We start from the raw sequence: 72,089 nt of genomic DNA on the forward strand, positions 1-72,089 counted from the left end.
CGTATGCAAAACTAACAAAAAATATTTTTAAACTAAAAATTCACAAACTATTACTTTGATCTCTGAGTATCAACCCTTACTCTCCGTAGGCTAGTAAGGTTTATAAATATTTTGGTTTTAATTCAGATTACCTAAAAGACTATAATTAGTGATTACTTAATCATTAATCCACCCCAAAATCTGAGTTGTCATTCTTCATGAGAAAGATCATGAAAGTTAGAAAAAAAGCAAATTATGTAATTGTGAATTTTTAAAAAAACTTGCATCCTTCTTAAATTGATACACTCATTCTAGTAAATGTTTTATCTCCTGATAGCATAAAATGAATTTAGTCTTTGCATTGTATTTTCATTAGTTTTACCACAGTTATTATAATTTGGTATCTCTCAAATATAAATATCAGTGACAGTTTTGTGTTTTAGTAATATAAAATCATTCGTGATGAGATTTATGATTTCAAAGACCTCAAAAGTACAAATATATGAGTTAAATTGTATTCTTTTCTTCAAATATTTCCATAACATTCTTGGCTAAATGCATTATAGAAAATTTTAGTGTAAGAAAGTGACAAAATAAAAAGATGAAAAATTACTAATTTGTAAACTCAAATTTAGTGTATTTAATACTTATTTCATTTTAATTGCTGAAGAAAATTTTATAAAACTTGAAGCGTAAAATAGTTTGACTAGTTAGTGATGAGCAGGGGTCATCTGCATAGGGAATATAAATTAGGGTTTAGAATACATTTTGTGATGAGTATGGGTGATTAGGGAAGGAAATTATAAAAAGATAAATTAAGAATACAATGAGATGAGAAAGTGGTAGTAAAATATAATCATGTATGGAATAAGGGAGAGATATTAATGATATTTTTTACGTATTTAGATTGCTCAGTGAACAAAGATGGATGGATTTGGATTGATGGATAGACGTTGAGAAAATGATGATGATGTATGATGTAACACAATGGCCAGGATCGTGTGGCTTGTGTCACACCACAGAGGACGGATGACAATGTGTGATGCAATGAGATCAAATGGTGCATATGTGTAGTAAAGTCAACGAGAAGCACGATGAAAGGTGGGCGATTCGAGGCGTAAGCACAGATAACAACACTAGGAGTCACAGCACAGACAGGCTCTCAATGACCCTAGTGTTCAGCCCAAAGGCCGACGGTGTGGGGAACGTTCACTGTCCATGAGCTTCCCCGGCCATCACCGTGAGCGACATTGATCCACCACTGACAAAGAAAATCCCTAATGCCAATTCGGAGGCTAATCCTATAATCACGTTTAAATTCTCTCGTGGCAACAAAGCAGCCAAAGACCGGTACTGAGGGAAGTAATAATACTGAATACAATAAGGCAAGGGGAAAAACTATGACCTGCTAGTTTGATCTGTGCGTTGATACGTCAGATAGGCGCTAAGCTGGAATAAGCACATTGCTGCAGGCAAGAATCTAGGCACTCATATTCAGCTAGAGATATAGCTAACGGCAGAAGGCAGTTGAAAAAACCATGGCACTGGCCAGCACAACTTGGGGAAGGGTCAGTCAACGATTCAAAGTCGGGCTTTACATGCGCACGACAGGGTGACACCCACACTATTGTTACCCATTGACAGAACCGAGAGGTGGACAGCAATGCAAGATGAGGACGCCGGGAGATCAAGGTCCAGGTCGATGGGAGAGAAAGTGGTGCAAGTCGTCGTCGAATCTTGGATTGTGTTATCAGATTTCCCAGTCGGCAAATGCGGGTGGAGGCCAACGGCAGAGTAACGGCAGAGCAATTCCCCACGTACCAATCCTCCTTCCCATTCTGACTACGTACCGCCGGATCTCCTGGGACATCTTGAGTTAGGGTTCCGTGGCGTGGGCTCATGGAAGTCTCGAAAGCTGCTCCGTCTGTAAGAATTCTGAAGGAAGATGCAAGAGTCGAGAAGAGAGGAGAAGGGAAGAAAGAAGGAGAAAGAGGGAGAACAAGATACACCAAGAACAGGTGAATGATTGATCGTTGTATTATCCATAAGAATTTGTTTACATGGGTTGAGAATATTTATAGTCTAATATCGTACCCTAAATATAGAAGATGACCGTTAATTATATAACCGTTGGAACAGTCTCAACGGTTATATAATTTGAACCATTTGAGCCGATCCTGACCATTATAATTCACGAGTCCATCAATCGGCACCGTTCGATCGGTGTGGTGGTCCTTTAATTATAACGGGTCTTTAAACGATCCTGACCGTTATAATTAAAGGGGTCCATCGATCCTCACCGTCCGATCGGTGAGGAGGTCTTTTAGTTATAATGATCTTGACCGTTATAACTCCGTGGGAGCACTTGATCCTGACCGTTGATCACGTGCTCCTGCTAACTAAGTTTGATCCTAACGACCTATGTTTGACCCTAACTCTCTATATTGAATCCTATCTATCTTGACCTATATTTGATCCTAAATGCTAGTTCTCTAACGAGTATACAATACTTTAAATGATTTATTACTATCTAATCTTGATTAATCCCTACGTCCACTGGTCTTGAGCGAGTTGGCGCACTTATTCTGTGCTGACTCCTTTACACCGTCAACTCCGGAGATAAGAAGGTGCGACTTATGATCGGGTGCGATCTCCAAGTGTCAGATCGTGACCGCACGATCAACATCGGCTACCTGCTCAGCTTTGACGCGAAGAACGTAACGGCTGAACCAGATTCTTGGCCACAGGTCTCGCAGCTACAAGAGGCTAATGCCAACGAGTTCGCTAGCTACAAGAGGGAGGTAAATGTGTATGGAGGGCAGAGAAAAAACATCTGCCGAGGCAACCCAACCACCCCTCCCCTATGTATTCTTCAACGAGTCACAAAGAAACCCAAATGAAAAACAACGAAGAACATTTTCCCTTTTTTCTCAAAATGAGTCTATTCTTTTCTTTTCTCTCAAGACAACAACAACTTCAACTACTCCCATGTTCGCCCCCTCCTCTTATAGGCAAAGGCGGGGGACTTATGGGCGACCTAATGGGCCCTTTTTAAGGGGAAGCTTATTGGGCTTCCCCCTAAAAGGGTGTTTGGGGGGGAAGAAGCCAAGCATGGACTCCCCCCTAAAAAGTGCAAACTAAATCACCAAAAAAACAAAGCACACACGTGGGAGGCCCGTACACACGTAGAAGGGGGCCTCCCTACAATCAATAGATGATGAGATAAGACCAAAAGGACACGAGGATGGGGCCCGTGCTTGAGGAATGGGACGCCATAAAACCAAAAGGAGACACGACACGTACAAAATGACACGAATGCAGTTTCGGGTTCTTCATCTTGGCTCGGGCTCCGCAACGTGGCTGATGACGAGTCTGAACATGCTCGACTGGATGGTCCTCCATCAATGTAGGTGCAAGGAGACCCATCGTAGGCCCTCATATTCTGCCTGGTTCAAGATGATTTGGAACATTGAGAGAGCACCTCCATATCTATTTTGTGTTCTAACTTCAATCAAAGATGGATATCCAGAAACCTTGGTTGAAATATAAATTGCTTATTTCACTCAGCCTACCAAAGAATGAATAATTCCAAGTTCCTTTTTGCACGAATTAAGGAGTGTTTATAGATCCAACCATACATATAGACAGATGAGAGAGATAAAGCTACGCACAATGTTTCAGCCCAAGATATCTTTTTAAGCATCACACATCACGATTTGAAGTTGAATAATTATGAGCCATCTGATTTTCCCTCTCCTCCATTAATGTGGAATATTGAGAGTGTGGCACAAAAACTTAGAAAAATAGGAGAAGTTGTTAAACCCATCCAATACTTCCATAAAATATTTTAATTCTTAAAAATCTTAGAAATATATTTTTTGACCTTAAAAAAATAGTTTCTCCAACTATAATGTCAAAATAATGAAAAGATATCTTTCAGCTTACAAAATTATTTTTTTAAGTATGCCTTTAATGCCATAAATTTCCAAAAATATTTAGCCTGACGTGAAAAATTATTTATTTTGTAAATAGGATGTCAAACAATTCCATAAAAATACATAAAATTAAAAAAATCAGAATATTGTTTCTAAAATCACTTTAACCATTGTAATATTGATAATTCACATATATTATCATTATAATAAAAAGAAATGTATAAAATTGATGATATTAAGCATATAACTAGCATGTTATTAGATATCCATCAATCAATAAAATATTACTGATTTATTGGTAGTTATCTTACACACACTTGTCATCCTTGTATTTATGAGACACAAGGATACAAGGGAATTTCTATAGTTATTTTTGTGTATAAATGGCTTGAGGTCTTTTTATGTGTGTTGTTCAACCCAAACTCTGAGGCATTGTGTAAGGTATATCAGTCAGTTCCCAAAAATTCTCCAACTCCTTAAGAATTGTATATTCTAATTACTGTAAATTTCTGCACATTTGGAACTACAAAATACTCATCAGTAATCAAACTGCTTTACTTCAAAGATGTCAAGGAAGTTAGTTAAAAAAAATAACCATAATGTGAAAATTTTGAATTTATAGCTAGTGCATAAATATTTAGTTAATTCAAATGATAACATGATAAATTATAAATTAATAATACCTAAAACATATAAAATATATGGAAATATACATGCATTTAGCATGTTATCAACACCCTCCAACTTGATTCATTGCTAGTCCCTTAGCATTGGGCCTTAAGTTCTCCTTTGAGAAGTACATCCATCCCTTATAACAAAAGACTCAAGTATGAAGTGTTATGAGTATCAATCACATATCTAAATATAAATAGCCCATAAAATATTAAAACACTAATGATCAAGTATTTTGTGATGATGGAAAGAGCTAGTGGTCATGAGGAGGGAAGCTTACTTCTCTCTACATATGATACTATCAATATGAAAAGATCTCACCCTCTCAAGAAAAGGGGCCCTCATCTCACCCTCACAATATCTCTCTTCCACCTGAAATTTGAACTCAGTCATTCTTCTCATCCAAGTTCTAGCATAGAATATCAAGAGTGTGCCAAAGGAATACATATGTGGTGAGGTTAATTCAAACATGAGTACCTATAGGTACGGAAGAGAAGAGAAAAGTGTGTGGCATGAACATAAGGAGTTTTGGGTTAAGGGAAAATGGTGGATGACAGATGGGTATATGTTTCTGAAACTAGCTCACTCTCAATGATCGACGAATTAGCATAATACACAAGAGGAGTGTGAACAAAAAAAGAGAGGATGTGGAGTCTCATCAAGAGTGTGGATGAGATAGGCATGTATCCACAAGCAAGGGTAATAACAAGAACCAAAAAAATCATGGGAAAAGATAAATGGGAATGAAGAAATAAACAAAGAAAACCCCATAAATAGTTTTTTTTTCTTTTTTGAATTTTTATTTTTTTCCTTTTTTTGGAAGGGGTGAACGACCAAGAACACTACATATGAGATCACATTCTACAAGAGAAGCAATGAAATGTTGGTTTAGCTAGATACTCTTGATATGTAGGGGGGCATGTGCAAAGAACAGTACTCTAGATACTCTTGTATAGGATATAGACCACTAAAATGCCCTTCCCTTGCTTATTTGATTCTCCACAAAAGAAAAGGGAATGAAATCACACAACACATAGTATGAATTTCTTGCAATTCAAAGGAAAGCAAGTTATCCATACTAGTTGGAATGAGACGAAATAAGATGAGAAGATGCAGAAGAAACAAAGAGGAAGATACCAATAAAAATATATCATCCATATATGATATCACAAAAGGGAAGAGGAGAAGAAAATTTTGGGATTTGGGCATCTTCTAAGTAACACGGAAGATAGCTAAAAGGGTAAAATCTAAGTTCACAAATACATAGGTGGGAAAAGATGGGTGGTCGGTGATGAAGTAAGGTAATACACTTGGTTCTCAAATTGGCTTTAGGTGGTTCAAGGGCAGGGGATTCTGTGCTTAAGACTTGAATGAATGACTTTCTCTCCTTCTAGATGAAATTCTTCATGATGCACATCCTTGACCAAAGAGTGGGGTCCAATTAATTCACTCATAACTCCTTTCCACAATGATAGTGCTTCTAACATTTAATTTTCATGTCTGCTCCTCCCCCTACTAGATATTCTAACCACTTAGGAATTGACCAAGAGTGTCTAGATTCATGTGTTGTACCATCAATATATTCTTTTCATCTGTTACAAGAGCCTAACTTGTCTGCTCATGCCCTTGGGATCATGGTTTGGACAACTTCTCAAGGTGGGGTTGATTATAGAGGATGTCTGCACTCAAGAGTAATGGCATTAAAAATATTCAAAAAATTAAAAACATGATCCATTCATGCATAAATACCTATTGCATTTTCCAGATCCACATCTAAATTAACCCCCCCCCCCAAACTGCTATATGCATTGACCCAATGCAAATAATAGTAAATCAAGGACATGGAAACAAAAATGCAAACCGAAATGGAGTAGGTGGTGATCATCCCACGGGGGTTGGCTGCCATTGGAGTAGTTGATGGTGCTCAATTGTCATCCTGATTAATGGAAAAACTAAAAAAATAATAATAATAAAACAAGAAGAGAAACGAATGTGCACTGTGCCTTAATTGTTCAAAACAAAATGAGCAAAGTTAAAAACTCTTAAGTAGAAATCAAGCTAAGCTAAGGAGAGCTTGTAAATGTTCAAAACTAAAATATGGGGAGAAAATCAGGTGTTGATGGTGGAGCGGGCAGGTCTTCAAGAATGGTGGCCAAAGGCCAAAGGTTCTGCTTCAAGGTAGGGCTTCAACCTTTGGCCATTGACCGTCAAGGACTTCCCGGTCTTTGGATCTGTAATAATGACTACACCAGAATCAAAATTTTCATTGATAGTATAAGGTCCATCCCATCGTGATCTCAACTTCCCTGGAAATAACTTCAAGCGAGAGTTATAAAGCCAAAATCTTTTGATTCTCATGCAAATTTCTACTCTTCAAGACCTTGTCATGAAAGTGCTTCATCTTGAACTCTTAGTTGAAAGAATTCTCATAGACTCCATTCCTCAATTCTTGAAGTTCATGTAGCTGCTAAAAGTGATTCTTTCCTGCATCAGCTAAAGAGAGATTAAGTTTCTTAATAGCCCAATATGCATTTTGTTCAGTTTCAACAGGAAGATGACAAGCTTTCACATAGACTACTCTATAGGGGGGCATGCCTAAGGGTGTTTTATAGGCAGTCCTATAAGCCGATAAAGCATCATAGAGTCTACTTGGCCAATCTTCCCCATCTGGCCTTACAATTTTCTATAAAGTCATTTTAATCTCTCTATTATTAACTTCAACTTGCCCATATACTTCAAAAATCAGAAAAAATCAGGAAAAATCAGGAAAAATCAGGAAAAATTAGGAAAAAATATTTTCCGCATTGAAAAATTCTGAAACAAAATTAAGGAAATATATAGTGATTTTAACATCTAAAACAATTCTAAAAAAACCTCTAACCCTCGTTTTTAATATTTCTAGTGGTTTTTAGTGTAAATTAAATTTCAGAAAATTCTAAAATATTTATTTTCGATTTCTGGTGTTAATAAAAATTAGAAAATTAGTGTAAAATATTTCTGGTGTTTTTCTTTGTATTTTTGCTTCAATTTAAATCACAAGAAATTGTATAGATTAATTAAAAATCCAGAAAAATCCCATAAATTGTATTTCTCACTTTTAAACTCATTTTCTTCAGTCCAAGCTTGAGAAAACTTCTGAAATTAGATTTCTACCTCTCTGTGGATCGACCCCTTATTTGCCTTATATTAATTATAGAGTATTTAAGCAGAAAATTTTCATAAATATTGCTGGTTAAGTCTGAATTTAAAAAACAACATAAAACCCCTAAATTTGGACTTATCAAGAACCTTTTGTAGATAGGACTTATCAAGAACCTTTTGTAGATAGGACTTATCAAGAACCTTTTGTAGTGGTTTTTGATGAATTATCAGTTTGCTACAAGCTCTGTTCGATCGATTGAAGGTTTGCCTTTATAGAGCATACCTTCGATTTCATTTCAAGTGCAAAAAAAAATGGAGAAAAAAATTGTCCTACTCAGGTTCGTCCTTCCACTCTTTAATTGAATTGATGATGCCATGAATTTGTGGGACCCAATGGTTTCCAAATCAGGTTGTCTAATATGAGGTAACATCATTCGGCGAGCGACGGAAAAAGAAGGGAATGTCATTCGTTTATTAATAGAAACCACTTTTGAAGTATATGGACGATAACATGAAGACTAGGTCCCGGAGTTAACGGTTCTCGTTACGAAATAATTAAAGTTTCAACGACTCTCTTATTCCATGAAAATCTAAGTCCGTACTTTGAGTATCACCTTTTCGATGATGACGAGGCGTGAAACAAGTGCGGATGAAAGACCATAGATTTAATGATGGGGACGAAATGAAATGTGATGGATTGCTGACTAAATGGACGTCCGTTCATCCCATCCATCGAAAATAGCCATCCATTATTCGTTCAACAAGCCTAATTCGATGTACCCAGGAGAGGTCGAAGGTCCCATTCTGTTACATATATAGACGGTCAATGGGAAGTTCGGTTCTTGTCATCGAACTAACCCATTTCGTCAACGAACGACGAGCCAAAACATCCCGGTTCTGTTCGGTTAGTTCGTGAACGAACCACTGTTCGGTGAGTAGATGAAAGGTATAAACATTTCGAAGTATGAAAAGTTTATCATGATGTTTCTGTAGTTCAATGTTTTAGATATCCACAAGACTTCTGCTGCATCAGCAATCAAGTTTGTTTAGTTCATTGTAATATCGACGTCATAGACCTTCTTGGATAGAGGAGTAGCTATTTTTTAGATTATTGTCATGCGGACGTTATAAACCTAAATGGAAATTGAAATCGACATCCGATTGCACCTCCTCTTTGACCACACCAACAGAATTCAGATGACTCCATTGCGATAGCATAATGACTCGCTATTCAATCACATTTAACTTACATACACTGATTGGAATGAACAGGGTTTTGCAACAACCTCCTTTTCTTTCCTTTAATTGATCCAAAGTAAAAGCTGCAGAGAGACAGTTTATACAAAATACCACTGCCACCACGCAATAGCCCAATAGAGTTTCAATTATCAGCCCGGATAATTCTTATCTGTATCAGTCTCGAGTGTTACATTCGACACAGAAAATCCCTCCTGTTCTGCACGATAAGAAAAATACTAATCATCATTAGAATGGCAGTGGACAGAAGGAAAGTTCCCGCCTCCTGTTCCCGAAGAGTTGATCTGTTTGAGAACGGTTTGCTCCAGTGTTTGCATCATTTTTCTTTCCTTTTGAGTCCATGTTAGTTCGCAAATAAACTAAACATTTTTGGTCAAGGGGGCACCACTCGACGAAGGGGGAGCATTCTCGAGCTGGGAAAATGGAAGAATCTCTGGTTAATTTATAAATGACCAGAAACAAGCATTGGTCGCCGAAGTCGTCGCTGTAGTCGTCGACGTAGGCTGAAGCTTCTCCCCTTCAACGAGAACAACAAAGGGGAGACTTATGCTGCGCCTGCAGGCTGAAGACGGCGCTTTCTCCTTCGACGGCAGCGGGAAGGAGGAAGACGAGAAGAGGCCCACCAACGGAGGAGTGATGGCGGAGCGGAAGGATGATCGATCGCATGGTGTTCAAGGAAGCTGGAGTGCATGTCCTTTCAATCGCATGAGAAAGAAATAGTGGTTTTTTTTTTTTCATCGCCCGGTTATCCATCGTCTTCGACGAATTGTGAATTGCTTTATCTGACGGCTAATGATCACCAGCTGGCATATCATCATTATCCATGATTGGGCGGCTGGCTTATCTGATGCCTGGGGATCACCCACAAAACTAGAGAGAGACAGGCTGTCCATCATAATTGGCGCTGGAAAATATACGATTAAAGTTTTCCTTGACGCACCAGGAACCACTAGCGCGCTTTATCATAATGACGCTCAGTGGAAAGATCGTCTAAGAAGGGCATAGAGAAAAAGAAATGGAGTAAGAGGACAACCACCAAATGGCAAATCTAAACTGAAATGATCGAGGGATACCTCATTCATAAATGAATCGAAAGTTTTCTGTATACCGTCAAAGCAAATATTAAGAGTGATGCATGTCGGCTGATTCATTAAGTCAATCTACTATTTCGTCCAGTAGCAGGCCCATCAACACCCGATTAAAAGCATTTGATTTGGGGTATCTGAGATTCACTGAAAATAAGATTTGTTGTATAGATCTCAAGAAGATGAAGAGAAAAGTGGAAAATGAAAGGCACACACACCAAGAACACTATGTTGTTGAGAACAGTAGGTCTACCACTTAAGCGTCTATTTACAAAAAAATATAGTAGATCATAATGAACCTATCTATATTTGATCCTGGCCTTCTATCTTTATTCCTATTTATATTTGACCCAGTTAGTCTATCTTTAATCCGATCTATATTTTTCAATGGCAGCCTATCTTTATTCATATCCATATTTGATCTTCTTAGCATATCTATAATCAATTCTTGGATGTCTATCTTTAATCATATACATAGTTGATCCTATATTAAAACATGGCCACAAGCTTGTAATGCCAATAGCGTCATATTTTACTAGTCTAATCTTCATCTAGATTCTACTCTTCGTGGTGGACGATGCTGATGCAGCTTTCCTGCCAAGTAGAGGTGTTTAATGAACCATCTATAGAAGCCTACATGGTCTAGAAACCCTCTAAGTTCCCTGGTGTGGTATGTTGGCTTTGTCTACTTCGAGTCCATGGCTGTTGACTATATTACCCAGAACCACCCTCTCTTTGACCATAAATTGGAACTTTTCCCTACAAAGTACCAGCTTTTTCTTCTCTTATATCTATAAAAAATTTCCAAACTATGCATCAAATTTTGACCAAGATAGAAATGTCGTCCATAAATTTAATATACTGTCTCCTAATATTTCTGAAAAAAGTAGCAGTCATGCATCTTTGAAATGTGGCTTGAGCATTATTTAATTGAGAAGGCATTGTCTTAAACACAAAAGTTCCAAATGGAAAAGTAAACAGAATTCCTGCTTGATCTCAGTGGTCATTTTGGTTAGACCGTGAATATCCATCTAAACAAACAAAGAACTTTTACCTGCCATTTTTTAAAAAATATAATCAAGAAAATGCAGTAGATGAGAAGTTTTTTTAGTCATCAAGTTGAATTTCTTGTAATTGACAAATATTCTCCAGTTAGTTTTTAATTTCATCAAATTTTCCTCTCCTTGATTGTTTCTGGTAAGTTATCCATGTTTTCTTTGGTACAACATGCATAGGAATCACCTAAGGAAAATCAAAAATATCATAAATAAAGTAGATTCTAACCCTTTCAATATTTCTTTTATAAATACTTCTTTCATAACATAATTTAGTTTTCTGTGGCATTTTCTACTTAGGTTAGCATTTTCATCAGTAAAAATTCTATACACACATGTGGATGCAATAATTCCTTTATTTTCAGAAGTCGAGTCACCAATAGAAGATTTATAACTCTAAGCACACCAAGTAATTTATTTTCCTTTCGTATGGTTAAATGTGAAGAAAAAATATCATGATAATCATGATTTAATCATAAAAATGTGTATATGCATGTAGACAGTAATTGATTCAAATGCATTTTTGCATCAATAAATGAATAACATTTTCATTAAAAGATGAATCATCCTGAACATCATGATAAGATGAACAGAAAGTACCATAATCAGAATTGTCAAACAGATCCACTAAACATATGTCTCGAGAAGATTTTCAAGAAGCTTCAGTAATATTAACTTCAAAATTTTCCTTTACAATTTTTAAGTTTATTATTCTTTTTTCCAATATATGTCTTTCCCTCATGTGGCAAAAAATAGTTGTCTTAATTAATAGGTGCATTTCTAAAATCTTCAGTTACCGTCATGTGAGCTAGTATGAAATCTACTGGACAATTACAATGTTCTGTTTTAATAACATCTTCCAATAATCCATTGGGTTCTCTAAGGGACATCTATATGCTTTATTTGTACAAATATAGGTTCTAATCCCCAAATTTTATCTTTATCTTTATGCCTTAGGCAACCACACTTACTCTGAATCAAATATTGAATCGGAAAAAATTTTGTCTAATATTTCACCCTGGATTAGATGAGGTCATGTATCCCTACGTTCTTGAGGAAGATTTTTTATAGTAGAATAATCATTTTCAGATATTTCAATTATTTATTTTTAAGCTTTAGGAAAAATATCCACACTTTCTCTGAATCAAATATTGACTTGGAAAAACACCATTTATCAAATTTCACACTTTATTATATGAGCTCATGTATCCTTACATTCTTCAGGAAAATAGTTTATAGCATAGTATTCATTTTCAGATTCCATCTAGGCACACACATATTTTTTACAAACTTAGCATAAGAAGGAATGTAATTTACTGCTTTCATCACCTGACTAAAAATATCCCCATCATGGGCATTTGTTTTTTTATTAAAAAATTGTCAATCCATCTGGAAATGGAATAGACAGAACATAATTATCAAGAAAGGTTCTGTTATTTTTTTGTTCTTTTATTTCTTTTTGTTTATTTAATTTATATTTTCACTTTATGGTTGGTAAACATTACAGAAAAGCTTTTCATTTATGAATTTATAAATTGCATACATAACTTCATGATGAGTTATAACAAGGAATGTGTATCAACAGAATGCAAATTTCTAGAATGAATACGGGGTTGAGTTTGGAGTCAAGTTGATTAATAGATGTGATAACCATTTTACCAATCTGTGTTTTTTATTGGCGTTCACTCTTGAGTACTAGTTTTCTCTCATTTGCTCCATTTGGCCATTTATTTCATTAAATGTTTCATTATTGAACTATTGAAATATTTTGATCGTTTGAGCTTGCATTTATTTCACTTGTCTGAGTTTTCCTATGTTTTCCTGTAAAACTCATCATAAGAAGGGTTAGTAATACGCAACGAAATTTTCTTTCATCCTGCAAATGGAAATAAGAAAGGTTATTCTGATAAAATTTAGAATACCGATTATTGCTATAATTATAAGTATTTTGACATGTAGATCTATTCATTTTATTCCAATTGATAGCCATTAATTGATCGCGTGTAAGACAACCCAGTTGTGCATTTTAAGAGCAAGAATAATGATGAGAAAAGGGAATGTATGGCTGTAAAGAATGAGATGAATCATTAGTCCTCATTGCACAAGTAGCTAGATCAGAAAAAAGTTTTTTCTCTTTTTTTTCAAAACACAAAGCAGGTCCAATTGCACTTCCCTCTAACACTGAAACTTTTCTAGCATTACATTTCTCTATTTCAGCTTCGGGCAGCAGATTAAGCCTCATTCTTAGCAAGTTTCCAAAACATTCAAGATTCATCCAAATATTTATGCATAAAAGTATCTCTGATGGTGGTTCTGAACTCTTAGACCTGCATAAAATTTTTGGAAATTTTTCTAATCTTCTTTTTTTCATGCTGTTGACATTTTTGTATCAATTACTTTATTTTGGTGTCCATTGCCCAGAGATTCATCAGACCCCTGATAAAATGCTACAATAAATATTCTATATGCATTAAGCTTTTCAATATAATAAGGATTCTTTAGAAATAAAATTTCCATTTATTTCTAAGAATCAAAATTAACGCATTAAGACATGAAAAAACATTTAGCTTTACCCCTAAGGATGAATCAAAATAATCGTATTTTTATGATTTCAACACCAATGTTAGAAATTTGAAATGTTTTACCAATAAGAGTAAAATATTTCAAATAATTTTATAATTCTTCATGGGGAAGAACATGACATTAACAAGGCTATTAAATTATATGATAATATTTTTTATAAAAAATTGATGCATGTTAAATAGATGCATTAATTCTAGTAAACGTTTTGTCTCCCAAGAGCAGAAAAATCATTTAACCTTTAGCTCATATTTTCATTAATTCAGCATGATCATTAGTATTTGGTGTCTCAGAAATATCATCATCATCATCATCATCATCATCATTGTTGTTGTTTAGGAGACTTACAACCATTCTTGATGAAAAAATATGATCTCTAAGACTTTAAAATTACAAATATATGTGCAAACTTCTATACCTGTCTCCAAATGTTTGCATGACCTTATTATCTAAATGCACTATTAGAAAAGGTTAGTCTAATAAAATCAAAAAATAAAAAGATGAAAAAAATCCTAATGACAACCATTCCTAAGTAAGGGCAATTCAAGAATTCAAACTCAGGGTATTTAATACTCATTTTATTTGATTTAATCAATAAAAATTTATTAACCTTGACTCATAAAATAGTTTGACAAGTGATGAGCAAAGGTCATCTTCGTATGGAATGGAAATCAGAGGTTAAAAATCAGAGGACTTCAAGAAAATACACATAAATTCAGACTTTAATGAGATGATAAAAATGATAATGGAATACAATCATTTATGGAATAAGGGGGATATGTGGATGATAATTCTAAATAAATTTAGATATATTAGTGAATGAATATGGATTTGATTTAGATTGATGGATAGATGTTGAGAAAATGATGACGACGTAGGTGCAAGGAGACCCATTGTAGATCCTCATATTGTTCCAGGTTCAAGGCAATTTGCAACATTCAGCGAGCTCCTGCCCTTCTGTTTCATCTTTTAATTTCAATCAAAGATGGATATTTCAACCCCAAACTCTAACTGAATCTTTAAACATCCAGAAGTTGAATCATTCAAAGCCATCTGATTTTCCGTGACATCCTCCTCTAAACGCTGCAGATTGCCCGTGTGGCCCAAAAAATTAGGAAAAGCACAAAAGGCATTAAAAAAATTCAATAATTACATAAAATAAATTTCAACTCCTAAACATCCCACAAATATATCTTTGCACTTTTAAAATACTATCCTTAAATAAAATGTCAAAAGTTCTAAAGATATATTTCAGCTTAGAAATGCTTTTTACTTACGAAATTATAGCCCTAAAATTCTAAAAATATTTACCCTGACATGGACCATTCTTTATCTTTTGAATATGATGTCAAAAAGTTCCATTAAATTACTTAAAATTAGAATATTGTTCCTAAAATCACGTTGACCATTTTAATATTGATAGTGTACATATATAAGCATTTTAATGAAAATAAATAAGTGAAATTGATGATATTATGCTAATAATTAGCATGTTACGAGGTATTCATCAATTGATAAAAAATAATGTTTTAATGATAATCACCTTACTTACACGTCTTTCTTGAATTTACGAGACAAAAAGGGTATAAGCGAGAATCCTTGATTCCTACGTTGTTATTTCGTGTATGAATGGCTTGTGGTCTTTTTATTTGTGTTGTTTTACCCAAACTGTGAGGCATTGTGTGAGGTATATTACCAAAAAAATGGCATTTTGAAGGATTTTTTTTCTCAACGGAACGTTAAGGCTGATGATTATCATATTAACTATTGGAGTCAGTGTTTCTAAACATATTAATGTGAAATCGTCTTGAATGCGTAAAACAGGGTTTTTAGTAATATATGCTGGGAACTAGTTTTGTGTAATATCCCATTAGTGGTAAAAATCGGTTCTAAGTGAGTTTCTTAGTCAACGATTTCTTGCGCAGACTGAAAAAGAACCTTTTGTAGATAGGATACTAAGAATTCGCCTGGACTTCTTCCAAAAATCTTGAACCTGTACTTTAACAGCATGAAACCTGTTACTCTGTCATCATTTTGTCGAAATAGATGTTCTTGGGCGACATGATTATCAGTTTGCTCCTGGCTCTGGGCGATCGATTGAAGGTTCGCCTTTATACAGCATACCTTCTATTTCATTTCAAGTGCAGAAGAAGCTGGAAAAAAATCCCATACTCTTTAATTGAAATGATGATGCCATGAATTTGTGGGACCGAGTGGTTTCAAAATGATGTGGTCTAATATGAGGTAACATCGTTCGGCGTGCGACGGAAAGAAAAGGGAATGTTAAAAACCACTTTTGGATTATGGGGATGGTAATGTGAAGACTACGTCCCAGGTTAACGGTTCTCGTTACGAAATAATTAAACTTTCAACGACTCTCTTACACCTTAAAAATCTAAATCCACTCTTTGAATAACACCATTTGCGATGATGACAAGGCGTGAAACAAGTCCGGATAAAATGTCATAGTTTTAATGACGCAGACAACATACATGACCCAGGAAATTTGCTCGAGAACAGTTTACAAATAGACTTTCTTCACAGGTCGATAAAGAATTCCAAAGTTATCATCACTGCACTAATCAAATGGGTAGTTTTTGTCACCATCAGGAATCGAAACATCTTTCCCTCTCGTTATTACATGACAAAGGAAGAGTTCGGGCAGGCGACGACAAGTCTCCAGACTCCAAAATGAAGGGCAGTCTGTACTTTTCTCTCTTCGAAGAGCCCAACCTCCCGGCATGGAAAAGCTCATCCTCTCCAAGATAACCAAGGAGAAGCGAGCCAACCAGGGAAAAAAACTCTATCTCTTCGTCAATCTATCGATATTTTTTTCTTATCTTTTCTTTCTCGATCGCAGAAGTCAGAAAGTCGTGTACTCGGACACCATGAGAAGGTGTTCGAGGAGATCGTTTCCGAGGTCTTGGAGCTCCATCAGGCCGTGGGACTCTGTCTCGGGGGCGCTGGCCTTTCTACGGCCGCGGCGGGCGCGCCGGCAATGCCTCTTCTTCAAAGCAATTGCCGGGGAGCTCCACTCGCCACCGTCGTTCACCAATTCTTGCAGCGTCTCCGCCACTCTCTCCGCCGGAAAGTTGAGCACGGCGTCGGCGCCGCGCATGGCCAGCGCCGCCTGGTCGTAGGCCATCGCCGCCGCCTCCGCGCTATCGAACGTGCCCAGCCACACCCTCTCGCCGTTCCTCGTCGAGTCTCTTATCTCCGCGGCGAACTTCCCCCACGGCCTCTTCCTCACTCCTCTGTAGCTCGTTCTCGCCCCGCCCTCCTCTTCCTTCACTCTCCCGGAGAAGGCGCTGGCCTCCTCCATCATCCCCATTAGAAGCATCTCTCCTCCGTCGCTCTCGTTGAAGGGGAGAAGCTCCGGCGACGACTCCGGCGACCACTCCGACGACCAACTCTTGCTGCTGCCCATAGCGAGCTTATACAACGTCCGATATTCTTTCCTTCGTCGTTTCTGGTCTTCCTTCTTCTTCCTTCTTCACCGGCCGTGATTCAGATCCTTTGTCCGACTCCACTCTTATATAAACTAACCCACGAAATTAGGGAGACAAACACAATTTTAAAATTTGAGGGCTTAAACTGTTATTATTTCTCCAGCCCCTTCCCCGTTATCTTATATAACTACGAAAGTGATATTTCCGCTTACGTGTCCTCAAATATAAATTAAATTACGAGCCGTACTCTCGGAGGTGGGCCTGGGAAGGAGGATGACGACAAAAACCCGGCGGCGCGCTGCGCGACGTGGCGGATGCCCATTGAGTGATAATGATCGTTGACCTTATCTTTGCGGGGAGGGGATCAGACCGGGAGTTTGACCGCAGCCAAGAGTTTGACCGTCACTTGTACTGCGCGCTCACCATAAAATAACCAGGTCAGCGGGTGAGCTTTGACCAGCGGGGACACGTGTCAGGAAAATGGGAGGAGGCTTCCACGTCAGTTCGTTCTAAATACTCGGTCAGAAGCTTTGACCAGGCAAAACAAATCCCCACCCCTCGGAAAATATTAAATTATAAATGACGTCGTACGGATGATGCAAGTTTGGACCTATTTCAAAGTGACCGGCCCAATTGAAAGAGCCCATTGGCCCAATAAGGACGTTTCCCGCCTAAACGACGGTTCCCGCCAAAACGCGGGCCTATACCTTCCCTCCTGCCCTAACTGTCGTTTGAGATCTCGGCTTCTTCTTCGTCTTCCTTGCTTCGTCTTCTCTGGAGCTGCAGCGATGGATTCCTTCCCTTCTGGTGGGGCTATGGAGAAGGAGATGGCTTCTTCGTCTACTCCTGTGAAGGCGATTTCCTTGCCGCGCAGTGTGGAGGCGAAATCGGCGGTTCGCGACGATATCTTGACTCCGGAGAAGCCCTCGGAGTCGCGGAGGCGGATCAAGAACCGCGGTGTCGCGTATTCTATCAAGGACGTGAGAAAGGTTGCTGCTAGTCTCCAGCAGCCTCATGCGGCGTCTTGCCAGCGGAGTATGCGGGCGGAGAAGAACGATTTTGTGGATTCGATCACCCGAGGAAAACCGAAGAAGCGGATAGCTCCGAATGTTTTTCCCAAACTTGAAGAAAAGTAAGGAGAATCTGATCGATTATCTCTCTGTTTCTTCTATTTAGGGCTTTTTTTTCTTCTCGCATTGGTTCTTTTCATAATTTTTTCCCTTGCCACCAATGTCCAAGTTCCCTCTTCTCGTTTTCTTTACGGGTCTGTCCGTGTAATGTGAAAGTCTCGCGGTCCTTAAAGTTTTCAATTGATTATTCTTATGGTAGTGGAGATTTGGCGTTTCGTTGTTCGGCGTCAAGATTGAAATTTCTTGTTTTTCAGGTATGATAATCTGTTGGAGTTCTTCAAATCCCTTTCGTCGTCTGTCAGATTACTCCGCATGAAGGGTTACCCATCAACCTACTCTAAAGTCAGTCGGCAAGTGGAATCGTTGACGAACAGGTAACTCTCGCCCTTTTGAGTTTCATGGATGGATAGCATCCTAGGTCGAGAATAACAACCCGGAAGTTCATCATGTAAATTTCAGGAGGTTCTCTCATGGACACCTGGCCCAACTCAAGTACATTATACCGGAAGCAATCTGCCTCAGGAAAATCCTCACCCACGATGAAACCACAAGCTTCGTCAGGCCCGACCTCCAAATCACTCTACAAATCGAGGCATTCGACAAGGACGAGCAGAAAGGGAACGGATATCAGAAGCTGACCCAAATCTTCAGATCAAGACTCGTCGATTTCATCAATGAGCACCCTGGAGTACGTCCTCACCCATTTTCCATTACATATCTGACACTAGAATCTTAGATTTTCTGATCTTTTTTTGTGGTATATCCTACAGGATGAAGACGTTCCCGAAGCTGAACTGCCGGAACCATTCAATCAGAGGAGGGTGACTATCCTCTCCCAGCCACTACCCGCAAGCTCGACAAACCAAATCGATCATCCAGCAACGTTGACTGCCAGTGCACACTTACCCAGTTCCTTCCAGAGGCGTTTCTCTAGAAAGGACCAGTGCATTACGGCGTCCCCTTCACTAGATTTCTTCACCGTTAACCCTTCATCTCCACCGAAATCGGTTCCTGAGAGGACACCTTCAAAGGCGGTATCAACTCCAAAGGCGCCTTCCATGGCTGCCACTCCGGAGCCGCTGCAGACTCCACAGAGACATTACCAGCCTTCTCGTCGGCCCATAAAGACAAAGCTCTTCAACACTCCAGTGAAGGGAGCCCAGCCCCAGGAGGAAGAAGACCCAGAAGATCTCCCAAACAGCAGCCTCCTTCAGTTCCTCCCCAAATCCCTCTTGCAATCGGTAATTCAGATTATAACCCGCTCCTCTCTATCTCTCTCTCTATTTATATCTTCTCATCTCTTCTCTGATTGGATTTCAGATCAAAGAAAAGGAGAAGAGGAGCCGGGAGGAGCAGGAAGAAGGGTTGCCGGCTGCCAAGAGGAGGCGCAAGATGCTGTCTTGCCTGCCTAGACTCTTCGACACTGTTCTTCTGCTGTTCCAGTCGGCCGAATGCTCTGTCATGACAAGGCAAGAGCTCGTCCACAAGATCGTCTCCAGCCAGTGCGACATTCTCGACCGCAGAGAGGCGGAAGAACAACTGGATTTCTTGCTAGAACTCGTCCCCGACTGGATTTCTTGCAAGAAAGCCTCCACAGGCGACTCCCTCCTCCGGTACTATCACTTCTCTTTAACTCTTTAATCTTTTCCCGGAGAGCTGATTTTTAAAGTTTTTTTATGGAGCGCAGCGTCGACAAGGCGGCGGATACCGGCGCCGTTCGGCGGAAGCTGGCCGAAGCTCACTGATGAGGGGAATCTGGCAAGGTTGACAGACTTTCCCGAGTTTGGAGGATGTAAATTAATAATATTTACATGGTCATCTTTTTATATAAATAGAGGAGAGAATTACTCACGAGGGGTTTATCCGGCGGCCAGGAGCCAGAGCATGACGAGAGAGGAAAGCCAGACCAAGAACCAGCTCAAGAAGCCGAGAGAGACAGCTAACTGAAAATTCCAGCAGTCTACCGCCTTGCACAACTTCAAGTCCTGGCTGAACAACACTGTAAGCCCACCCGAGGCAGACACAGCCCCCAGCGACAGTAGCCCCGTCACCTGCCCACGAATTAAAATCAGTTTTTTTTTTCCTAATCTCCGTTGCATTTGCCCAATTTTTTTTAATGAAAAATGGAGTTCATTAATCTGAGTGTTTGGGTAAAAACTTACCCAGTCGCCAGCGACGAAGAGACCCACTAAGACGGACTGCTGAAGGTCGGCCTTCTTCACCAGCTGGTAGAGGTCCAAGCATGCGAGTCCCAAGCTCCAAATAAATTGCAGGGCCATAGATACCACCAGGTAACTGCGAGATGAAAGTAAATTAACGGTGGCAAATGCATAGGTAGAAAGAGAGATTACACGATTAATCTTCGGATAAATAACACAAAACCCGTTATTCATCTTCCCTGGGTGACTAATTGTTGATGGGACAATGTCAAACCCGCACATATCTTATATGAATCATGTGTGCCTGCGATTAGTACTACGAAAATGACAGCCACTCTCTTATCATTTGAAGATGACCAAACCGAATCCTAAATGAGTAAAATATGCGTATGATTTTTTATTAGAGCTAAGATCAGTAGTTGACTGAAAAGCATATACAATTCATCCGTGACTGACAGTCCTCTTGTCAGTTTAAGTGAACAGATAAATTGGTCTCATTCCCTTTCTGTTTCTACGTAGGTTGCGTTTTTTGATATTGGTCTATGATTAGGTCCCTCGGTTTTAAAATTACGGGAGTTTTCAGGAGGGTTTCATCAGTTTAAGTGACTTCACCTTTTGAAATATATTTTCAGGAAATATTCCTCCCCCTGAGGGCCCCTTTTGTACCTCTACTGAATTCAACAGATCGGTAGTTGCTCCCTAGTACTAAATGTTTCATTAATTTTTTGTCTCAAAAACGACATTATCTCCTGAATAAATATAAAAGACTACAAAGAAATCTGATGAAAGCTACTCTTCCTGCCAAGGGATTTTCCTCTGAAACTTTCAAATTTTCGTCAATGATTACCTAGATCAGCACAAATGTAGTATATCATCTTGGCGATCATCTTGTCGCTTATTTCATAATCAGGTATGAACCAGAGCATGAATCGGATGACTAAACGGTAGAATCTGGTTGCTGATACAACTGGACAGGTCATCCTTGTCTCTACGATAGGATTAGATATTCCAAGAATTCGAGAATTCTTTGTTTTCCGGCAAACAAATAGGCTATTTCTTCAGAAATTAGAATTCACATTTCATGTTTTAAGTAATCTCAAGAAATAAGAAAGTAGCAAATCATCTCTACACCAAAAGATAAAACAAATCACGCATGAATCAATTCCCAAACAAAAATTGAAGAAAAAACGAGGGATTCAACGAGGAAACAATCCGTACCAGAAAGCTGTGTAGGCCGAGAATCCGGGAGAAGTGGCCATGAACGCGATCGACCCCGCGGCGAACAACGACTGCAGGATCCTGAAGACCAAGCTGCTTATCGTCCCTGGAGCTCCAGGAAAGTCCTTCATCTCGGTATAATCCAATGCCCAACAACAAATTCATAAAATTCCCTTAATTCCCGTTCATTCCTGGCTATCCACAGATTCTGGATTCAAATTCGGAATCATCCCGATGGAACACGCCGTCGATCAATCACAGTAGACCTATATGCTTGCAGGAACTATTTCCCCCTTTGAAACCAGCGATCAAGAGCAAATACGGGTTCTTTCCGAAGCCGCCGACGGGCAAAAGGAGTGGGAGAAATAGAGATAGAGAGAGAGAGAGATAGAGAGGGAAAGCAAGTGCGAGAAGTTACTCTGGTGCAGGAACCGCCCGTCGAGGAAGGCGGGGCGGTGGAAGCGGAAGGCTCGGACGGAGGAAATCGGGGTCATTCTGGTCAACCATCCTCTTTTCTTTGAACAATTGCCGTTTCTGAGACCCACGATTTCTTAATGGGCTTGGTTAAATAGGCCCTTTGCTTTGGGCTTCTTCTATTCCAGCCCCCCAGACTTTTCAGCGTTGACTTTCTCATCCATGAAAATAATACTATCGTTTCTATAAGGGAATCGTTTGTGTTTGATTTTTTGTTAAATGTTCATCTGTCTCGTCCCTGTCTGTCAAACTGGTGGAGGATGACTGGATGAAGACATTTTCGTCATTTGTCATTCGTCGTCCATCATCAGATGAAGAGAAGGAAAGAGACAGAAGTGGCCAGGTGATCAGGTGGGCACCTGAGGTGGTCATAGTGCGATAGCTGTGGCCATAGTGCAGACTTGATCTGAATGTAGTTTTGTGAGACTGGATTGGACCAGACATGCAGTCAACCTTTTTAGGGCTGACCGAATGTCTGGTCCAGTTTCGGTTCTAATGTCAAACCAGACCAAATAATGAACCCAAAAAGTATATACTAATATTGTTATTCTTATAATATTATATATGAAGAGAGAGAAGTCCTCCCCCAAGATTCCTCTTCAACAGCCATTGTCTGGCTTTTTTTCTCTCTTCTCTATCACTTTGTTGCCGTCTCTTCATCGATCTAACTCTTTCTCTCTCACTATCTCCCTCTCCCTCCCTCTCACTCATATTCATTCATATTCATCACCAAATAGGTAATTATGACCTTACCATATATATCTAGATATACTTTTACATCAAGCTTGAGAAAGGTAATTAACTTTAAACAGCAATCAGTTTTTGTGGAATCCATTGAAAGGTGAATATAATGTTTTTTAATATTGACTTAATACTTATAAGACAATACTACTTGTATAGATTTTCATGTCGAGATTTAGTTTGAGTTATTATATTTTTCCACAAAAAATTGCATGTTTAACTTTGACTTTAAGCCGCTAATTTTTGCCCAAAACCATGCGATTGACTTTTTAACATTGGCTTTGACATCGATTAGTCTGCATGAATGGACAACGGCTGGACTAGGCTAGTCTTTGACTTGAGACGAGAACTTAGGTTTTTGCTAAAATCAGACTGAGACGAACCTGTGACCTTCCCTATCAGTGAGTAAGGTAGGACTTTCTAGACTCTCTAGTCTAGGGCATCCATCTTCGAGGTCATCGGACCGAGGGCAGCTCTGTTTGATGGATATATGTGGCCGTCAAGCCAATCACACTACCATGTTTATTTAAGTCCATTGAATAAAATATTTACGTTCATTATTATTCCGTGTGATGTTTATAATGAAGTCCATCAATACGTGCAATGACTTAGTGAATTATGATGAGATCATAATACAGTGATCACTAGTTTTTAAACATGTATTCTAAATATTCCTATTCAAGGATAGTCGAGATGAACATCGAATTATCCGGATAGAATAACACTAGCTGATCGTACTTATTCGATAAGTATAGTTGATCATGTGGCTATTAGTGTGGTGACACTAAGGACAGATAGTGGGTGCTCTTTGGAGAAAGAGTTCACTGAATTGATCCGTATGAATCTCTGAATGGTATCATACCTAAACGTCAATCAGGTTGATTCAAGTCACGGTTGTATAAGTGATCCACTGACCTGAGATACCAAGGCATCTCGTGAGTGGATGACTACATTTTGACTATGACTTACGAGCCTCTAATCATGGGATTCAAATAAGTTATAGAGTGGATGTAATAAGAAGCTTATGGAGATGATTGAGTGGCCAAGATGGGATCATCTGCCCTTGGTATAAGAGGAGATTGACTCGAGGAAGACGATGCAGGAAAATCCCTGGCCAGGGTAGTGAGGATATTGGAAAAAGGCATTCTCCAATGATCCCCGTTACGCATCAATACTAATCGAACGATGGTTTAGGGTTTGACGATAAACCATGCTCTAAGTCATTCGAGAGTCTTGCGCGGATGCTGGATTATACATGTACAGTAACCATGACGGTAAGGGTTCCATGAGAGAGTTCGAGACTACTCGGTATCTTTTAGAACACGAGGTGTAGCTTGGCACCCCACGGGCTTGATGGAACGACACAGCCCGAGACCGCAGGATCATCGCTCAAGGAGTCGGCATCGTCATCGACTCCGCCACCGATTTGTGTCAAGCCTGCACGGCAAGCCATGGTAACGACGCGCACACCCGGATTCAAATACTCAGGGTAATGTCGTGCCATCTTCAGTCTTGATTACCGCTTTTATCCATTTCGCGTTTTTACATTTCGTGTTTTCTCTCGTACTTCCCTTCTTCATAAACCCATTGTAGCAAGGGGAAATTCACGCATGAGGATACTTTCCCCTCCCTCCCTTTTGTTGGGCCCAAAACATTTTCCCTTTTCATTTTCTTTGTAGTCTCAAAGGGGGCCTATCCACCTCTCCCCTATAAAGGGAATGGGTGGGCGCCCTTGAAAAACACTCTTTGAATTTTGCATAATGTTCAGAAGTTGAAGAGTCCCTCATTGAGGAAGGAGGAGAAGGAAGGAGGAAGAAGAGGAAAGAAGAAGAGGAGGAGCCGCCGCCGCTGCTGCCGCTCACCCTCACGAGCGCCGCCGCCGCCAATGCGCACCATCGCGAGCACCCCCACCGTCACGAGCACCGCCCCCCCCCCCCCTGTCACAAGCGCCGTCGCCGCAATGCCGGCACTCGATACCGTCGTCGTCCGCGTCCACGATGCATGCACATGCGTCGTCCGCGCTCGCGCCTTCGACTGTTCACCGCTGCACATGCGCGCTGCACAGCGTGTCCGCGCCTCCGCGCCTCAGCACCCGCGACACCACGCCCCACGCCGCCGCGCCCGTGATGTCGTGCCTCGTGTCACCGTGCCCCGCATTGCCTCGCCCTGCGCCACCGCGGGCCTAATGTCGCCGCGCTCGAGACCCAGAGCCCGTGCTGCCGCCCCCGCGTAGCCGTGACTACCGCCAACCGCACTCATCATCTCTTCACCGGCGCCTGCCCAGACCATCGTACTGCCGCCACCCTCCGATACTGCCCTTAGGGGTGCTACCAAAATAATTGTCGCCGAACGCGACGAGAGGTACCCCCAACCTGCTCTTTTCGTATCTTATCTTTTTCGGTACGCTTTTGAATTGCCTCCGCCGCGCTCGGGTTAGACGTAGGTGAGAGGGACAGATTGAGAAAATGACGAAGAATCAGTCGAGAGTCTTACCTGTTCGGTGCGAGTCGAGCTCGCCCGTCGTGTGTGAGCATCTCTACAGGACATTCCCGTTCGACCGCATAGACGTCCTCGACCCCTCGGACGAGGTTCGCGAAGCCTGGACTATCCCTCCCTGGGCGACCCCGTTGAACCCCGGGAACGGCACACTCCCGCGAGTCGGCACTTGCATGTACTACATATAGATCTTTCGCGTTCCGTCATATATTATATCTATTTATCAGCATTATCAGACGACGCTCTCCACCGTGGTCCGATAGAGTTCCGTTATCGACACCAAGTCGCTACCCTCGGTGTCGACCGGGCAACGCTTTGACGACGTCCGGCATTAGGGTTGGAAACTTAACCTATCAATTGGGTTAAATCGATCCTTATTTATTTAATCTATATGTTGATATTGTTAATTAATAAGGTTGGTCTATAAATGTTATTGGGCCATTAAAGTTATTAACTAGAACGATACATGGGCCTAGAGGGTCACACGCACAAGGTCATAAGGGCATTGGTGGATATATTTTTCTTTGGAGGGTTTTTGAGAAAAACCTTACGTGAAATATAAAGAGGGAAAGGGATCTCATTTTTAGCACCCATGCAAGCCTCATTTGAGAGCCCCTCCCCTCTCCACTCTCTTCTACACTCATCCAAGGAAGAGTGTCTTCATGGTGAGGAGATCTTCAAGATTCTCAAGAAGAAGTGAAGAAGAAGACGTGGAGATCCAAGCGCTGAGTGATTGCGTGGACACTTCTACAGGCCGGACGCCTGAACGGCTTCAGAACGATCTCAGAGTGGCAAAGTCAATGGTGGAACGAGTTCCCCAAAAGGTACTACAAATGTTTTGTTTGATAGATTGATTGAGAATCGATCAACCAAGCTTCCGCATCCATGGAACGTATTTTTCATGGATGAACCAAACCACAAAACCCAACACTGTTAAGGTAACAAGAATGATGGATGATGATGACTGAACGGACGGGCGTTCAATACTATCCCATCATTCTGTAACAGCCATTCGTCATCTGTCATCCACCTATAACTGAGCATACTTGACATGTAGCGCGGGTTGCAAAAATTTGAAATGCCGATATTGACTTAATTCTTATAAGACAATATTGCTTGTACAGATTTTCATATTGAGATTTAGTTTGATTTATTGTGTTTTTCCACAAAAAATTGCATGTTTAACTTTGACTTTGAGCCCCTAATTTTGCCCAAAATCATGTGATTGACTTTTTAACGTCGACTTTGACCTTGACTAGTCTACACGAATGGACAGAGATTGGACTGGGCTAGTCTTTGTGATGGGGGACCATCCAGCTTCGAAGACACTATTGAACTAGTTTGTCGAGCGAGGGCTCTCACGAGAGACCCAACCTTCGGAGTTCCCGAACTCGTTAACGGGCCATAAAGGTTTGATGTTATCTTTCCTTGCATTTTTCGTGTTTAGTAGGCCATGTATGTTGGCCGCGTATGTGTTTGCTTTTGTTTGTTCTCACGTGTTTGGACCGCTGTAGGGACCTTCACCTATGTGTGTGTGTTAGCGCGTGTTTGGGCTTGTTAGTATGTCTCTCTTTCCTATTAGGGGGCCCCATTTACTTTTAATTGGGCCTTCTCCCTGATGAGGACCATCCGGTTGATCGCGCCCGATCCGTTGACAGCCACGTCGCGGAGCCTGAGCCAATGTGAAGAATCTACAATTCCACTATCAGGTTTGAGAAGCAGTGCCGTCATCTCGCTTCGTGTCAAGTGTCTTATGTAAATTTTTGTTTTTTCATTGATGTTGAATTGTCGGGAGGCCCTTCGTGCGTGAGTACCGGCCTCCTACATATATTTTATTTTTATTTAATTGTGCTTAATTGTCCTCTTTAGGGGGAGAAAACCATGACGGGCTTCTTCTTCCCCTAAAGAGCCCTTTTAAGGGGAAGCCCAATAGGCTTTCCCCTAAAAGGGGGCCCAATAGGGACACCCACAACTACCACTTACCCTTTATAAGAGGGGAAGAATGTGTTGGGTTCTAAGGGCCTTGACATGGATGAACAACACAAAACGATGCCCAGCGGAAGATTCTTTTTGCGAATCGAACGACATCAACAAAAACATTAAAACGATGTACCTTTGTACGAATCTCATTCGTGATTTCTTCGATCCCGGAGCGAGACGAGTCGAGATGCTCAAGTGTGCAGCCTCTAGATGTATCCACGCGGTCCTTGGCGCGTCGGATCTCCTCCTTCTCGTTGACGAGCCCCGTTCTTTCTCCGTCGGCGTCGTTACGTCGTCCCGATCACATCAGGGATGGAGAGGAGGTGTGGGGAGAGTGGAGAAGAAGGGGAAAGGCCCCTGAACAATTCTGGCCTGGGTGAATTTCGTTCAGGGCCTTCCCCTATTTATACTAAGTGAGTATTTTTCATAAAAACCCCCAAAACTTAAGTATATCTTACAACGTCCAAAATACCATTTGCGTGTGACCCTCTAGGCCCATGTATCAGTCTAGTTAACGACTCCAGCAACCCAATAACCTTTATTGGCCTTCCAAATTAATTAACTATATCATCATATAGATTAATTAATGTCGTATTGATTTAACCCAATCGATAGGTCGAGACTCCGACACGTGGGGTGCCAAGCTACACCTCGTGTCCTAGAAGATACAAAGGAGTGTGTATCGACTCACTCATGGAACCTGTTCGTCATCGGTTACCGTGTATGTATAATCCCTCATCCACTTGACGCTCCTTGGACGACTTCGGGTATGGTCAACTGTCAAACCCTAATCGATCATCTAAGTTAGTACTGATGCATTCGGAAATCATTCGAGAACTCTTCTCCGATATTTCACTGCCTTGGCCAAGGACTTCATTGCATCATCTTCCTTGAGCTGTCACCTCTTATACCGAGGGTGGACGATCCCATCTTGACCACTCAATCGCCTTCGTGTACTTCTTGATGCACTCGAACTAAGATCGTTTAGAATCCCATGATTAGAGACTCGTTGGCCATAGCCAAAGTACAACCGTCCGTCCACAAGACGTCTTTGGTGTCTCAGGTCTAAGGACCACTTACACAACCGTGACGTGAATCAACCTGATTGACAGTTCGGTATAATACCATTCAGGATTAAATGCGGATCAATTCAGTGAACTCTTTCCACTAAAGAGCACCCACTATCTATCCTTAGTGTCGCCACACTAATGGCTACGTGACCGGCCATACTCATCATATGAGTGAGGCTAGATAGTGTTATTCTATCCGAATACTTCGATGTCCTTCTCGCGTATCCTTTGAATAGGAATGTTTAGACACATGCTTAAAGACTAGTGATCTCCGCATTACGATCTCATCATAATTCACCAAGTCTGATCATGTATTCATGGACTTCATTATACGCATCACACGTGCACTATAATGAATATGTTCTATTAATGAACATGGAACGAGATGTGGAATGTGTGATTGGCTTGCCGGCCACATATATTTCCATCAGAATGGACGTGGGATCAGCATGCTTGTTGAATTTGAAGAACCCAGATCTGAATTTCATAGTAGCAGTTATTTTGTTTTAATGTGGAGTGTCCCTTCCTTCTCCATGGATAGCATCGCTCCACTCTACAACGAATTCTTGGGAAGCATCATCTGCCTACCAGTGCATCAGTCACTGGAATCAGCAGGAATTTCATATGCAGAACATCTTTGGTCTGCTATTGTGGATGTCATTTTCTCTCAGAATCGAGCCAGAACGTTGCCCTTTGAGTTGCATCTATCAGCTTGTGTGTGCTCGTGTCCAGATCCTGATCTGTCCACTGCAAAAGTATCTTCAACCATCACAAGAATTAATCAGAACTCTTTGGTAATTGACGACCTTCCATGTGCCCCCGATTGTGTTCGGTGGACAACCGAACCTTTTCTGTCTGGAACAATTGAATGCACCGGAAGCTCCAGCCCACAGATCTCCTGACACTGGATCTCTCTTGATCTCTATTAAAATGGCATTTTCTACATGAGCTTGACCTGAGAACTCTGCTCATACTTATTATTTTCTTGCCAGACAAGAGCCCGCAGCCTGCTCGACCCCTCTTTCTCCATCGCTTACAATTACCTTTACATCATCGGGATATTTCTTGTGGCGCACAGTCCTTGTTATCCTTAGTGATTGTCAGAACTCCCTATTGGGGCAAAAAAAGACCTCATTGATCTTCGCTCTCTGGACACGATTCTCGACGGTCGGATGAGTTGAAGAAGATTTGACAGTCTATCGTCCTGGATTCTTGTAGAATTTCTTTTATTGATCTTTATTTTCTGAAAATGATCAAGAGTTGCTGAAGATAATTTTCGTCACAATCATTGCTCTGTTCGTGGAGCATTCGTAACCCCGGAGTAGGCCTAGTTGGCCACCGGATATGATTGACAGTTTTCCAGGAAGATCATCATATCAACGAAATTTGTTACTAGGGAGAAGATTGGCGCCCCCGAGTGAAATCTGATGTTGACGGAGAATGACGATTGATCCCTTGTTGGTCAACGATCAAAAGATTTGTGTTGAATTTTGAAGCAGATTACCTCAATGGGCTGGCAGAATCGTGTATCCTTCATCCATCGCCAAAATTTCAACTATTTTGTTTTTTCTATCAATGACACTGCCTCTCATTGCCGTTGCCCGTTTGACTGCTTGCTCATCATGGGAAAATCGGATAAATTCCTGAAGCACATTACTTCGTTGGGGTGGGAGGGGAAGAAATTGATCAACTTGAAGATATTCTTCACGTCGTCACCGTTTTCATCCTCTGAACTCCAGCTCAATCGCTGTGCCACTCAAGATCCCGTCGCCGCAACATCGATGGTGGATGTGGGGAAGATCCGTGATTTGAAAATCGATTCTTCTGTCTGTGATTGTCTGGCTACACTCGGTTTCCTTCATCGATCAAGAAGATAACCGTCGCTTAGGGCCTGGACTCACACCGGACCTCCATCGCTAGACTCCTCGATCAAATGCCTCTTGGTATTTACTCTCCATTGTTGCTGATTCACACCGTCAGGACAAGGGGTCAAAGAAACAAACTCCATATCGATGCCCAGAGATTTCTTTGACGTGCACACGACAACCGAACCTCCGGACTCGTTGTCTCATAGGTACCTTGGTCTTCGACCTCTCTTGAACCCAGGTTCTACCCTCTCCTATTTTCTCAGTATTATTATCTCCCTCAGTGCCGATTTTGCGTATTCCTCTGTCTTGAGTGAGTTCAAAATTTAACGTAGGTCTTAGCCACCGCCATTGTGTTAAGAAATTCTCTATTGATGGTCTTGGATCCGATCGTTCACGTCGATGGTGTGGACCTTAGTGGACGAAGATCGTCCCCCTCCACATCGACCCTTCGAGCTGATTCCATGGATTATTGGGAGTTTGATCATGACATAACCCGTCCGGCGTCACCTAATTGCTTACGTCCCTGATCAACAAACGATCGACGTACTTTCTCGTTAACTTTTTTTCTTTAAATTACATACATCATTTCACGTGTCAATTTCTGAACATCGTATTACATCACTCCCTTTTATTTCTAAGGGGGAAGGCGCATATTTGCCTTTATAAAAGGTGGGGCCCGCCCATAGGAAGAGAGAAGAGAAGAAAAGATTGAAAAATGTGATTTTTAGTGATTTTTCCTAATTTTTTTTAGTGTTTATTTTAGTTTTCATCATATTTATGAAAATGCCATTGCAAAAATAGAGAGAGAAAAAACCCTAGAGTTCACCGGAAACCGCCGCCGCTGCCAACGTCCTTCTCGCCTGCGACCGTCGTCTCCATGGCCAACGCGCCGCTGTTGCAGCCTTCCGGCCACTAATTGCGGCCGCAACCACAATAGCAGTTGCAACCGCCGCAAGCTGCCGCCCGCAACCGTCACAGCAACCTGCTGCCGCAAGCCGCCGCCCGCGGCCGCAAGCCACAACCACTGGCCGCCGTAGCAGTCTGCGACTACCGCACCAACCTGCGGCCGTCGCAACAGCCTACGGGCGTCGCGTCAAACAACAGCCGTTGCAGCCACTCGCGGCCGCCACAACCACAACTGCAACAACCGCTGAACAAGCGATCGCCATAACCGCTCACGGCCACCACAGCAGCCCGCGACTGTTGGAGCCGTTGGAGCTGCCGAAGCCATCGCCGTCACGGCCGCCGCAACTGCCTGCAGTCGCCACAATCCTAGCAACCTCGTAGTGGTGGCGACAACGTCAACGCATCATCTTCGGACACACCGCCACCGTAATCCGAGATGCCCCGCATCCTGACTCGTCGCCAACATCAACTGAAGAACCGCCTTGGTAACGACCAAGTCAACGCACCGGCATCAGACGCGTCAGCATCAGACGCCTCTCCACTTACACACGACACATCCCGCATCATGACACGTCGTCAACGCCAGATCTAGAACTGCCCTTTGACGTGACACGGTAACACGTGGTCTACTTTATTTTATTTCTCGTATTTTCTCTTTCCTCTGAGGCCTATATGTAGGCCAATGTTGCAAGAAACATTGGGCGAATTTATTTTCAAGAATTGAAGTTTCTTTCTTCTTGGAAGATTTGCCTTAGCCCTCTCCCCGTCCCATTCCGATCACCGTCGCCGCTACCGCGGCCCGTCGTTGCCACCGCCGCCCCTCTTCGTGAGACCGTAGCCCGCGCAGGCCGCCGCCGCTCACATAGGCCACAGCCGCTCAGGCCGCCACCGCCCGCACAAGCCGCAGCCCGCGCAGGCTGCCGCCGCCCGCATAGGCTGTCGCCCGCGCAGGCCTCCGCCCACGCAAGCCGCCGCCGCCCATACAGGGTGTGGCCTGTGCAGGCCGCCGGAGCCCCGCACAAGCTGCAGCCCACACAAGCCATGCCACCCATGGAAGCCGTAGCCTGCGCGCACCCGCCATGCCCGGGCCACCCTCGCAGCCACTTGCCGCTGCGCATGCCATTTAGATTTCGGGGCACTACCCCGAACCCCGCAAGGGGGCGACTCCCCCCTTGACCCCCCGCCAACTGACCACGTAGTTGGATCCGCGACATCCTGTCGAAGCGCATGTCAATTGCCGGCGCCAACAACGCGTCAAGAATCTCTCGCATCGCCACGACGCACTACTCTAGTGTCGAGGTACTCTCTGCACTCTTTGGTGATCGTGTTCTTCATCCAGTATTATTCGAGTGTTTATCCACCGCCGTCGTATTTGATTTGGATTTTGAATCTTCAAGTGACTAGTTGAATAGGCCTTTGAATCTTCTAGCGATCGCCGTCCGAATTAATTGAACTTGTTGCTTTGTTTTCACCGTGGTGGTTGAAGACAATACTCTTGCTCTCGACGAGGAAAGGGACTGCACCATCACTATTTCATCGGATATAATTCTTCAGAATCGATCGTGTGATTTGTGGTCCTATCCATTCCTTAGTTGTCCAATATCCTTCACCGTTGTCACCCCTGCCCGTCTCCTCTAGTCATCTTGCATCACATAGATTGCTTGGTCCCACATTAGTCCTAGCAGTCGACGCAGCCTGCAGCGACCACACCAACCCTAGCGACCGTTGCACCCGCTAGGCGACAACCGGGCTGCAAATTTCTTGGCCATCTAGATCTACGCTAGCTGCGGTCACTACCACCGAACTCGTTGTCATCACGCCCGTCTCCATGCATGGCCCCCTACTTCACTCTGCCTACTTGCGCCGCCGCGCTTACTTGAGCTGCCGCGCCTACTTGCGCCACCGCACCTACCTACGTCGTCATCACGCCTACGTGTTGCTCGCCCTCCGCTGCTGCTGAATCAGACACCGCTCGGGCCTACCATTCTTGGTATGCTTGTCAATTCCCTCTCGGCATTATATTATTTCTTTGAGTGCCTCCGAACGTTTTCTCCATTGTCGGGGTCAGATTAATGATAGATAGGATTCGCGTTCTGAGGATTAGGATTTCATTTGGTACGTTCTTGGTTGAGACCGTCGAAGGCGTGCGCAAAAGTGGCAGTAGCGGATCTCTCACTGTTGGCCTTCAACCCAACCTCTAGATCATGGGGAGCCTAGTTGCATTCCCAGGTCGCACTTACAGTAGCCTATTGGTCGTTGGTCTCCGTCAATGCCAGATTTGTACTTTACAGTGATTTCATCGCTACATCATCATTACTTGCATTACGCTGTGTTACATCACTTTGACTCGAGAAGAGAACTTAGGTTTTCGCTAAAATCAGGCCGAGATGGACCTGTGACCTTCCCTATCGATGAGCAATGTAAGACTTTCTAGACTCTCCAGTCTAGGGCATCCATCTTCGAGGTCATCGGACCGTGGGCAGCTCTGTTAAGGTAACACAAATGACGGATGAAGACGACTGAACGAGGGGGGGGTTCAGTCCTGTCTCATCATTTTGTAACGGCCATTCGCCATCCGTCATCCACCTGTACTCTGAGCTTACTCAACGCGTAGCTATAGTGCATGGACGCGGACGTGACAATTTTTTTCATCTCGGGAAGAAAAAATCCTCCCGTCCAAAGCTACAGACAAATTTCGAGATGAATATTCGTCCAGGGGACGTCCGGAGGTCTCAGACGGTTGACGGACGAATCTGGATGGAAATCCGCCAGATTCACATTCGAAGGTTGAGATGTAGCTTTGTGCCCTCGCAATGACAATTTGCATCAAAGTCCCTTTTTTTTTACGTGTTCAGACGAACGCCGCTCAGAAATAATTGTACATATGGCCCTTTGCATTCTCTCTCCTCTGTAATTCCCTAAAAACTAAGAAAAATCTATATCAATATATTAAAAATATAAATGGTTTTTTCGTCAGGGACGTGGGACGGGACGAAAATTCGTCCTGGAGGACTGAACGGTTTTCTTACCGCCGGACGGAAGTCCCGTCCGTTGTCCATGCTCTGAATATGGACGTCGGACGAGACGAAATCCGTCCCGTCCCCCCATCGTCCACGTGTAGCGCGGGTCGCGAAAATTCGAAATGCCGACAGGTGCAGGGCAGTGGCATTATGGTAAATCAATTCTTTGGATCGGGCATTTGTTTTCTGTGATCTGCGGCGACTCCCTTGAAGTTTCCGTTCTCCTGCCAGATCTTCCCTTTTACTTCTTCCTGTCTCTCTCTCTCTAGTTCTCTCTCTCTCTCTCTCTCTCTCTCTCTCTCTCCGTCTCTTCCTTACTCCAGGTCTTCGGCGAGGGTTGAGGATCTGCGCGGGGCGAGGGGAGATTGAATTTTGTGGAAAGTCCAGACCTTGTTTCTTCAGTTGGTGGTTTCGGAATGGGGTTCGTCTCCTTTGTTGGCCGGGTGCTGTTCGCTTCCATCTTCCTTCTGTCCGCCTATCAAGAGTATGATGTCCCACCTACCCTCTTTTTCTGGATCTGAGATGAAATATTCGTTCTTTTTCGTCATATTCAATGTGTACGTTGTTTTAGGTTTGCTACTTTTGGAGATTTTTGATGGGATCTACGTTTTTCTTTCTGGGGATTTTTTGCTTGACTTGCGCTAATTTTTTGCTAGACTATTGTTATCAGCCTGGGTGGAAGATTTTTAGCTCGTGATCTCTCCCAAGAAACATTTCGTTTGCATTTCTATTCAAGATCCTGGTTCCGTTTGTTTGGCTATTATCCTCGAGTCTGACTCGTGATTTCAGAATGAAAACTTTGCTTTGCATTCTTTGGAATGGTGCCTTTGTGGCCAAGATCCTACTCCGGGACGTTGGAGATCTTGGTTGACACGACTAGGGAGCTCTGAAGAAATCGTTTTTAGTGCCAAATCCAGTCGTTTTTCTTAGAAATTCGTTTATCACAAATAATTTTATAATCTTCCTTACCCCGTTTGCTGATTCTATTTCCTCGGCGTCGAAGCTGTTTCTCTTTTCATCGCTTTGCACTTTTTCGCAAGTCTGTTGAAAATAATCGAAGTATTATTTTTTTATCATAAAAGTAAAAAGGAAATATCGCACATCTCATCGTTTGGCTATGCAATGATCTATTTATTAGGATTCCTATCGTTAGGGCTATAATCTCATCTTTACAGTCAAAACCTCCCATTACCTAGTAGGTGGCGGCAACCACTTTTCCTCTCTTAGGTGGTAGTGTCTTCCGCTGTAACTTTTTAGTGTTTGCTTCTGCAAATTTAGCCAGAAGATCTACTAAGAGTCGTTAGTATTCGAAAGTAATAGATAAAAACTCATATCTTCATTTCATAATATTCCCCTGTTATGTGTATTTCCCCTTCAATCACTGTTTTTTCCCTCTCTGTCTCGGGAGAGTAAATCGTAGCTCATTCACGGGCTCCTTTTATTTTGATTGAAACTTATTCGTGTCCATTCCATCTGTGCTTTTTATTACCATGAGCATTTCTTCTACACGGAAATCTGGTCTTCTTCATGGGCAAGTTATCCTTGAACTCTGCAAATTGATAAATATGGGTAGTGTATTCTGCGGATTTGATAATATGTTGGGTGTTTGTTTACATGGAAGGTTAAGGTTCGAGAATTCAGAGTGTGGTAGGATTTTGGTTTGTTGTTATTCAACACTATGGTTTTGTTCCCTTTTTCAGGTTTTTGTTCGCCAGTTCTGACGATTTTAAAATTTAACGTGATAGTTCTCTCGGAGGAAACAATTGGATGCTCTTAATCTTAATTAGGTTAATTTTCCTTTTTATTTTCCATTGAAATTTGTGAACTGGGAGTAGATTTTGGGTGCATAGATGAGCTGTATCGAATTATAGAATTTATGTTCATTGAAAAAGTGTAGTCTTTTCTTATTTCGAATGACAAGGTTGATCATTTTGAGACGACACGCCAAGTCATATAAATAGAAAATGCTCCAAAATAAATTCCTCGAAATGTATGTTCTGTAACCAAATGGATGCGTCAAGCAAGGGGGGATGTGCATCACAAACTAAACAAGTGAAAATGAATTGAGAGAAACGAACAACTGAGAATCGGTCAGGATTACCCCCGCTGGACAGCAGGTTGGCTCCCTGCTTCTCCGGCCTTTCAAAAGCTTCTTGAAAAGGACCAGTGATGATCTCCCACTTTCTACTCTTATCATTTACAAAATCTCTGCATGTGCCACTTTCTGTGCAAATGTTTGTCATTGCTTGGCCTCTCACTTCAGTTTCCTCTTTTTCGTTATTGCAACAAAAGTATTACGGACCTTGTAAATCAATCAAATTTAGAAGCTGTTGGCTACGTATTTTTAACTTTTAATATATTCAATCTGAAGATTTTATCCACCTGTATCTCAAAGGTTTCATGAATTCGGAGTGGATGGAGGACCAGCAGCCAAGGGCTTGAAGCCCAAGTTTGACATCATGTTTGAACACATCCACTCTTATACAGGATTCAAAGTGCCGGAAATTGAAGTAAAGCCTCATCTTCTTCTCTCTCCTGTCTTTTTCTCAATTTTTATTCACACTGTTGTGCTCAGATGAAGCATGTGGTGGCTGGGACCATCGCATTGAGGGCTCTGGGAGGCACTTTATTCATATTTGGCAGTTCCTTTGGAGCCACAGTTCTGGTATGTTCTTTGTTTTGCATTTTTAAATTCTACCTATCTGGATATCGGCTGCCTAGGTAAAAGTGTAAAATATCGGGATAGAAAAATGTAAAGTCTGTATGGGAAAGCAACCAAAAGCCAAATTTCGAAAATCTACGTCTTCTCATCTACATTCGGATAGGACCTTCTTGAAGTTAAGGAGGAGCAAAGGGGGTACAAAAACGTGATGTGGATGTTCTTATGTCTTAGCTATGGGAATCCAAATGTCAAAATCTAAATATTCTCACCTTTCGAATTGGACGTTTTCCTAGTTACAAGGATCAAAAGGGTAGAAGAGCTGGACAGAAAAATGTGAATTGAATGCCTTTATGCCGAACACATGTGAATCCAAATTGTAGATCTACAGCTTCATAGCAGTGTAAAGCAGCTAATGACCTCCAGGATTCATTTCAGGCCCTCTATTTGGCATTCATCACCCCCATCATTTATGACTTCTACAACTATGGAGTAGAGAAGCCGGAGTTCATCAGCACCTTGTCAAAGTTCACCCAGGTTTGGAGTAGAGAAGTCAAGATGAATTCTTTTTATCTTTCCTTCAACTGAATTACTTCCTTTCAATTCTGATTTGCAGAATCTGGCGCTCTTTGGAGCGCTGCTCTTCTTTCTGGGGACAAAGAGCTCGAGTCCAAGGAAATCTGGAAAGAAGAAGGCTCCCAAGACGAAGACCAACTAGGAAAGAGGTATGTTGAAAAATTACAGTAGGGTCCAGAGTCTTTAGTCAAAATTACGCCGGGTTTTGGTAGATTTCTCCTCTCTTGCGTGAACAATTTAGAACACGCTTCCTTTGTATTCCATCGTATGATTTTGTTTATTATTGTGTTATCTTAGCACCAAGTCTCTCTAGTTTGTTATTCGTTGTTTACATGTTGGCCGTTTGTTCTCTAGTGTGTATATTAGTGTGAGAGTGATATCCTTGATGGTGTTTACCGACTTGTAGGGTACAGTTAATGCGAGTGTACCAATCACAGAATTATAATGCTTGATAATAATAATTCACCAAGCTTTTGTTACAGAGCTGTAAATATATGTTTCTGAAATCCGCTTAGGGCACACAATTTTATACATAATAATAGGCCTAAAAACAAGTGGCCCAGGACGAAGCCCTAACGGCTAGTCTAATGGCTACTTTCTTTAACACCTCCCCTCAGGTGAGGAATCAATGTCCTGCATTCCCAGCTTGGAGACCAAATAATCATGATGGACTTAGGAGAGACCCTTCGCCGGGAGATCAGCCAGTTGTTGGTTGGTGTAGACAGTTGATTATAATAGTCTTGGATTCCAATTTGTCTTTGATGAAGTGTCAGTCGATCTCCATGCGATTTGTCTGGTCATGTTGAGTTGGGTCGTGAGGAAGACTGATGGCAGATTTGTTGTCACATAGTAAGGCAATGGGTTGGGTTGTGGGAAAGCCCAATTCGTCGAAAATGCCTTGAATCTATAACCCTTCGCAAATACCCTTATTGAGGGCCCAAAATTCAGCTTCGATGCAAGAGAGGGACACAACTTGTTGCTTCTTACTACGCCAGGTAATTAGATTCCCACCAAGGAAAGAGCAATAACCACTTGTAGACTTACGGTCGACCTGTGAACCAGCATAGTCAGAGTCAGTATAAATTTCAAGAGAAAATGACTTACCTTGAGAAAAAGTGAGGCTGAGGCCAATGGTCCCTTTTAGGTACCATTGTACATGGTAGGCAGCCTGCAAGTGAGAAACTTTTGTGTGATGCATAAATGGGCTCAAGACATTCACAGAATAGGATATGTCAGGGCGTGTATGGGATAGATATATAAGCTTACCAACAATATGTTGATAACCCAACGGCTCTGTGTCAGGTTCATTGTCATCCAGTTAAAGTTTGAGATTTAATTCCATGGGAGTAAACACAGGTTGACATTGAAGATACCCAGTTTCATCCAATAGATCATATATGTATTAATGTTGGGAGAGAGTAATACCACTAGAGGACCGAGCGACTTCAATGCCTAAGAAATAGGTACGTTCTCCCAAACTCTTAATATCAAATTGTGAGTTTAGTTGATGACTTAAATGTGTAATACCAGGGGTATCATTTCCAGTAATAATTATATCGTCTATGTATACAATAAGTATAACAACAGTGTTAAGAGTGGAGCGATGATAGAATAAAGTGTGATCCCCATTAGTTTGTTTGTAGTCAAAATGCTTCATAGCTTGAATGAAACGTTCAAACCAAGCTCAAGGGGATTGTTTTAGGCCATACAAAGCTTTCTTGAGATGACACACTTTTCCAGGAGATAGATTGTAACCAGGAGGTTGTTTCATGTACACTTCTTCATTGAGGTGTCCATGAAGAAAGGCATTTATTACATCAAATTGCAAAAGGGCCACTGATGAAGTGCAGCCAGAGGTATTGGAATTTTTATCATGTTCATATTTGCCACATGAGCAAAGGTTTCCATGTAATCCACTCCTTATTTTTTGTTGTAATCTTGAGCAACAAGACGTGCTTTGTAGCGGTCAATTTGGCCATGGGCTCTGTACTTCACAATATTGACCCATCCACTACCAATTGGACTCTTACCTGATGGGAGAGATGTCAACTCCCATGTATGCTTCTTAGACAATGCCTCCATTTCAGAATCCATTGCTGCTCTCTACTGGGGTGGTGCAAGTGCCTCCTGAATAGACCTGGGTATATTAATTTGTTGAAGATGTATTAAGAAGTTTTTATGTGTAAGGGATACATTATGATATTTTAAAATGTTACTTAACGGAAACAAGGTTGTACAAATGTTGGGTCCTGAGTCCATAGAGTTATGAGTCTGGGGTTGTTCAGGGGAAGGCACCTTTTCAACCATGGATTGATGCACTGGCTCAACATCAGATGATGGAGCCAAGGTTGGAACACAAAGATTGGTTCTAACAAAGTGTCGAGGATAAAGACAGAGAAGACAAGATGAAGGTCCAGTTTGAGTATTCTCAGGGCTGTCCCCAGAATCATTGTCGCCATAGGTGGGGACATCTGAAGATGATCTTTGATCTGAAGATGGACCTGGCAAGGAAGGATGTTGTGAGACATGAGAAACGGCATAGATGGCCTGGTGACATTTCTGATATCCCTTGGAGAATCCTTAGAATAATAAAATTTATGTTCATTAAAGGTAACATCTTTAAAAAATTAAATTCGTCGGGTAGAGGGATGAAAAACCTTATAGCCCTTTTGGGTGCTAGAATATCCAACAAATACACACAAGAAAGCACGTGGGGCCAACTTATGTGTTTGATGGGGATGTAAATGTACATAAAATTCACATCCTAATATTTGAAGTTTCAAAATTGTTATGTAGCTTACCTATTGGATAGGAAATTGTGACTATGTCAAGAGGGGTTTTTCCTTTTTAGGAAGGAGTGGGAAGACGATTTATTAAGTGGATAATATAGCTGCTTCTCCCCAGAGTGTGTGAGGACTACTACTCTGAATAAGTAGAGCTCGACTTTTCTCCAAGATATGTCCCAATTTGCGCTCTGCCCTTCCATTTTGTTGAGGCGTATGTGGACATGATATTTCATGAATAATGCCTTGGTTTCTAAACAAGGTAAAAATCTCGATGTTCATGAATTCTCGGCCATTGTCTGTTCAGAATCGCTTAATGAGAGTACCATATTGGCGTTGTATCATAGCAACAAATCCTTTGATGATAAGGAATACATCTGATTTTTGTTTCATTAAGTGAATCCAGGAGAAACGACTAACATCATCTGTTAGAACAATAAAACATCGAAATCCATGAAGGTCAGTAGAAGGGGCTGGTCCCCAAACATCACAATGTATTAATTCAAAAACTGTAGTAGCAGAAGAGTCAGTTAAAGGATAAGTGGTTCTTTTGTGTTTAGAAAGTTGACATACATCACACACAAAATGATCCATGCATAATCTGTGACAAAACTCGAGAAATAAAGTTTGTAGGAGATGAAATGATGGGCGACCCAATTGTCGATGTAGCAACTAGACTTGGTCTTCTTTGGAAGATAACAATACAGTGTTGGATGTAGGAGCCTCCCCTACAGCAGGTTTCAAGCATGTGTTGTCCTGTTTGGAGGAGTGCAAGTGGTATAAACCGTTCGTGATTCTAGCTAGCCCATGCTTCAGGTCCTTGACCTTATCACACAAAAATACATTAACTCTGTCAAAAATCAGCTTATAAGAGGAGTTTTGGGCTAATCATTGAACATTGATTAGATTAACATAAAGTTGTGGTACAGGCAAAACATTAGTGAGGGTACTTCGTGGGTCTAGGTCTATACTACCTATTCCAGCAATTGTAAGAAGCGTGCCATCTGTTGTTTGTACCTTCTTAGAGGAATGACACACTTTATAGGTTTTAAAAACTGAACTCAAGTGAGTCATATGATCAGTTGCGCAGGAGTCTAAAATCCAAATAGGAGAATTTTGAGGTACGTTACTACAGTTAAGAGGCATAGGGAGTTACCTGAAGAAGCCATTGGAGTGGACCCAAGAATTTCAGTTGCCTTGAGCTTGTTCTGAAGTTGATGTAATTCCTCTTTGAGTCGTTTAATGCCCTGAACCTAGGTGTGCTGTGGAGTAGTATCATTTCCTTCAGTTTTAGTTTGTATCATATTGTTGCCTTTACCAATAATTTTATCAACCCAGGCAGGATGACCATGAAGTTTCCAGCAAGTCTCTTTAGTGTGTCTAGGTCGTCGACAGTGACTGCACCACAAGTTATCTTTATCATCTCCACGTGATCCTTTAGGTTGGGTTTTTTTATGTGTTGATGGATCAACATTTGCAGGTAATTTTGTCATAGATGTAGGTTGTCGCGATACATTGCTAGAATATGACTGTTTTGTGTAGCAAGCTGAGCTTTGAAGTTGAGGTATAGTCATGTTGTGATCTGTGCCTTGTCCAAGACGGTGCTCTTATTTAGAAACCTGTAGGACCGTTTCTTCAAAGTTCAGCTTGGGTTCACGATTGAATAGTTGCGCGCGAACATGTTCAAATTCGGACCTAAGTCCTTTTAGGTACCAATAAACCCTATCACGCAACACATATTGACAATCTACAGAATTAGCTGTAGGTGGGCGATAGAATTCAATTTCCTTCCATGTGGTTTGAAGCTCGTTAGCATATTCTAAAGCAGTCCGATTTTCCTGGAGTAGCGTCATTGAACGATCTACTAGATCAGCTATACGTGATTCATCATCTCTCATTTAGTGTTGTTGTTGAGTGAGATCCCAAATTTCCTTAACTGTGTCATAATCTGTATAGGAATCACTAACCTCAGAGATCATGGAATCTATAATCCAGGAGAAGAGAATGTCCTCCTCACATCTCCACTTTAGATACTTTGGATCTGCTTCTTGAGGTGGGATATCAGTCAAGTGGTGATGTTGACCTCTTGCTTGGAGTGTGCAATTGATATATTTAGTCCACTGGTACAAGTTATGACCAGTGAACAAATTCCATTGAGCTATTTAAGGCAATTGGGTGTACTATTTGTCCCCTATGGGAGCATGGGATACGCCCAGATCTACCCCCTAAGAAGATATGTGTTCCTCCATAGCCATCAGATGGCAACAACAGAGGTAGCAACACAATTAGAGAATAAAGATGTAGCGAGTGCACCTGGTAGTTGTAGCCGCTAGACAGAAGACCGTGACATCTGAGAGAAGACCAAATGGAGATAACAGAAGACCGTGACCTCTGAGAGAAGATCGTAAATGGAATACCGTGGTTGGTGATGCGGGACTATACTCGAAGACATGAACCACTTGGGAAATAGTCAGCACCGTAGCTTGTGACAGGATCCCGTGACTGTGTTGGTCGCTCTGTAGTGTGGACGTAATGGAGCCGTCCAGCTCAGCGTGGTAGTCTTGCTCATCTTCACCGCAGCTCTGATACCATGTCAAGGGGAGCGAACCCTAGGTTGAGAACCAGATGGTGGAGAAGTTGAGAAAAGAAGATAGAAATGGAGAGTGAAAAAATAGATGCATACTTCCTTCATTTAGGGGACACAATGTTTATATACATAATAATGGGCCTAAACACAAGTGGCCCAGGAGAAAGCCCTAACGGCTAGTCTAACGACTAGTTTCTTTAACACTTAACATGCTTTCTGCCTTTCGTGGTCATTTTGAAAGTGTTAAGATGAAAATTCATGATTATAAGATACTGGAATTTCTGGCTGTATAAATGTTTGATTCTGCTTGGTGGTAAGTTTCGGCTGGCATAAATATCTTGAGGAATATACTAGAAATTCTGAATATTGCAAGTGTAGTTTCAATACCTTTGAGTAGATTGTCTCTGTACCTATTTATTATAGATTCACTAGAAATTCTTGACGAATACATTAGTAATTCTTAATCTTACAAGTGTAGTTTCAATAGCTTTTAGTACATTGTCCCGATACCTATTTAATATTGATTTACTAGAAATTATCGACGAATATACTAGTAATTCTTGATATTACAAGTGCAGTTTCAATAGCTTTAAGTAGATTGTCTCTGTACCTATTTATTATCGATTTGGTGCTGATCAGAATTGATTCAAAGATTTGTAATATCTGAAAGAGCCGATGAGCTTGTTTAAGCCACCAGTTGGGTTTGTCTACGAAAGCTTGAATACACACAGAGAAAACTATTTCTCCTTTCAGTGTTCTGAGAAAATTAACTAACGATCATTGACAATGACAACGAGAGGATTCTGCATAAAACAATGTTAAAGTTTCCTGACAAATTTTGAATTATTTCTTCAATTTGCAACATTTGCATATGTATTTAATTATTGAAAGTACATTTTATTTAAATTACCATGCATTTGTGGCCCATTTGTGACTGTCAGATGAAGAGGTAAGAATTTCAATCCTAGTCAAGAACACTGCATATTAGTCCATAGAACCTCATAATCCTTTTATAGAACAGTTTCCCCTGAGAATATTCTTCCATATTTATCATCTCACAGGAACATTTACATGGGATTACTGATACGATCAAATTTTATCAGTTATATTTAAAATGCCAAAATCCAGATGTTTTTCTGCAGATATGGTAAGTCAGTCAATTCTTGGTGATTCGGTTAAGGATATGCGATTGAGATTAAAGAAATTAATGAGATATAAAGTAATTTTGAGGGCTGAGGTAGAAGGATAAATGAGCTGTCCTCCCTCTCTACTCCATTAGCTCTATAGATCTTTGCCGCAATGCAGGTCTTATATGATTTCCATCTTAACTAAGGTTCAACGAAGTGTGTGCATTCTTCAGTTCATTACTGACAACATAAAACAAGTACGAAAACATCAATTAATCAACATACAACATCAATTGATTTACTTTTTATATAAAAAATTGTTAAATCATTGTCTTCTATTTCTTTCATACTCAAAATTATGTTGGGGCCTTTGGGGTTTTTGTCCAAAAAGAATACCGTAACTTATAAACCTGAATCGAATCAAAGGTGGTCTTCCATTGATTTCAAACTGAAAATCATATAGTTTAGAAATTTATACCTTAGATGAGCCTTACATGTTTTTTCACTCCAAGTTGGATGGGAGCTTGACTGGTTGAAACATCCACTGTGGAATGGTTGGGGTGGGCCAAATTTCCCAACTCAGGACTCTTGTTTGAAACAACATATTTATAGCAGTTTGTTAAGTCTTCCCTTGATTGTATCATTTTAGTAGACACTTTTGGGCAAGTTGATTTTATCTAGTTCAAGCTAAGAAACTAACACAACCTAATTTTAATCTTTTCAGAAAATCCATGAAAAGTGAGAGTTTATTAATGTAAAAATACCTACAAAAGGTCTCTCAGAATCCAAAATTTTGTTTAAAATGATAGCTGATAGTCAGGGTTACATGTTATTCCTTAGTTCTTCAAGAAATCGTACATGTCCTTAAAAGTCGTGGACTAAATGTTCGCCATTTGTCCAACAATTAACTGGATGCATATCGGCAGCCTTCCTTTCTAGGACATGAACAACACACAAAGCATGTATATTCATCATCAAGGCCCGGCTTATTACACCAAACATATATCATATTGTTCATGGAGCATGGAATATGTTGGCCTGACACACACGAAGAAGTTTGACCCGATCACATTATTTCCTACACCAATTTTTTTTTTATTACAGCTTGGGAAAAACATGAGATCTAGGTTCAAAAATCACAACAGGTACTGGTGAATAGGGTTGGACATTTGCGACAAAAGTACAGCCAAAAAATAAAATTGGAATGAAATGTATTTTAGCATACTTTTTGAGGTTTTTATATGTGAATATATTTTTAAATCAATAGACTATACTAACATATTAATATTTTTGGAAAGTTATGGGATTTTTTAGAGCATAAAATCAATTTAAATGAGTTTAAAAATCCTTGGCTAGTACTCCAATGGGAAAATTTGCACACAACTCACAGTTGTGCAGGCCTGGGCAGAATTTGTCAGCTGTGGCACGTTGCCAAGCAGTAGATTTTAGCACTTGCAGGTAGTGGATGAAAAGACACTAACTTTTTTAGAGTGGTTGGATGTGTTGGAAAGTTTATTGTATAGAATATCCGTCATAACTAGAGTAAAAAGTGAGAAAATTTTAATCCAAACGTAGTGCAGATCACAAGAATCTCTTTGACACTTTCCCCAAGGATTGAGAGGTGCATTTTATCTAAGAATATTGATCATATTTGAATCCTCACTCCCAAAATATTGGCAAAATAATGGATTAAATAAATCTGCTACAAAAGTCCATTGACTAATATATATTATGTGGACGTCCAGCCAATCACACTTATATGTTTTATATATTTAGTATTATTCTTGTGTGATAGTTATAATGAAGCCCCTGAATACATATAATACCTTATTATATCATGATGATATTATGTTATAGTGATCACTAGTATGTAAGCGTGTATTCTAAATATTACTATTTGTTGGATACCCAACACATAAATTGAGTTATTCAGATAGAAAACTCTTTCTAGTCCTAGCTACTTGATAAATATAACATATCTTGTGGTTATTAATGAGGATACACGAAGGATCAATGGTGTGTGCTCTTTAGAGAAATATTTGGTTAATGTGTTCAATACGAATCATTTAGTGATTTTATATAAATGTCAATGAGGGTGATTCATGTCACATTTTTGTAAGCGGTTTGTTGACCTCAGATACCAATGACATCTTGTGTATCGAGGACCATCTTCGATTAAACTTAATGAGTCCATAACCATGGGATTCAAACATATCTTAGCTCAGACATAGTAAGAAATGCATGAAGGAGATTGTGTGGCCAATAAAGGATCGACCACCTCGTATAAGAGGAGAATTACTCACAGAAAAAAATGCATAAAATCCTTGGAAATGGTAGTAGGGATATTGGAGAAGGAGATCTCTAATGATACCCATTATGTATCAGCTTTAACTGAAAGATGGATTAGGGTTTGTTGACTAACCACAATCTAAATTATTCAAGAATCTACCACATACAAACGATTATTTATACAGTAACTGATGACGGTAAGGTTTCATGAGAGAGTTACAACACTAATCTATATCTTTAAGAGCACAAGGTGTAACTTGGTATCCCACCCCTAGAAACTTAATCTATTTATCGGGTTTTAATCGATAATTTGTTTCATTCACCTTTCCCCTTTCCTGTTTTGCCAAGCTTTATACCCTTCTATTCTCACCTTACCTATTGCTATCACCTTTAACCATGTCCTCGCCTCCTCACTTCATTTGCAGTCACTTGAAAATTTGTGATCAGTAGAAAAATGTCTAATCCCCAACTATTTCGAAATAATTATACTAGAGGTACTTAAGACCAAGTAGCAACTTATTGAAGTAGTGTCCATGGCCTTGAGAGATGTGAGGGACTCCTATTCCTTAAGAATTGTAAGGCCACTATTATCTATAGTATCAGACCTAGAGAAAAATAGATTCCCTTTATCATCTTCATCAGCTCTTTCAAAGCAAGGAGGATCTTGACTCATATGTCCTTTACAGGCTGGTGTCTAAATTGTAAAGGAAGGTATCATGCATTGATAAGTGATTTATATGTCCAAGACTTCACTCTCTATCGTTTTCTTCAAGGATGACACAATGACTCAAAAGAAATTAATGGGTATTGCTACGGGACTTGGAATATTTTAGTTGTGAGGTATTTGATAACGTCAAATTTGATCAACAAAAATATGCTTTTATACTTTATTTTTACCACTTATTTTTAGATTTGAAATTCTATTAATTTTTACCATTTTAGATGAAAAATCATAATTTATGATATATTTTCTTAATTTCAATTTTTATGTATTTTGTTAAATTTTGTGACGAAGCCCTCTAGATTCCTTGGAGTCAAGTAGATTTCTCATACCTTCATAGAGTTTTACTTAAAATACATGACTTGGGTAAATAAATGGTTAAATTGGGATAAAAACGGGAGCCCTTGCCCTTAAAAACCAAAATTTATGTCTCTCGCTAAAAGTCCCAAAAAAGCTGAAAATCATAATAAAATATTAGAAATGATTTATCTTTTTAAAATTAGTTTTTGTCCATTTCCTTGATTTATATTTTTAGTAAATATTTAAAAATACATAAAATATAAAGTCATCAAAACCATCATTTTAAAATATAATTGATTTAGATTTATTATCTCATTACCTACTCCTTGTGGATTTGACCCTTACCCTAGTACTAAGTATAGAAAGAATTATAAATATTTTTGCCTAAGTCAGACTCTTAAATTTAACCCAAATTATGGTTTACCACACCCCTTGTCTCAGAGCAAGCGTATCCCTATTACTCACAGATGAGATCTCATCTCGCTTATTGATTATGAACATAAGGCCTTTAAGCTATCATATTTTTCCTTCACGATGCCTTTACTTGGCATTTTAGCCATATTTGTAATTGGATTTATGGTTCATCTCCCTAGTCTCCAAAAGGTATTTGATCACACTATGGGTCATGTTTGTCCATGTTACCGACTTTATTCAGGCAATCAGAAAACTTTCCTCTGTACCTGATCATTTCTCACATTGTCTTGTGCCAAGAAGGATGATTTTGTACAGTCTTCTCTGCAGTTATCCCTATAGTAACCAAGAACATTGTACCCTTTATCACTCAACCATTAGCTGGTTTTATCATTGATTCGAAGAAGATGTTTAAACAGTAAATTTTTTATGAAAATAAGTGTAACACCTCTATAAATGTTAAGGTTTATGAAAAAAAAATTTAAATTATGACTTGAAACCTAGCCTCTTGAGGATTTGGACAATCAGATCATCAAGATTTTGAATGAGCTATGGATTTATCAAGATCATAAAACTGATTTTCTTATTCAATATTGTTACCATGATAGAATATTAGAAATCAATCAGCATAATGATCTTAATGATTTGCAATCATTCACAATCACTTCCAAAGAAAAAACGTAGTAATTAATCTTATTTTATATTTTTTGGAAATTTCTCAATGTTTGAGAGATCTATATGGCAAAATAGAAATATAGCTAAAAAATTATTAATATGATTAAATAGCCTCAATTTATGATAAATTTAAATTATAAATCTTTTAAAAAGTAGACATAATATTAAAGTAAAAATTAAATGGTAAGTATTCACTCAAGTATTATATCTATAAATTTGAATCCGCATTATGACACCTAAGAAATATCCGTACTTAATTGGGTTAGCCTTGAAAAGATATGTAGATAGTTATTTAAGGGGATATCATTTATGAAATGGAATTGAGGTTTAAAATTTAATGCGAGATCAACAGTACAAAGGAAAAATAGTAAGAAATGTTTGTGATGACATTTAAGTCATAAAGTAGTTAAGAAGATTGTGAAACATACTATGAAAAGAGTCAATGTCCATACCTGATGATAAATTAAGTGTCTGGTATTTGTGTCCACAATAATTTTCACTTCACGGTTGAAATAATTTCAATCCAAATTGGTATAAAAACCAGAAATAAGTATTACTGCAAAACAATCATTCAAATAAATTTTAATATATTAATATGGAATACTTTGAAAAAATTATTCTCCATCAATTTTTTATTCCATATGCCATATTCCTTTCCATTTCCTTGAACTTGTCTCTAACCCAAAGCCTTTCATGGATGGTGGCCATCTCCCAAGCCATTCTATCTCTTTCTACGGGATCATCTACATCCCATCTCTATCACCACTTATGTCTAATTTCACTCTTCAACTTCTTAATACCTCTTCTTCTCTTCAATGATTTTACATGATGCCCTCACTAGAGTCAATGATCATTCTCTTATCTCTTATTTTACACAATGCTAATGTTCTTTACCCCTTACAAAAAAAAAGAAAAGGGTCCTAAATTTCAAGCAAAACCTGAGGAGTATAATAAAGATATATATATATATATATATATAATTGTGGGGATTGTTTTGTGGTATGCATTCTAGTACATCAATATGGATACAAGATATTGCTTGTTGAATCTAGTGAGGGCATCACACATGATTTCATTTCTTTCTATATTCATCTCATTCATCTAAGTCTTGGGAGAAGGCAACCTGAAATGATATATCCATTATGAAACCATACATTCTGAATCCATCTCCTGCCCTTTGAGCATTTCATCTTTCGTTGGTTCTTATTCTCTTAACCATCCCATCGTTTCTGAAGTAAACCTCCTCACACATATATCCCTAATACAACATTTGATATTTTGTACTAAATGGGAGGTGGAGAATGTCTAGCTTTTATCATAAAGGAGGAAACTCAGTGGAGAATTTTAACATAAAGTTGCCGCTACCCGGAAGAGATTGACTTTGATATGAGAGGCGAGAGGTCCACCACTTGAACAGTGTAGTGAGGACCCTTTAGATCATAGTGTCAAATCTGAAGAGAAGTACATCTTTCTATCTCATTTCATTATCTTTACCCGAACCAAGAGGATGGCACCGATATTCCTAACAAGGTGTAATCTTAATTGTCAATGAGAGTTCCTTTTGAGCATGTTATTGATATCTCTAACACTTCACGCAGATGAATGAGGACTGATGGATGAGGAAGTCATCTAAAGTTTCAATGGTACATTGTTAAAGGACTAGCAATGATTTAAGAGGGGGTATGATAATTTGCAAATTATAATGTTAAATTGATGTATATTACATTACATATATGTGTTTCATTGGCCATATTTGCATGTTATCATACATAAATGGACATAAATGACTTGCACTCTGATTTTATGATTGTTTCTAGTTTTTAAGAATTTTTTTACATGGTATTTAACCTCACTGCATTGAAGAAATATTTTTTACAGGCCATAAAATACTTGGCTAGATGTTGGTAAAGGCTTTACTAATTTTTTTCCGTATTTTTTAAAATATTTTCTGACCATTCTATAGCCAAGAAATGAATTTTAGAATTAAAAGAATGTTTTTAATGATTTACTTAGTAATTTTAAATAATTTTTCTTTTGAATTTTTATGGCATCCATGTCATTCGCCCAAAAATTCTGGCGAATGATTGGATTCTTTCATTGAGCGCTTTATTGGCTCATTATAGCATCTCAATTGCGTGATGCCCTAATGAGCAAATCACTGTCCCTAAAACTACTGGTGTGGGCGACGAGGAAAACGTAAATGTTGTTTTTTATTAACTTTTTTGTGTAATAAATGCACATGGAGAATCAATCTCCGTGTGCATTTATGAAGAACGATTATTCCTCGCACGCGGAATCGATTAGCTGCGTGCATTGATTGCACGCGGCAATTGACTCCGCCTACATTTAATGCATGGTAAACTTACCTACTTTTATTTTTTATCAAACAAAAATACAGGGTGACATGGCATGCTCCTAGCCTTTCAAAGGGCATCTTTTGCCTCTCTCTTAATGGCAATGATTGGGCCATTTCAATGCACAGAAAAATGTGGCAGCACGCAATCCGAGGGTGGAGAAAACAAGGAAAAGGCACTAGCCAATAAGAAAATGCCATTTTTTATTGTATGGAGGAGAGATAAAATAAATCCAACGGCTGGGATTAATCGCCAGTAAAAAGGTGATATCTTGAGATCTAGCAGTCCGATTGCGCCCAAACTTTTAGGGCAGGTTTTACCCTCAAAATTTGGATTTTTAAATGGAGGTAGAGAAGAAGGGAAAATCACTTTTTGAAGCTCTCCCCAGGAATGACACAGGTGATGCTTTGAAAGTCAACAGATCCTGATTCATCATTGAAAGTCGTAAGTTTCTAATTTGCATTTTGAACTTCTTCTTGAAAGATTCTAAAACGCCATGGAATGGGCAAAATGTACATGCCCTTGAGGTTGATTTGAAATGAAATTAGCATTTTGATTTTCATTCAAGATCTGAGTTTTAATCCTTAGCTCTACATTGATTTTTATCCGATTTGGCATCTTAGATCTCTAGATTAGGGTCGAATTTCACTTTTAATCCATTTTCCCCCACATTCTTCTACTTTCTCTTTCTACATTAATTCATCCACTTTCTCTCTCCATATTTATAAATTTATTGTTTGGAAATTCAATTCAACATATTAAAAACCTAAATACAAAATTTCATCCAAAAATTTGTCTATCTTCAAGTCCAATTTCAAAAATCACTCTCTTGATTATTAATTCCAAATTTTAAACATAAAAAATTGTATTAAAAAATTTATCTTCATTGGAATATTGTCAATCCGAATTAATATGATGTAATAATTAAAATTGATCTATCTTGAGTGTCTTGACCAAAAATATTAAGATCAAAATTAAGTTTCTACTTAATTTTGATTAATTATAAACAGAATTAAACATAATTAAGGAGTCTATTAAATGCAAAATTAATTAATTCTTGAATTAATTGATTTGAAATATGATAAAAATTCTTGCTTGGTGCCTCCCTGTAGTTCGACCCTTTCTTGCTCTATACATAGTATTTAGTGACTAAGGGTTATTAGAAATTTTATTGCATAAGTCTAAATCAAAACGACATTTTTAAACACCTAAATTTAGGCTTATTACCCAATGAGCCATGATCAATTTGTATGTCTTTTCAGTCTAAACTGCCTGTAGATTAGTAAATTGGTAAGAGGTCAATCCCATATCAGAAAAAATAAAATCCTATTGCTCTTCATATTGAACTAAATGACGCTCTCCCAGTGTCTCTAGGACTGCACATTCTTCTGATATTAGGCCAATTGAGTGCCTTGGTTCTCATGGGCTTGATATTGGGCTCACTGTGCACTCATCCAAGTGAGCGCAAACACTCGGCAGAGGTGAGCTGGCTTGAGCACTATTGCAGCTAGTCTTGGCTACCTGCACATCCCCTCAACCCACCTCTTTTTCTCAGTTCTTTATTCATACTTCTCTTTCCACTTCTCTTTCCATGCGTCTTCGCATTTCAAAGCAAATCATGTAGCATAATTAAATCAACTACATGGTTAGGCCCAAAATCACAAATTTAAAGTAAGCATAATTTAATGAGAAAATTATAATTAAAATAAAATTATAAATTTAATAAAACTTCCCAATTGATCCATCAATTGTAATCTCCAATTCAAATGTGAATAGTATGGGTATAATTATGCCAACAATAAACCAAATATGTGTACGCTTACATGCATCAAATTGGATTTGTCATATGTACACAATGCCTGATGACACAAAGGTTCCATAAAAGAGTTAAAATATTTAATTCATTTTGGGGGTGTAGTTTTACCTCCAACGGACTGCATGTCACATAAATTTAATTAACTAAGTCATCCAATAATTGTTTTTGGTTTAATGGAAATATTAACTAGACTGGTATGTGGGCCTGGAGTGGTACACACACGATAATCATTGGATATCAGAAGATATACTTATAGGGGTTGTGTAAAATAATTTCATTATGTATAAATAGATAGAGACCTAAATAAAATCATTTGGGTACGACTTCCATGGGAGGACGCCCTTCTTCACCCTTCTCTAATTGGATACCCTCACTTCTCAATGCAACCAAAATGACAGAGAGATCCTAACATGATCAATAGGAGCACTTATGTGTTAGACTAGGTGGAAATCCAACATGTTAAGGATTTCAAAAATACATCTAGAGGCTGAAAATTTTAGCATCTCAGAGAGACTTAATTGAGGAATAGTGTGATTTTATGTTCAACTCTGCCAGAAGGTGATTTACTCTTCATTTTTTATATGTATGCTTTAAAGTTATGTGGTCATTAAATTATAATGTATGTTATGAAAATTTTCTTATGATCATTGGCCAAGATCTGAAAACCTAAAACTTGGAACACTTTTGATAATTTGAATTTATGATATAATTACCCATTTCCTTATTTTTTATGATCTCTCACATGATTTTGAATTTGGTACTCCATATTCTCCTGATCTCAAATTTAATGGCCTCCGTAAGTGTATTATATTTTTAATACCTAACTCACAACTGTAAATCCATCCAGATGAATGAAAATTATTGCTTGGTTCGTGGGTATTCTTGCTCTGATTCTTTCTCATTCAAAAGCAACATCATCTTCCTTTTTAAATTATTATCCTCCTCTTACTCTCTTTGATCTGCTTCACCGAATATAAATCAACAGAAAATCGGTAAAAGTCTGGCCCACAAGAGATGAAATTAATTTTAATAATGACATAATGTATTTTGGTATAGTTATGTTGGATAACCATGGCGTTGAACATGCCCCGACTCATCATCAGCCTCGTCGTGGAACCCGAGCCGACGTAAAGAATCCAAATTTCCACTACCAGGTTTCAAATCGCACTGCATAGTGTTGTTTTATTTTGATTCATGAGGTTTTGTAATCATTTGGAGGTCCTTCGTGGGTTTTACAGGGTTCCTCATCACATCACCAGTTGTTTTTGTTATTTACGTTGCTGTCGAACTAGGGGACGGCCCCCTCCTGCGTGTGTGCGAAATCACCCCCCATTTCCCATGAGTTTGTGCATCGTGTCTTTTGTTCACTCTTTTGAACTTTAAACCACTCTTTAGGGGAGGGGAAAGGCCCACTAAGACCTCTCCCCTAAAGGAGCCCACTAGGGCCCCCTTTTGAACCCCCCTTCTTTCTCGCTCTAAAGGGGAAGGGGTGGGCTTTGTTTTAGGGGACTTGTTTTTGTCAGAAGATGAATGAAAAATGTTTCCTTTGTTTTCTTTCCTCTTGCTTGATATGAGTAAGCCTCTTGTAGTAGTTTAGGGTTTCCACTCGACCACTCCTTGTTGCCTGGAAACCCAGCCTCTACTCCTCGTTTCAGTCATTCATGCACCATCTTGTCCGCTGAACCCTCAGAGGAATGACTTCAAGGATTGTCACTCCTCCCACCTATTGTTGGTGCAAGATTGAACGAACCCCTCGCCGATGATTTAATGCAGCCGTGGGCTGCTCCACGCCCACTCCGCCAGAAAGTCGCAGTACCCGTGATGGATTGCCAGAATTATTCCATTTGTTAGCGCTTGGCAAAGTCGTTTTGGCGGGGTTCCTCCCATCAAGGATGCCACTGACCATGCTGGTCAACTCTCCACAGATACCGATGGATAGTATACATCACGGTCACCTCCTTGTTGCTGTTACACTAACTGCGGGATCTCATGAGCAGGGAACGGGGCGACTGACTTTCTACTCCCCTGAAGCACTTCACGAACGTGACCGTTTCCCCTTAGTCTGCTATTTTGATCGACGACTACCCTTCCACCTGGGTCGCCCGCCGCGGCTGTCAACTGTGACGCCATCGCTTGTCGATCAGTTTAGGAAGACCCTTGGGAGTTTTCCACGTTGAGGTGCACCCACAACTTGCACGAGGAAGGCCCTAGTGTGAACACTCCATTGTATCAAGAATTGATTCCCCTTGGAATCCCACGGTAACTTCTCTTATCTCCCAACGCCCTGACGTCAGCGGGCGCCCCGTCACCACGGGCTCGGACTTCTTCCCACGCTGCGACTTAACCTGGACTTCGATTAATGCCCTTCTTGGCCTCTTACATCTCACCTTCTGCAAGCGCCGAGTCGCCAACTAGACAATAACTTTTCTCCACAGGTTATACCCCCAACTTCCCTCATTCTGCAGTATAGTTATTTCCATTAGTGCCGATCTCTGACTGCTTCCTCTGCCTTGAGAGATCCATTGACTACTTCATAGGAATGCCACCATCTCATGATAGAATACTCCTTGACAGTATAGGATTAGCTAGTTATCGGCCACGGTACGAACACCACCAAACTGTGACTCGTCTCTCACTCTGTCGGTCTTCAAGCTGATGCCTCAGGTCATTGGAAGCCTGAGCAAGGCTTGACACCCCCCCTCGTGTTGTCTGCTGCCTCTCATCCCGCGTTAATGATCGCTGCATTTTCTCGTTCCATTTTCCCCTTTAAAATTGCTAGCATTTCTATTACAAAGCATTCCGCTCCTCGTAACCCCGTTAGTGGTGCAACGCGACAACCCGAGCATGTCGTGTTACATCACAAATGGGATGGCAAGGTGGATGGAGAATCGGGAAAAAGAAAATTCTGTGCTTTAAAACTTGGAGAAATGCCTATCTTTTAAGCTAAAGTAGGATTGACTCAATGATAGAATAAAATGTTCAAGTAGGATCAGCTTAGTGAATGGTGGCATGGTGGGGGTCCTCAATGCACTCAATTCTCTACCTTTTTGAGTCATAATGCTTGAATCCTTCGATTTTCCTATCCCCTACACACCTGTTATATACTGATGCCAGACGACAGCGGTGTCATCGTCTGTATGGGTAGCGAGACGATGCTCTGATCCCAATTTGATGTCGGACATTGTCGAGGACGTTGTCCGGTCGATACCAAGTATGATGGCTCGGTACCTAAATGGGTAGATGTAACTACGACATGATGAAAGATTCATCCTATATGTCGTACGTGCAAGCTCCGACTCGAGGGAGGTGCCGAGCTCCAAGCTTGCACGGGGTCGCCAAACGACGGTGGCGGTGGCCTCTCAAACCTCGTTGGAGTGACAAGGACATCTACGACCGAGTGGAATCAATCCGTAGGGCTCGCACGTAACGGACTGACTCGTCCGTACCAATAAGATGCTCAAGTAAGTTGTAGCTGCTCTCAATTGCCTCTCTCACCTACCTTGCCGTTGGGGGAGTCAAGACAAAATTATACCGCAAGTGATGATCAAACGAGTGGCAGGGGAGGACAGCGTACATCGTTGATGCCTGGCTTATCGTGTATAGTCGTCAACAGTCGGTGGCGGATGGAGCGGGTGTGGGAGGGAGGCGCTGAAGAGCGGACGGTAGCTCGACAAGCGATGGTGATGCTGGAGTACTGGTAAAGGTTGGAGGAGTCGGGAAGAGAGAGAGGACAAAGAGTGACTGAGATGGCGCCGGCTGATCAGCTCGGCGTACAGTCAGGTTCCGTAGATGCGTCCAGCAGAAGGGCACTGCAGAAGTTGACAACGATATCAATCACAACGCACGACACTGGGTTGGAGTTGGGCTTCGCAGGCGACAGTTGCTCGATTTAAAGTCTGCACTCCACTGAGTAGGTAAAGGGCGCGAGTCTACAATTTTTCAGTCACCTAGTGATGCCAATGTGAGCTTGCACGGTGAGGAGAGTGCTCGGTGGGGTGGCGTTCGGGAGCTGTGCTGTTGGTGCTACCTGAGACCTGTGGGGGAGAGATCACCACGGAGATGCACTCCTGGGGTGTTTAGCAAAGACTCTGCACAGGTCCACGAGAAAATTTGACTGACAGTCAGCTGTTATTGCGGAGTGCACGATCGCATGATTCTGGGGTAGTAGGACTCATTGACCGACTAGCGGCGGTCAGAGACCTATTGGTTGGCCTGAACTCGATCAAGAGTGCCAATTAGCGTCCTATCGTGGTTCGCTGTCAAATGGGTTTGCCGATCCACGAGTGCGGTGCTGGCGCATGGAGTCCCACTGGAAGGTCCGATCCATGTGTAGGTGGGAGGGGACAGGAATTATCCCCTCCCTCCCTTCAGGAACGTGGAGAAAGAGTCACCCAGAGGAAATCTCAGCAAAATCAAAATCTCGTTGGGTTGGAAATCCATTGCGGCCAGCCAGGGCGTTGGTGTGTGGCCCTGATGTCCACAAGTTACTGACCAAGAGGGGATGCCAGAGGTATGACCCAGCTGTTTTTCTGACGGGTGAATTTTCGTCCTGGAGGAAGAGGCCTTCACGCCCCAGTTAGCCAGTGGATGATGACCCCGAGCGTCTTTCTTCCCGTTCTCTTCCTTATCCCTGCCTTCTCTTCTCCCTCAACTCCCTGTCCTCTATACTGTTATCTGAGCAAGGGAGTGACACCAGAAACAAAAATCAACACAGCTCCTTGATTCTTTGTGGTCTGAGTTTAGGGCGCCCCCTCTTCCCTTATAAAGGGAGAGGTCAAATGGGCCCCTAAATGGGTCAATAAGGAGAAATTGGGCCCATTAGGGGGCCCTTATATAATGGGCTCCCCATTACAAACTAAAAGGGGAAAATTGAAACTTTAAAGAAAAGGGGGAAAGAGACAAGGGAGAGGGTCCAAATGACTAAGGACCCCTCCCTATGATGATGAAAACATGGACACGGGACGCATGCCTACACATGCAATTCAAATTAATGGATTAAGAAGATCTCCTTAAGGTGGGTTTCGATTTGTAAATGAAATTTATATGACAAAGACCCCCTTAATACTTAGATCATGACATAATGATTCAAACAAAGGTTTGCAATTCTAAAAACATGAAATATTCTTCCTCCCCACTAAAATATGCAATGTCCTCAATGCATAGATATGAACATAAACATAATTCAGAAGTTCATAATTGCAAACCTGCATGGGCGTGACCCTTGAATTATTTGAAAACTTACTAATGTTGAGCTGACATCTTGTTGTCATTTGTGAGAATCGTGCTTCTTCTTCTTCTTATTTTATTCTTGGAAAACTTACAATTGAAAGAAAAACAAAAAAAATGAAAAGCTAGGGGATTAGGTTAGTTCCCATTATATGCGAAATTAAAATGCAAACAAATAAAAAATATAGAATCTAATTCCTTAGTTGGTGATTCCTGTTCAGTAGGTGCAATCGGATTTTCCAACATTGTTGTTGTAGGCGGTGGTAGATTTTCTGCTTCCACATACGCCTTTAACTGCATGCCATTTACTGTGAACTCTTTCCTTGTCTTAGGAACGCAAATCAAGATTGCTCTATTATCATATATGTCAGTAATTGTAAATGGTCCACCCCATGTTGATTTTAATTTTCTGTGAAAAAGCTTTAACTTAGAATTATAAAGCCATACCTTTTGATGTTTCATAAAATGTTTGTGGCTTAATGTTCTTGTCATGAAAATGCATCATCCTGGATTCATAAGCTTCATTTCTTAGCTCGTGGAGTTCGTATATTTGCAATAAACGTTGTTTTTCTGCTCCATCTAAAGAGAGATTAAGTTTTTTTATTGCCCAATAAGCTCTATGTTTGATTTCCACTAGAAGATGACAATCCATACAAAAAAAAACCCTATAAGGAGACATCCCTAAGGGTGTTTTGTAAGCAGTTAGTTCTATATGCCCATAGAGCATCATAGAGCTTACTTTACCAATCCTTACCATCAGGCCGAATAATTTTTTAATAATTTTCTTAATCTCCCTATTTGAATTCTCAATTTGACCATTGACTTGTGGATGATATGGGGGTTGTGATTCAATGTTGAACGCCAAATTTCTTTAACATGGTCCTGAATTGAGAATTATTGAAATAACTTCCCCCATCACTAAGAATTGCTCTAGGACAACCAAACCTTCAAAATATGTGTTGTTGAATGAATTTAAGAACTATTTTATGATCATTTGACCTAGTGGGGATTGCATCAACCCATCTGGATAGATAATCAATTCCCATCAAGATGTACTCGTGTCCATCTGATTTGGGAATGGTCCCATAAAGTCAATCCCCCATAGGTCAAAGATTTCCAGTTCAATTATGGGCTGTTATGACATTCTGTCTTTCTTTTTAATATTAACTACAACTTGACACTTTAAATAACTAGAGAATAACTTAAAAGCATCAGAGAATAAGCTTGACCAAAATAATCCACAATTTACAACTTTAAATGTAGTTAATTTTGGGGCATAATGTCCACCACAGAAACAAGAATGACAAGCATCTAATATACTCCATTGTTCTTCCTCCGGTACACATCTTCTAAAAACATGTTCAACACCTAGTTTAAAAAGTTCGGGTTTATCGTAGTAATATTAATTAATATCTTTATAAAATTTTTTCCTATCATTAACATCCCAATCAATAGGCAATAACCTTGTGACAAGAAAGTTTACAATATGAGCGTACCATGGAAGTTTTTTACATTGAATTTCTAATATATATTCATCAGGAAATTCATCATGGATATGCATGGATAATTCTGTAGATAATCTAGAAATACGATGTGCTACTGTATTGTCTATTCCACGTTTATCCTTGATTTACAAATCAAATTCTTGTAAAAGTAAAATCCACCGCATTAATCTAGGCTTGGTTTCTTTTTTATTTAATAAAAACTTTTAAGCAACATGGTCTAAAAAACAGTTATTTTACTACCTAAAAGATAAGAAAAAATTTTCTTGAAGGCAAAAATAATAGCGAGCATTTTTTTTTTCGGTTGTTGAGTAGTGTACCTATGATCCTCCTAAAGTTTTTCTTGCGTGGTATATGGCAACTGGCTTCTTGTCAATTCTTTGGCCTAGAATAACTCTCACTGCATTGTCAGCGGCATCACACATGATTTCAAAAGGTTGACTCCATTCTGGAGCTTGTAAAATTGGTGCTTAAATTAAGGCCTCTTTAATCTTCACGAAGCATGCTTTAGCACTTCCATTGAAAACAAACAATGTATCTTTAGAAAGTAAATTGGTTAAAGGTTTAGGGATTTTAGCAAAATCGTTAATAACTATTCTCTATAAGCCAGCATGCCTTAGAAATCCCCTAAGTTGTTTTAGGGATGTCCTTAATAAATATTATCTATAAGCCAGCATGCCTTAGAAATCCCCTAAGTTGTTTTAGGGTCGTGAACAGGGGGAGCTTGTCCACCCTTAGCCCATCCTTATTGATATGGTGCCCTAGGACAATTTCCTCCTCCACCATGAAGTGGGACTTCCCTTAGTGTAACACCAGATTGTTCTGTACGCATATCTAAAACATCTTGGTTAAATTAGATAAATGATTATCAAAAGATGAACCAAAGACTGAAAAATCATCCATAAAAAATTATAAGTACTCCCCTACTAAATCAGAAAACATAGCAGTCATACACTTTTGGAAAGTTGCTGGTGCATTGCATAACCCAAACGACAACCTTTTAAATGCAAAAGTACCTACTGGAGATGTAAACATTGTTTTTTCTTGATCCCTTTTGGTAATTTCAATTTGGTTATACCGTGAATATCCATATATAAAAAAAATGTTTTGGCCTGAAAGTCTTTCAGAAATCTGGTCAATGAATGGTAATGGGTAATGATCTTTTTTTGTCACCGAGTTTAGCTTCCTATAATCTATGCACACTATCCTACTAGAAGCCACTCTTGTTTGAACTTCATTTCCTTTTTCATCCTTCGTCACTGCTATTCCTGTTTTGTTAGGTACAACATGTATAGGACTTACCCTTGGGCTATGTGAAATGGCATAAATGAAATCAGCTTTAAGCCATTTGATGATTTCTTTCTTCATAGCCTCTAACATGTGTGAGTTGAGTAGCCTTTGAGGTTGTCTTGTTGCTTTAGAATTTTCTCCCAAGAAAATTCTATGCTCACAAATGTTTGGACTAATGCCCTTAATATCATCTATTGTCCATCCTATAGCAGATTTGTAAGTAGATAAAACATCTTGCAACTCTAATTCTTGTTCGGAGGATAACAATACTGATAAGCCGAAAATAGGGATAAAAATTATGAATTTTTAGCCCTTGTCGTTGTGAATTTTGGCTTAAGCAATAAAATTTATAAAACTCTACTTAAGATGTATAGTGATAAGTACGAGTGTCGTCCAAGGGAAGTTAGTAAGAAATTCAATTTGGTGATCTTTTTGGTATTTTAACTCTAATTAGAGTGAATTTGATCTTCAATGAAGATCAAGTCACCCTAGTTAGATGAGAATTTAGAAAGGGGGGGTAGAAGAGGTGAGATGAGTAGAAGAATTATGGACTCTAAATTGGCTTCTTTGATCCTAATGAAAGGATCCAAGAGGTCAATTAGAGAGGTTAAAAGGGAATTTTTAAATTGAGTTTGGTTTGTTTTTGCAACTTTGGTAATTCAGAACTGAAATGGGTAATTCAATCTCCTAAGAATTAAAACTAATTTTTTTTAGAGTTTTTCTTTGGTAATGCAACTGAATGCCTGGGTAAATCCCTCAATTTCTCCTCTCAATCCTAATCAGGGCTTGTATATGCCGCTCAAGCCAAGTGATTTAGAAGTTCAGATTAGAATCGAGAAGAAGAAACAAACAACTTAACCAATTTCGTTCAAAATGCATCAAAGTTCAAATACAGTGAAAGGAAAAAAGTACCATATAACTTGATCCCGGGTGGGACTCCTCTCTGTCTTGCGGCTGTGAAAGAGAACCATCAAGAATGATCCCCTCCTCTCGAAATTCAGCTTTTATACCTAGGTAAAATGTAATAAATTACCATTTTGCCCCTAATGAGTAATTAATTTATATCTATCAATACAAGCTTGATCTTGATGATCCAACAATACAGATAGAAATAGGGGATAAAGACGAACAAATCCATAAAAAAAATCATCTCAATCGGACTTCTGGATCAAAAGTTATTAATAAATGAAGTTAAACCAATATTAACCATTGGATTAATTCATTTATTAATCAATTTATTTTTTTTAACCGCAGGCTGACGTGTCGCCCGTCTATTGGAGGTGACTTTTCAACTTCTTCAGGCGGGTTCTCTCTCCTTGCGTCACGTACCCCCTGGCGAAAATAAGAAAACAAAAAGAAAATTCAAAAAGCGGAAATTGTATACATTTCGATATGCACCTTTGCGTGCGTCTGGGCGCTGGAGCTCCCACTGAAAATGTGCCACGTCACAGCCCGTGCGTGTGCATCGCATGCGCCGCACGGGAGGTGAACTTAAATCCCGTAGCCTCTCTCTCTTCACGCCCCATCCGATCCGCATCCGACGGCCATAATTGCGCCACGTCGTGCCCCCAAAGGCTCTTTCTGACGTTTTTCGGCGACGTCCCTTACAAAACAATTTCTTGCAATCTGACGCCGCCCAAAAAGTATTTATAAAGGTACCCTTTCTCGCATTCTCTCTCCTCCGCTTTTCTCTAAAATATTAAAACAATTAATAATACATTTGCAATCAAACCCTGGACTATTTTAAATTGGATCTTTACGCCTGCAGTGGCGACCGAGAGCTGTTTTCAGGGTCTTTTTGCAACGAAACGTTGCAAAAAGGCCCTTGAAAGTTCAGAAATTGTAAAAATACTTTTTAATATTTTAGAGACATAAATTAGGGTGTTATGAAATGCAGATATAATTACAGGAAGGGAATTACATGGTCCTAAATAAGCATACTTCAATGACGAAGGTAACGGTTTAAGATCAATTTCAGAATGCGGAGAATTAAAGTTACTACTTACAAATCATGAATGATTTGTCATTTATGCACTCATTAGATTCATGAGAAAAAAAATCATAAGAGCACGGATCAAAACAAAAATTATAATATTCTACCAACCCTAGAAAGCAAACATCCTCACTAGAGTCTTTTGGATATTTCATTTATTTTGAGATTGATAATTCAATCTTCTCATCTCCTAGTCAAAGTTCAACTATGCCCTTATCCCAATCTGTCGTGGCTTTCACCGTAGCTAGAAATGGTCTCCCTAAAATTATTGGTGCACGGCTAAGATTTCTTGTTATTTTCATATCTGCAACTATGAAATCAACATGAAACGTACAGTTTTCTACTTTCACAATAACATCTTCTAATTTTCCATAAGGTTGCCTAATTGATCCATCGACTAATTGTAATTCAAGAAAAATGGGTTCAGGTTCACCAAATTTAAAATTGTCATATAAAGCTTTCGGCATTATGTTAACACAAGCACCTGAATCAAGAAGTGATTTGCTAAAAACAATTCCTCCTTATTTTTCTAGGAATATCATTCAAATGAATTGAACTGATATTTTCTGAAAGTTGTACTCTTTTCTGTTTCCTAGAAGGGGTGCGCAATTCCTTCACATATTTTGCATATGAAGGAATGTTTCGTATTGCCTCAGTAAGGGGAATAATTATGGTTGCATTTTTGAATATTTCAAGTGAATGGGGATTTTCTGGCTTTTGCTTGGTCAAATTTAATGCACTAGGAAATTGAATTTGTAGTCTATAATCAACTGGATTAGGGTCTACCATTTTTGGATGCCTTTCATCATGGCAACCCTCATTTTATTGATCATTATCCATCTCTCCATTTACTTCTTCTTTAGGTTCATGCATTTCTACACCTTTTTCATGTGGGTCAAGCAAAATTTTACCATTTATAAGTTTTGAAATTGCATGCACTTGCTCATCATCATTTTAATTGTTCATATTCCCTTCAAAATTTTAAAAAAAATTATTTATGAAGCTAGTGCATGATGCAACATTATTATCCTTACTAATGCAAGATTGATTTGTATTTTCAGAAGATAAAAAACATGATGATTCTAAATTCCTATCTACACACAACATGATATTCTTTGGATTAATATTAGGTTGAGTAGGGAGTTGACTTGTATGGCTTTCTTTTAGAAGGATGTCTTCCAATTTACCTTTCATTGTGAGGGCAAGTTGTGGTGCTTGTGTGCCTTGTCCCTGCTTGAGCTTTTCAATCTCTCTCTTGTGTGCTTCTAAGGTTTGCATCAACATCTTCCTTTCTTCATGCATGATCTTTCTCTTTTCCTGCATTTCCCTGATAAAATCCATTAAAGTTGAGTTAGTGTTTTCATTATTGTTGTTAGGATGAGAATAAAAAGCTGTAGAGAATAAAAAGCTGTGGCTATGATCTGACTCATCACAAGACATCTTCGATTGAGTTTAGATAATTACAATTTTATTTCAACTTGGCAGATTAATTTAAGATCAAATTAAGATGCCATCTTAATTTGACTTCATCAATAATCCTTCATATCCAAGATACTTCTAAGTTGACTTAGTGTGAAGTAAGTTATTGAATACCTGAGTGATCATTCACCGAAGGCCAGTCCCTGTGGAGATGACCTCAATCACCACTGGACATACTTAAGTGCACATCAGAGTTAGTGCAAATACAATGATAAATTGTCAAACCACTCTGATATTTCCACTTTTTTCAGAAGGGTTTTGAAAACTAATCTTTATTTATACCTTTGTTTTTGTATGGTTCAATAGGCAGCTAAGGGGTCATAACACACTTTTTTAATAGCTTAATCTGACCATATTGACATATTTATTTGTATTAAATGGATCATATATGCGTGTTATGAAGCTTAAAATGAATAATTTTATTTTAGGAATGATATTCACAATTTTATGCCTTTTTATATATCTTTAGGGATTTTTCTTATGTCAAATTCTGAGAGAATATAGTTTTCGAGTCAGAATATATTTTAGCCAGAATTTAAAGCATTAAATTCGTAAAGATATGATTCTTCTAAGTCAAAATACATATTTATTTAATTTGATATGATTATTATAATATTTTTAAAATATGTTTATTTCCATGATGCCATGTGTTGCCGTTCTATTCATCGAACGAAAACCAACCGTGATTAGGGATAATTATTGGGGACACCCATTCATCAACTTAAACATTTTTGCATTCAATGATTTTTTTAAGGGAAACATACTGACGTGGCACATGCTGATGCGTGCAATGTCAGCTGTGACATACTTATTAAATAATATCTTTAAATAATATACCATTATTCCACTAATTAGTGTTCTTCCTATGCTGACATTTGACGCAACAAGAACCGTCAATCATAGATGACGATAACGATCTAAGCCAAGCATTGCATTAGATGCTAGGACAAGACAAAGCCCTAGCAGAATGACATGACAGTGCTGACGAGGATGACAAGAGAGAAATATTTTGATAAACTCAATGTTTAGGAATAATCCAACTTACACACTTGTTATTTGAAGATCCTGAAGTCCCATTGAGCACAAAGTTTAAGGGCACTTACTTCTTTATTTGTGTATTGATATGGTCAAATTTTGGGTGTTTTTACTGGTTATTTATCAGTTAAATCGTGAGAGGATTGAGCTTATGCAACAATACTTATAACCTCACAGCCTTAGGGGAAGGGTCGATCCACAGGGAGCAGAGAAAACAGCAGAAAATTCTTTTCAGTTTACTGTAGATTATCAGTTCAAGATTTTTAATTTCAGCTTTAATGTTCAGTTAAACTAACCTCAGCTAAGTTCTACAAATTATTTTTTGTAAAACTTAATTGAACGGAGCCGTCAGCAGAGAATTTCCTGCTGACGGTGTGCTCTTGCCCTTTGAGGCAAAGGAGCAAACACCTTGGGCGCAGGTGCTGTCTGTGCGCAGGTGAATGCTCACACACGGGGTTGCTGCCCGTGTGCAAGTGCTGCCTGCGCGCGGGCACGACCTGGGCGGTTCGCAGCTAGCTGCGCGCGGCCTTGGCTGTGTGCGGCGGTGCTGCGCACGGCCTTGGATGCAGGAAGCTCGACCTGCTGGCTATCGAAGTGGTGGCCTTGGTTGCTAGCTGCCTAGACCCTCCTGTAGGAGTCGATTTCACAGAATTTGCTGAAGATTAGTTTAGGTTTTCAAAAAAATGAGAGGGAAAATCAATCTGAACAAACAAAGAACTCAAAGATCAAACTAGAAGATGAACAATCTCGTTTGGAACAACAGGGAGGTACTACTCAGCACCTTCCCCTCCAACCTCGATTGTCTTTGCAGGGAGAGGATGCACCACTGAAACTGAAACTCTCACACCACCTTGTGTCACGCCCTTCCGGCTAGATGACGATTGTCGTGCTCCAGCTACTCCTCAGCTTGCTTCTCTCCCAGCTCCAATGCTCATCAGCCTTGGAGGGTCTGCAGAAATCCTTCCTCTCCAAGCCCTAGCTTCCTTGAGAGAAATTCTGGACAACCCCAAAATGAACTCTCAAGAGAGTATTTATAGGTTTCTCTTAACACATGCCCCGGGGGCATTTTTGGATTTTTCTTCTTCTTGAATTTTCGCCAACTCCTCTTGATTCTTGTCGTCCTCCTTTGGTTGTCTTAACCTGTTTCTGAACTTACTAACCAAAAAATGTCAAATATAATCCACTTGATTCGACGAATCAAGTGGGGTTAGTAATTTTATAAAATAATGCATATGTATGACAACTCACATGAATTAACTAAATATTCTTGATGCTTTGATACTTAAAAGTCTAAATATTTGATGACTTTTTGAGAGTCATCATGTATCCATCTACATGTTGGATCTATAAATTGAGCTCCTAATGTTTATAAAAAAATCTTTAGAAGGGCAGATTGAAAGAAAGTGATGTTTTGAAGGTCCATCAAAGTTGTTTTTTGTACCTCTAGAGCTTGGAGAGGGTGAACAGAGAAGTGAGAGGTTGATCTGAATCAAGAGGATGCCTTGATCCTAGCGGAAGAAAGGAGGTGTATGGTTAGCCTCTTGCCTTTACTTTGAATACTTTTCAACACATTAAGGTGACTCATCTGTCATCAACATCCATCACCTCCATCCATTATCAGCCCTATCTATCATCTCCTATCATCTATTTAACGTGTCACCCATTCTATCACAATCCCATAAAGTGTCTCCTCCCTACTTTTTTGACAGAATCTAACACACTTACCTCCCATTTCATGCCTCATTCTACCTCATTCTCACTACCCCTATCACCAAGACTTACACCATCATCTTCGCCCTTTCTCGTCTCTTCATACTCCTGTATTCTATTAAACCCTAAGTTAACCAGGATTATTACCCTAAAGTAGCTACTTATTCTCATTAACTCTAACCTCATCTCATGCTACCTCTACCGATAGAGATATTAGAGATGATGTTGAAGATTATGTGATAAATGAGAATATATGACCGATAGATAGAAGGCAAAGAATAAATGTGTATTTCTTGCCTCTAGGTTTAACACTCCAATTAATGAATGGTCGAATTCTATGATAAATCATCATATGATTTAATTGCTTCCCAGTTTTCATTGTTTATCCAAGGATGAACCTTATAAGCATCTTGAAGAATTCACTCTCATTTGTCAAATTATTCATTTTCGTAATGTCCATAACGATGTAATCAAGATCAGATTATTTCCATTCAGAATTCTTGATAAAACTCGTAATTGGTTCACATCTTTATCCCTAAGTTTTAATAGTTGAAAGAAATCAAGATTTATTTTTTGAAAAAAAATTATTCCATTGGAAAAACTAACACATAAGAGATTAAACTCAATTTCATAGCAATAAAATTTTACCCTAATTTTTAGTTTATCAGAGTCACCCTTAAAGATGTTTATTATTGAACGTGTGAAAGTAAAATAAAAATGATTAATTTAATAAATTGAAGATATATATATATATATATATATATATATATCTATATATATCACTACAATATGATGGAAATATTCGTGTCTGACAAGACAATCCCACATTCCATATTTTGTTCAATGTTCATTAGGACAATATATATTTGCACTTGAACATTTTAATGATTGAATATGTTGTAATAAATTGCTATTAAAAATTTAAAATATTAAAGTAGACATAATAGAAAGAAAATCCCAAAGGTTACACATATTGTGAATTGACTTTGTTTCTTCTCCCGCTTGTAAACTCACCCCACAGAACCTGCTGTTAAGAAAAGAGTTGAATAGTAAGAAGATAATGTCCGGATCAGTCACTTCGCTGCATGCCTTTTTCATCATTAGTCTTTACTTCATAACTTTGTAACATTTGGAACCTTCAGATAACATCTGATACCTCTTTCTATTATGCGCTTTGTCGACAGAAAATTTATTTCTTTAAGGTGTCTAAGTGTTTTCTTGCCAAGAGATACATGACTCTGATGGGTACAGTTCATGGTTGGCCTGGCTCTTGCACTTGAGGATTTCATCCTCACCTCGGCTTGATATATATATATATATATATACACTCCATTATTTCATTTCTTCACTCGTAAACTCACCCCCCCTCGTAAACTCAAACCCTTATTTATTTTTATTTTTTTCACATGTGCTCCATTGCTTCGCTCTTAAAGTTGCGCCTTTGGTTGTGAAATAGAAAACATAAGAAGAAATTGAATCAGAAGAAGAAAGAAGATTTAAATGAATGAAAGAAAATAACAAATCATAAAAGAGAGGCTAAGCACCAACCGATCATGCACTGAAATAGATCAACTATTAGCAATCAGAAAGTTAAGTCCGCATCTCCTGAAACCAGGAAAGTAGAGGTTCTGAGGTTATATTGCAGAGAAAGGGGAGCTGATGGGCAAGTTTACAAGCGGGTTACGAAGTAAAGATTCAGATTAATGTTACGAAGTCAATGAATCTTCATGTTAAGAAATAAGTTCATCTTCATATTCAGAAGGTGCACAGTGACTCAAATGCTCAACTTCAGTAGTTGAGAAGGCATGGAGCCCATTAGTGGAGTAGAGGACGCGATCAAATCTTGTCCATTTACATGATCCTCCTTTGCTCTCGAAGTCACGCCCGGTATATTTGCTTTGGAACCTTGATATCCTGCATTAAAGCAATTAATAGATGTATGCACTCTAGTATGATGAGTATATATATATGTGGCCGGTAAGACGATTACACATTCAATATCTCGCTCAATACTCATTGATACAATATTTATTCATCATAACACATATTTGGTTCTTATGATGAAGTCCATGAATATATGCAATGACTAATAGAATTATGATGAAATAATAATAAAGAGATTTCTAGTCTTTGAAATATATTCTAAATATTATTATTTAAAAGATACTCGAGACGGATATTAAAATAACGTGATCAAATTTTGATGAAACATTAAGGACATATAGCGAGTAGTATTTGGGAAAAGAGTTCACTGAATTGATTGGAAAGAATACCTGAATGTTATTATAACTAACATTAAACATATTGGTTTATCTCATGATTTAGTTAGTGGCTCTTTGACACGAGATACTAAGGACACCTTTTGGCTGGACAATGTTGTTTTGACAGTGACAAACATGTTTCTAACCATGAGATTCCAAACTTTATTAGCTACAATGCAACAACAAGTCCACATAGGTAATTGTATACTCAAGATGGTGTAGTTTTTCCATAGTATAAAATGAGATTGAGTCAAGGAAGAAGATATAGTTAAATTCATGGAAAATAGTGCAAATATCAGGAAAAGTATTTTATGACCATTTTATTAACCATATGTATTAATTAGAATGATCTATTAGGTTTTCTAGTAGGCCATAAGTTAAATCACAATAGGCGTATCAAGCAAAGGGGGAACTAGACACAACTTTATATGGATTTCATATGGAAAATCCCATTAGACATAAATAGGAGAAAGACTAGAATCAAATTTCCATCGGCCAGAAATTATAGATACCCATTCTTCTCTCTATTATCATTGGCTCACCTCAACTCTCGATCCAATATGAAAGGCATAACAACGAAGGTGGATCAATAGTGGGGATCATCGAGATGACGAAATTGATTAGATATGTCAGGGATCATGTGGATACCTTGAGCAGCTTAATATGTCTCACTAGAGGTACAGAAAAATCACAGATCCAATTCATGCCAAGATATTTTCCACTGCACGAATCATAGTTTCATCTCAATCATGACCTCCTACAAAATCTTTGTCAACATTAACTTTCTAACCCCATAACGATAGCGCATATGGGAAAGAGAGCCATCTGAAACCGGCAACCATACGTGACAAAGTCACCACTGTGACACCAACATCTTCATAACCTTTTCCACTATCGATGCCATAGATGCAGTTATTTTCAACTCTTGGAAATTGTTTGACAGGCAGCACCATGAAGCAGTCGTCTCCAAGGATGATGGTGTACTCTGCAAGATTCTTCATTGTTACCCACTCGGGCTTATTCTCCAGTATATGTTGCTTTGACACCTTGTACTCGGGTGTGCACCTCAGTAGCCAGAACGGGCACACCATGCATATCTACCATCGGACAAGGATAAGGTCACCGGTGATCACCCCAATGTGACTCTTGTATTATGGATGGAAGTCTTGCTCCACATCCAATTTAAGTGTCTCGGTAGATGAATTACAGGAAGAAGAGGGAGACTACCAGCTATTGAGGTAAAAAACAATCTCTTTGCTGGAGTTGACAAGTGTGGAAGTCCCCCTTGAGTCAGACTAGATCCCATGGTCATTTTACTTTCCCCCTCAATGCTTATTTATTCTCCTGCAATATGATCCTCGATAAAAGGAACAATGTCATACTTATGAACTCAGAATAAGGGTTTTGATTCTTTGGGGTTTCTTCTACTTTACTTCCTTCTTCTCCCCTTGTTCTCTCCCATCAGCATCCTTGCTGTCAAGGTGTGGCAGCAGGGATTCTATCCCAACATTTGGTATCAGAGCCTGGTCTCTAGTCCAAGATGGAAACATGAACAGATCCATGCCACGACGGGCTAGTGATTCTGTTTCTCAAGCTGGTGGGATGTCTTCACCAGAAGGTGTCTGTACTGGAACATGTGTCATGATGGCCAAGTCTCTGATCAAGAGTGGACATGGTTTCCCCATTCTCTCCAAGCAGAACTATTCTCCAAGCTCCATTTCCATCTTCATCAACATATAGAGTGAAGACATCACTTCAGTTGCTGTATATTGACTTATGTGCTCCAATCACTCTATTGTCATGGGGTGGTGATTCTTATTTTATGTTGATTTTGAATGATTTTAGTCCACTCAATTATGTTGCCTTGCTGAAGAAGAAATGTCCTGGTACGTTCAAAAAGTTTAAGGAGATCATAGAAGGTGATTAGAATGTGAAGGTCAGATTTCTCTAGATTGATATAGTTGGAGATGTTGCTTCGACAGAGTTTACTGCTTACTATGATAATCATGGGATGAAGAGACAGTTGACGACCCCATATTCTCCACAGCAGAATGGTGTCATTGAGAGAAGGAATAAGAAATTATCTCCATGGTCAGATCTATGTTGAATCGGAGAGGCCTACCCGAGGAGCTATGGGGAGAGGTAGCTAGCACTACCGTATACCTCATGAACAAAGCTCCAACTAGTAAAAGCCTGGAAGGTGCTATACCTTTTGAAGCTTGTATTGGGTCAAAGCCTAAGGTTAGACATCTTAGAGTCTTTGGCTGCCTAGCTCATGTGAAAGTGCTAGTAGGGCACTTTAGGAGGACCGAATGAAGGCTATGGTATTCATCGGTTATGAAATTTTGGTCTAAAACTTATGCTGCTATGATCATGTGAGTGGAAATGTGCATGTGAGCAGAGACATCATCTTTGAAGAAGATACCAAGTGGGACTAGGTTGTCCTTGAAGCGAAGAAGATGCAAGGTACCTCACTCGTGATGGAAATATGTGGCCGGGAGGCCAATCACACATTCCATATCTCATTCGACGTTCATTAATAGAACATATTCGTTATAGTGCTTGTTTGATGCTTATAATTCAGTCCATGAAAATATGATATGACTTAGTGAATTATAATGAGATCGTAATATGGAGATCACTAGTCGTGAAGTATGTGCTCTAGATATTACTATTCCAAGGATACTCAATAAGGGCACTAAAGCATCCTAATACAATATCACTATCTAGTCTCACTCATATGATGAGTATGGCTAGTCTCGTAGCCATTAGTATGGAGACACTAATGATAGATAGTGGGTGGTCTTTAGTGGAAAGAGTTCACTGAATTGATCCGTACGAATCCCTGAATGGTATTATACCAAAATGTGAATCAGGTTGTTTCATGTCACGGTTGTGTAAGTGGTCCGTAGACCTGAGCCATCAATGGTGATGAAAGACCATCCAGAAGATCAAGTCTGAGCTCGTTAATAATCGCATCATGGAGCCCGAGCCAATTCAAAGAGCTCGAGCTTCAAATATCAATCTTAATCAGATGTCCTTGGCTTGTTTTTGATGGATTTTATGGAAGGCCCTCGTAT

The 72,089-nt window shown here is 39.7% G+C and overlaps 3 protein-coding genes and 1 pseudogene across 7 annotated transcripts; 2 read left to right on the plus strand and 2 right to left on the minus strand.

Moving 5' to 3' along the window:
- Positions 1 to 16,224: 16,224 nt before the first annotated feature.
- LOC144701354 (ethylene-responsive transcription factor 1B pseudogene) lies at positions 16,225 to 17,228 on the minus strand (annotated as a pseudogene).
- Positions 17,229 to 17,344: 116 nt separating this feature from the next.
- On the plus strand, positions 17,345 to 20,370 carry LOC144701353 (CDT1-like protein a, chloroplastic). 3 transcript variants are annotated; one of them, XM_078573148.1, is made up of 7 exons: positions 17,345 to 18,285; positions 18,538 to 18,657; positions 18,743 to 18,971; positions 19,054 to 19,524; positions 19,604 to 19,896; positions 19,971 to 20,046; positions 20,119 to 20,370. In XM_078573148.1, exons 1-6 carry the CDS (start codon positions 17,747 to 17,749, stop codon positions 20,026 to 20,028), a joined length of 1,710 nt encoding a protein of 569 aa, XP_078429274.1. In that variant the 5' UTR covers positions 17,345 to 17,746; the 3' UTR covers positions 20,029 to 20,046; positions 20,119 to 20,370. The 3 variants fall into 3 exon arrangements, with proteins under 3 accessions (XP_078429274.1, XP_078429275.1, XP_078429273.1); XM_078573149.1 differs by having other exon boundaries at positions 20,158 to 20,370; XM_078573147.1 differs by having other exon boundaries at positions 19,971 to 20,370.
- LOC144701355 (CASP-like protein 5B3) lies at positions 19,973 to 22,199 on the minus strand. 2 transcript variants are annotated; one of them, XM_078573151.1, is made up of 4 exons: positions 21,661 to 22,199; positions 20,446 to 20,578; positions 20,136 to 20,334; positions 19,973 to 20,038 (listed from the first exon to the last, which is right to left on the minus strand). In XM_078573151.1, exons 1-3 carry the CDS (start codon positions 21,789 to 21,791, stop codon positions 20,143 to 20,145), a joined length of 456 nt encoding a protein of 151 aa, XP_078429277.1. In that variant the 5' UTR covers positions 21,792 to 22,199; the 3' UTR covers positions 19,973 to 20,038; positions 20,136 to 20,142. The 2 variants fall into 2 exon arrangements, with proteins under 2 accessions (XP_078429277.1, XP_078429276.1); XM_078573150.1 differs by having other exon boundaries at positions 19,973 to 20,055.
- Positions 22,200 to 34,448: 12,249 nt separating this feature from the next.
- Positions 34,449 to 37,746, plus strand: LOC144701356 (uncharacterized). 2 transcript variants are annotated; one of them, XM_078573152.1, is made up of 5 exons: positions 34,449 to 34,699; positions 36,611 to 36,725; positions 36,791 to 36,880; positions 37,301 to 37,411; positions 37,491 to 37,746. In XM_078573152.1, the coding sequence occupies exons 1-5, from the start codon at positions 34,632 to 34,634 to the stop codon at positions 37,590 to 37,592; spliced, it is 486 nt and encodes a 161-aa protein (XP_078429278.1). In that variant the 5' UTR covers positions 34,449 to 34,631; the 3' UTR covers positions 37,593 to 37,746. The 2 variants fall into 2 exon arrangements, with proteins under 2 accessions (XP_078429278.1, XP_078429279.1); XM_078573153.1 differs by having other exon boundaries at positions 34,451 to 34,699; positions 37,313 to 37,411.
- Positions 37,747 to 72,089: the final 34,343 nt, after the last annotated feature.

This window comes from Wolffia australiana, chromosome 3 (genome assembly GCF_029677425.1).
Source record: "Wolffia australiana isolate 7733 chromosome 3, ASM2967742v1".
NCBI classification, from domain to species: Eukaryota; Viridiplantae; Streptophyta; class Magnoliopsida; order Alismatales; family Araceae; genus Wolffia; species Wolffia australiana.

Bases quoted from the DNA above. Each gene is read 5' to 3' on its own strand.
- LOC144701356 (XM_078573152.1), top strand. From the start codon at position 34,632: ATGGGGTTCGTCTCCTTTGTTGGCCGGGTGCTGTTCGCTTCCATCTTC. The intron at 34,700-36,610 runs GTATGATGTCCC...TGTATCTCAAAG, and splicing joins CTTCTGTCCGCCTATCAAGA to GTTTCATGAATTCGGAGTGG. The intron at 37,412-37,490 runs GTTTGGAGTAGA...TCTGATTTGCAG, and splicing joins CCTTGTCAAAGTTCACCCAG to AATCTGGCGCTCTTTGGAGC.
- LOC144701353 (XM_078573147.1), top strand. From the start codon at position 17,747: ATGATGCAAGTTTGGACCTATTTCAAAGTGACCGGCCCAATTGAAAGA. The intron at 18,286-18,537 runs GTAAGGAGAATC...CTTGTTTTTCAG, and splicing joins TTTCCCAAACTTGAAGAAAA to GTATGATAATCTGTTGGAGT. The intron at 19,897-19,970 runs GTACTATCACTT...TATGGAGCGCAG, and splicing joins ACAGGCGACTCCCTCCTCCG to CGTCGACAAGGCGGCGGATA.
- LOC144701355 (XM_078573151.1), bottom strand. From the start codon at position 21,791: ATGAAGGACTTTCCTGGAGCTCCAGGGACGATAAGCAGCTTGGTCTTC. The intron at 20,579-21,660 runs GTACGGATTGTT...TTCATCTCGCAG, and splicing joins TCGGCCTACACAGCTTTCTG to TTACCTGGTGGTATCTATGG. The intron at 20,335-20,445 runs GTAAGTTTTTAC...ATTCGTGGGCAG, and splicing joins TCTTCGTCGCTGGCGACTGG to GTGACGGGGCTACTGTCGCT.